Raw genomic sequence first — 72,089 nt, 5'->3', positions numbered from 1 at the left:
GAGAGATAAAGCCCGACAGCCCGAAAAATAGGGGGCTGCCCCGAGCGGGGTACCGATGTTATGCCTGTGGCAAAATGGGGCATATCGCTGCCCAATGCCCGAATCTAGGAGAGCCTATGCAATGCGAACTGGGAGATATAGGGGGACCATGTGATCTAATAAGTCTAGTCGGGGTTGCGATGGTCCCTCATAGATACACTAGGCCAGTTAAGATGAATGGTATAAAGACCACAGCCTTAGTAGACTCGGGAAGTGCAATCACGTTAGTCTCGGGGAAGCTGGTCGGGCAAGACCAACTATCCCGGGCCAAACACTCGGGAATATCCTGTGTGCATGGGGATGTCAACTATTATCCAACCATCCCCGTAAAAATAGAAGTTCTCGGAAGCCCCACTAGGTTGACGGTGGGAGTAGTTCCAAAACTCCCCTACCCTGTCCTTATCGGACGAGACTTCCCGGGGTTTGATAGCCTACTCCCCGGGGAGGAGGTAGAAGAAAATAATGACCCTGGGACCCAGGGCGTGGCCCAGATCGTTAACCCTCCCCCGGCCTTCCATGAATTTAGCCAGGATTTGTTCTCCCCGCCGGGGAAGTCCAGGAAGACTAGGAGGGAACGGAGGGCAGATAAAAGGAGGGGGACGAGGGTCCTGACCCAGTGCCAGAAGTCTACGCTTGTAGGGGAAAGAAGGGGCTCGACTGACAGTGGGACTGGGTCGGCGATAAACAACCCTATCGCCGGACCTGGTACCCCAGGGGCTTTCCCCGAGGGGGAGACGGAGGTAGACCTCCCCGAGTTTAGACAAATGGGGACCGCACGCGGGAATTTTGGTCAGGATCAGGCCAATGATCCCATATACCACAATATTCTCAAAGAAGTAGTCGAGGTAAATGGGGTACCCGTGGAGGGGAGAGTTAAGGGCGCGGGGCCATATTATATGATTAAGAATGACCTGCTATACAGAGTAGTCCGGGTCCAAGAGCAAGTCATACAACAACTCTTGGTCCCACGGAAGCATCAAAGAGCCGTAATGGAGCTGGCCCACAGCCATCTGTTCGGGGGCCATCTAGGGGTAGATAAGACCCTGGATCGGATTCTACAGAGGTTTTTTTGGCCTGGCGTTTATGCAGCGGTCCGGCGATATTGCACATCCTGTCCAGAATGCCAGATACATGGGCCCCGACCCCACTTAAGGGCCCCTCTGGTACCTCTGCCAATTATCGAGGTCCCATTTGAGCGTATAGCTATGGACATAGTAGGGCCATTGGAAAAGTCAGCCCGGGGCCATCAATACATTCTGGTAGTACTAGATTATGCCACCCGATACCCCGAGGCCGTACCCCTACGGAATACCACGTCCAAGACCATAGCCAAAGAATTAGTCCAGATTTTTTCCAGAGTAGGAATACCTAAGGAGATCCTGATGGACCAAGGGACCCCCTTTGTGTCTAAGCTGATGAAGGACCTGTGTACAATGCTCCACATTCGGACTCTTAGAACATTGGTCTACCATCCCCAGACCGATGGCCTGGTCGAACGCTTTAATAGGACATTGAAGAACCTGTTACGGAAAGTGATTAGTCGTGACGGGAAAGACTGGGACGCCCTGCTGCCTTACTTGCTGTTTGCCGTACGGGAGGTACCTCAGGCTTCCACTGGATTCTCCCCCTTCGAGCTGTTATACGGTTGCCACCCCAGGGGCATACTGGACCTGGCTAAAGAAGACTGGGAAGAACAGCCGAACCCTGGGAGAAACGTTGTTGAACATGTGTTGCAGATGAAAGACAGAATAGCCCAAGTCACCCCCCTTGTGCGCGAACACATGGAGAAGGCCCAAGGGGCACAACGGACAAACTACGATCGCCGAGCAATGTCCCGGAAGTTCCAGGTGGGGGACCGGGTGATGGTGCTCATACCCAAGGCCGAGAGCAAGCTCCTGGTCAGGTGGCAGGGGCCGTACGAGGTAATAGAAGCGATAGGAGAAGTCGACTATAAGGTCCGACAGCCGGGCCGCCGGAAGCTAGAGCAGATCTACCATATAAATCTGCTGAAACCTTGGCACGATAGAGAAGCTCCGGTGGCTGCGCTGGGGGCGCCATCCCCTAAAAGCAACCAGCCCGACCTGGTGGGGATATCCCCGGAGTTGACTCCGGAACAACGATCAGAAGTGATCAGCCTGATCAAACGCAACCAGGATGTGTTCTCCGAAAAGCCGGGCAGGACTACGGAGGTTCACCATCACATCCTCACGGAGCCTGGAGTGAAGGTGAACGTTAAGCCATACCGGATCCCAGAGGCCAAGAGAGAAGAGATTAGGACAGAGGTCAGGAAAATGCTGGCCTTAGGAGTCATTGAAGAATCTCATAGCCAATGGTCCAGTCCCGTGGTTTTAGTGCCTAAGCCGGACGGCAGTATGAGGTTCTGCAATGACTTCCGCAAACTCAATGAGGTGTCCCAATTTGATACCTACCCTATACCCAGGATAGATGAGCTGATTGACAGATTGGGAAAGGCACGGTTTATTTCTACCCTTGACCTTACCAAGGGCTATTGGCAGATCCCCCTGGCCAAGGCCGACAAGGAGAAGACAGCCTTTGCAACGCCAGAAGGTCTATATCAGTACACTGTTCTCCCCTTTGGGTTGCATGGGGCCCCCGCTACTTTCCAACGGCTAATGGACAAACTGTTGCGACCCCATGGAAAGTACGCGGCAGCCTATCTCGATGACGTCATCATATATAGCCCCGACTGGGAGACTCATGTGGAGAAGGTGGAAGCAGTCCTGGACACCCTGAGGAAGGCAGGGCTGACTGCCAATCCCTCCAAATGTTCGATCGGGTTAGCTGAGGCTAAGTACCTTGGGTATATAGTGGGGAGGGGCGTGGTGAAGCCCCAGCTCAACAAGTTAGAAGCTATACAGAAGTGGCCCCGACCACTCCGGAAGAAACAGGTCAGAGCATTCCTGGGATTAGTGGGGTACTATAGGCGGTTCATTCCCCACTTCGCCACCAGGGCATGCCCATTAACGGACCTAACAAAAGCTCGGGGCCCTGACATAGTAAAATGGTCTGCTGCGGCCGAGGGCGCTTTTGCGGATCTGAGGACGGCCCTCTGCACAGACCCCGTACTAGTAGTCCCAGACTGGGGGAAGGAGTTTATCCTACAAACCGACGCCTCTGAAGTAGGGCTGGGAGCCGTGCTTTCCCAAATGGTCGGAGATGATGAACACCCCGTCCTCTTCCTCAGTAGGAAGCTCCTACCTAGGGAACGGAAATACGCCGTGGTGGAGAAGGAATGCCTGGCCGTGAAATGGGCCATAGAGAGCCTCCGCTACTATCTACTTGGACGGAGATTTACCCTTGTCACGGACCATGCCCCTTTGCAGTGGATGCACCAAAACAAGGACAAAAACGCGAGAGTAACAAGATGGTTCCTGTTGCTTCAACCCTTCCACTTCACAGTACGACATAGGTCTGGGACCCGACATGGCAATGCGGATGGCCTGTTGAGAGTGCACTGCTTTCCAACCCAAGTAGCCCAACCCCGTAGTGTTGAGCAGGGGGGGGGATATGTGGCAAACCCAGGACAAACAGCTACAAAGGCGGTAGTAATCAGTCCCAGGGGGTTAAAAAGGTCTCTCCCAAGCCACTGAAGAGAGAGAACCATGGGGAAATAAGGTTCAGCTGGGCAAGGGGTTACTAGGGAACTAATTAGGTTCAGCTGGCTCCAACTGCTGGGACCTTTTTAAACCCTCCCCGGCGTGGAAGGGGGGGGAGAGAGAGTGAGAGAACCAAGGAAGCTGCCAGTAAGTTAGGAGCAGCAAGGCCCTGAACCCTTCCTGCAAGGAAGGCTGCACTCTGTCCCCAGAAGGGAAGATAAACAAGCACAAGGGGCTGACTGAGAAAAGGAATAGCCAAACCCTGTGCTACCTGCAAGGATTTGCCTTGCCCAAGCCTGTGTCTCCAAGGCTAAAAAGGACTGAGCCTGCTGAGGAGAAGAAGGTACTTTGCCACAACACGGAGAACAGACAAAAACTTGATTTTTAAGGTCTCATCCAAAAGACCATTTACCACCCACCCAAAATAAATTGAATAAAACCCAATGTTAACTACAGATTATTGTGGTTGAAGTCTTCTACAATGGCTGAATGGAATTGGAGTCAATGCCCTCACAGGCAGTCACGCTAGCCCAGTGGTTCCCAAACTGGGGTTCGTGAACCCCTGGGGGTTCGCAAAATGTTACAGGGGGTTCTCAGGGGGGGAAAAAATTCTCTAATGGCGGTCAGAGCCATCCCTAGGGATCCTGGGCAGCATGGGGCCAGCAGCCCGGAGCCCCTGGACTTCCAAGAGCTAAGCAGATCAAAGCAAACATAGCTATCACACTGAGGAGATTTAAACTTCAAGACTCCTTATAAGAAATGGAAAGGGAGGTGGATATTTTTTTGCTGTTTTTAAATAGGCAGCTAGTATTGTTTTTAAAATTATTATGAACAATTTTAAGCTTTGTTGTAACGTGCATTGTTTGCCTGGACTGCTCAAGACCTGAATGCTTGTGTAGGAGGAACTCTTTGAGTTGGCTTCTTAAATGCCTTCATGCTGTTTCACATCTGATACTCCTGGATGAAACATAGGAGCCTTGTCTTATAACAGGCTTATTCAAAGTGATACAAGCAACGAAAGTGAGATCTTGGAAGAGTGTTGCCGTTTTCATAATGTAATAAAAATACTGTAATGATAACTAATAATTAATAACAAATAGTATGTAATAAGCATGTCATAAAAACAAATTTTATATTTCCAAGATCACTGCTTTTATAATTTATACTCAGGTAAAGGAGAAAATCCCTGGAAATATTCATTTTTATGAGGGGGTTCGCGAGACTTGACATTTTAGTGAAAGGGGTTCACAGGTTGTTAAAGTTTGGGAACCACTGCGCTAGCCATATCTTTATCTATATATATATAGATAGATAGATATATATTACTGGTGTAAATGCAGCAAGGAACTACCCAAGTGTGGTGGCAAAGAAAAGCCCTTCCCCCACCGCCCACCAGAGACATGAGACAGAGGTTTTGGGAGAGTACTTCCAGACTGAGCCTGTGAGGCCAATAAAGCTTACCAGTTCTTGGCTTTGTATAGTATTTTGGTTAGGGAGAGTGTGGTGTTTAAAATCAGAATAAATTCAATTTTATTCAATTTTTATTCTTAAGCAAAATTTCCAACTATTATTTAATCCAAAATTGTTGCATTTAGTATGAAATAAATGTTCATTTGACAAAGGGTCAAAATCTGAGCTACTAAGATCAAAACAGATGTTGGGAGCTCACTTCTTGTCATGTGTTCATTTCTCACTCTGAGCTTAGGCAGCACCTGATCAGCCCCTCCCAGGACCAGACTCTAAAACAGGTATAAACCTGGCACAGCAGGTGAGTGGATCAGAGCAATATGATTGACAGGCTAACAGAACTGCACAGCGAGGAAAACTGGTGACTGACATAGCCGACAGCTAGCTAAACCCAGAGGAATGCAGTCAGAGAGAGACTAAAAGCAAACTTTGCTACTGTTTTCTGAAAGAGACAAGCTTTCGAGCTCCAAACCACAGAGCTCTTCTTCAGCTCAAAAGCTTGTCTCTTTCACCAACAGAAGTTGGTCCAAAAAAAGATATTACCTCATCCACCTTGTCTTGCTCAAAAACAACGAGGAGTCCGGTGGCACCTTAAAGACTAACAAATTTATTTGGGCATAAGCTTTTGTGGGTAACCACTTCTTCTCCATGCAGCTGAAGAAGTGGTGTTTTTGGGGGGGGGGTTGTTGTTTTTTTGGTTTTGGGGGGGTTTTTTACCCACGAAAACTTATGCCCAAATAAATCTGTTAGTCCTTAAGGTGCGACCGGACTCCTCATTGTTTTTGTGGATACAGACTAACACGGCTACTCCTCTGATACTTGTCTTGCTCATATCCTGGGACCAACACGGGCATAACAACAACACTGCAAACTGTTTTCTCCACACATGAACTCCAGGCACTCCTGATATCATGGATTCTTGTCATAATTGAAAAACATTTTAAATATTTAAGATTAGAACTCTATATTAATACACAAAATATATGGAATATATTGAAAAGTCATATAAGCATGACCATGTATTTTGTAAGATACCATTATAAGACACAAACCTGATGTAAAAATATATAATTGATACAGGTAAAATATATTGTTGCTTTGTCTCCAATCCTGAAAACACACACGTGCACAAAAATAGATTTAGCTGAATTGGTGGAACTCTCTAATGTAGACACATTGATACCAGTATAAAGGTGACAGAGTCCTGTGGCACCTTATAGACTAACAGACGTATTGGAGCATAAGCTTATTGGAGCATAAGCTTATGCTCCAATACGTCTGTTAGTCTATAAGGTGCTTTTTACAGATCCAGACTAACACGGCTACCCCTCTGATACTTGACAGTATAAAGGTGTTTATATGGCTATAATTTGTTTCAGTTAATTTACTGAACTCAAATGAGGCTACGCTAGTCACTCACACACAGATTAGAAAGCAAATAATAAACTTTAGTTCATAAACGATTTACAAAACATGTCTCATTTTCTGAATAAGATGCAGAGTACACAACACTTTAAGTTAATCAGAGGTCTATTTAAAACAAACATACATTAATAGTTCTTTCTTACCAGGAAGTCTTGCTGCGCAAATAAGCTGAAAAATTATACAGGAAAAGACAAAAAGCAAACTTCCTGTAACACTGCCCATTTGAATAATGACATTTAACAACACTCAAACCTTCCAAAAGTTGCTTGTGCCATCTAATGACTTCTTATGAAATTACACATGTATTTTCCACAAATTGATGTTTTTCTAGACATTATTGATATAACTTTTGCTCATTTAATTATATTATTGAACTGCATGTTTTCATGCTTTGCGATAGCCTAAGTAGGATAAATTCCTTAATTCTCATTTCAGCCGATCCATCAATTGCTTTCCCTTTCTACTGAATTTGTTTTAAAATAAATTAAATATATCTTCTGTTGAACAAGTTTTACATTGACACCCAAATATCTTCTCCTGGAACTAAATAATAATAAAAGTCAAAAAGCATGATTCTGATTCTGGTTTTGAGCATTTTGTCATTTTAGTTGAAATAGTTTAGTTGTAAGTTCCCGTCATAAAATGGTTTCTAAAAGTACTTTTTGTAACTATGTCCCATTTAAATTGCATTTTGGTCTGAAAGGGAGAATGATACATCTTTTACTTTAAAGGCATCACAGTGCTAGCTACATTGAAGTCAAGATAAAAATAGGTCTATTATTATATTGTCACCCCTCTGTCAAGTGGTAGCAGATGCTGAGGCCCTGCAAGTCAGCTTCCTATTGGAGGAATAATCAATGACATGGAGTCTGTGTAGATTTTAAGTATAACTAGTTTATTTACATGATACACAACAGTCCGTGAACAGAGGTGGTCACAAACAGCATACAGGAAAACCCATTTTTCTGAAATCTAAGCACACGCTCACATGCCCAGTTCCAACAAAGCAACTCTAAACAAGAAAGTGACTCTGTTGGAGAAATTAAGGCAAAGAACAAACTCTCATGCTGTTTTTCACAGCTCCCATCAAGAACCTATATGACAAAACTAATTGTAACTCTGACAACCAGGGTCTGTCAGCAAGCAGGATTGAACCTGGGATCTCTGGAGGTAAATGCATGAGCCTTTACTGTGTGAGGTAAAAGCCACCTGTCTTTTAATTAAGAATGTAGCAGACTCATTAATCACTAAGTGGTCTAGGTGTCACTAGAGGGGGACAGAGCACCATTCCCAGCAGGCATGGGTTACATAATAACACAGCTTTTCTTCAAAGATTATACACTTCTTGCATGCTAAAACCACCAACAACAAAAACCTGTAAGACTATGACTTGTAAGACAGTGCCACTTGATGATTTGTGATAACAATATCTTAATTTTAAAAATTCCATAACACCATAAAAACAGTCCCTGAGAACTTTACTTTCCTTGAGATCTAATTCAGAGACTAGTTCTACCACCCTAACTCATATAGACTAGCACTTACTTAGCAAGTCATCCCACTGAAATCAATGGGCTTTTTCCACATCCTTCTAGTTTAGGGTGCCACAACACAATGAAATGACATAATGACTCATGATGCAACATTGGTATAGGGTGACCAGATAGTAAGTGTAAAAATCGGGACAAGGGGTGGAGGGTAATAGGAACCTATGTAAGAAAAAAGCCCCAAATATCGGGACTGTCTCTGTAAAGTTGGGACATCTGGTCACCCTACACTGGTATAGCCCAGGAAGCCAAAGAAACAACCTTAAAAGTGACTGGTTTTGTCTTAAACATCATTAGTCATGTCATGTTTTATTTCTGAAATTTAAGTCAAGCCTGGTCTGATAAATAAAGGGGGGAAGGCTTCCTTTTATGGACACCCAGCCAGCCAGTTAGCTATAAAGTCCCTCTTGGTGGCTGCTTGATTTACCTGTGAAGGGTTAAAAAGTCCCTCAGGTAAAGAAAAGGGAGTGGGCACCTGACCAAAAGAGCCAATGGGAAGGCTAGAACTTTTTTAAATGGGAAAAAAGCTTTCCCTTTGTCTCTCTGTTGTTCTCTCTAGGCTGAAGAGACGGGGCAGCTGGAAAGCTATGTAAAGTTTGGACCAGGTATGAAAATTCATCATCCATACCTAGACGGATTCATTGGGACAGGGAATGTTTAGATAGATGTGATTAGGTTTATTTCTTTTATTTTCTGTTAGGCTTTTGGACTCCTCTGTGCTAACCCCAGATGCTTTTGTTTGCTTGTAACCTTTAAACTGAACCCCCAAAAAAGCTATTTTGGGTGCTTAATTTTTGGAATTGTTCTTTCAAAATCTAGCAAAAGCCTAAATTCCAGATTTGTTTGTTTTAATAAAATTTACTTTTTTTAAGAACCTGATTGGTTTTGTATCTTAAAAGGTCTGTGCATATGTTTTTCAATTACACCGCTACCTCGATATAACGCGACCCGATATAACATGAATTCGGATATAACGCGGTAAAGCAGTGCTCCAGGGGGGCAGGGCTGCGCACTTCGGTGGATCAAAGCAAGTTCAATATAACCCAGTTTCACCTATAACACAGTAATATTTTTTGGCTCCTGAGGACAGCGTTATATCGAGGTAGAGAAGTAGCTGGTGGCAACAGCTGGGTTTCCCTTTTGTTTGTTTCCTTTCTCGGCTTCCCTGAGGGAGGGGTGGAAAAGCCGAGGTGTCTTAGGGAAAACTTCCCAAGTGAGTTTTTCCAGGATTTGCAAGAGGCAGTTTTTCCCTTGGGTGATGGCAGTGTTTACCAAGCGAAGGTCAGAGAAAAGCTGTAACCTTGGGGGTTTAATACAAGCCTGAAGTGGCAAGTATTAATTTTTTTAATCCTTGCGGGCCCCCACCTTCTGCCCTCGAAGTGCCAGAGTAGGGAATCAGCCTTGACACCTGGTGTCAGGAAAAGGAGGAGAAAAATAATACAGGTGAAAACACAACATAATATGGATGAGCACTGTGATAACTCCCTGCCCTCCACTGTTGTGCCAATGTACTTCAAAAAGCTGTGCAGTCAAAATATACAAAAATGAAATAAGCAAAAATGTTCACTTAATGCTTCAAAAAACAAACAAACATACAGTGTTGTGTATCTGCACAACTCTTAATGGCCCAGGAACCAGCTATATCCAAACCACTTCATCATCTATCCTCTGTCATGGCAATTATGGTCAGCTGTAAAGACTGTGCTCTCTGATAAACTTCAGGAGGTGGGCAAAGTCCAACAGTCTGGCTATAAAATGCCTATTGCCCTAGTGAACATGGTGCATAATACACTTTGTTTAATCTGAAGGGGACTGTCATATATCAGAGAGTGGTTATGGTGGGGTAGCCTTTGATTATACGGCCAAACTGGCTGGCCATTGACACTGTTTGACTTCTGTACTCATGCCTATATATTATCTGATTAACATATTAAAAATAAAAGTATGAATTAGAAAAGCAAAACAAGCACATTCTCATTAGTGCTAATGCACTGTTAACCATCATACTTCACCATGCTCAATCATAGGTGCAACCATCTTCTGGAGCATGAGTATGGGGTGTATGTCCTCCCAAATCAGAACTACCTTGTTATGTCCCACTGAGGGCAGGGGCAGGACTAATGCACCTCTTGCACCTAGTACCGTCTCAACATTTTTAAAAAAATGTTGCAGCACTGAATTCATTCATTTCTTAAAGAGCAAGTACCATTCCTAGAAACCATAAAGTGCACATTTAAAGAGACACTCAGGTCAAATCTGGCCCCAAATTTAGATATAGAACAAACTTTTATTAAACCTGAGACCAAAAGAAATGTTTCCATGACTTTCTGTTTACAGTTAATTTTCTGTGTGAACTGTTTTTGAAAGAACTAAATATTCCTATCCAGTGTTTGCAACCCAGACATTTCAGCATTGTACTAATTCATGAGAAACAATAAGTGGAATTAACTACTGTATTTTTATCAGCCAAAGTGAGATAAATGCAAAAACAAAATTTAAAACCATAACTACAGAAAAATAAATTCAGTTAAAGAAATCTCTATGCTTAAGAACATCGTTCATCATTACACTTAACAGCAGGACATGTATCATAGGCTTATTCATTTCCAATACACATTCATCCTAGCTAAAAACTTTATATTACTTTATATGTTTATGCTATATGTTTGTACGTTTCTGATCCATGCACAGGCTTCTACAGAGTTTGTAAAACTGACACTCTAAGACCAGCTTCCTTGTCGGTACAAAACTCCACCATCCATCAAGAGTAAAATAGATCTCCAGTTACTGAGCTTCCCTTATCCCCTTCAGCTCAAGTCAAAAGAGTGGGCTGTTTTTTTTGTTTGTTTTTGTGTGTGTGTGTGTGTTTTTTTTACAATTCCACTACAAAGCAGAGGACAAGCCTCTGTGTTTTTCAAGATTTAATTGTCAATATATACTATATGTCAAAAATCAATAAAATCATATAAAATATATTGGTAATAATCATTGGTCTGCACTGATTTTTATCCTTATTAAAATGCCCTGGAAATATATTTACTCAATATTTATTCTGGTCTCACCTACCTTAAAATGGGAACTGCAGAGTGCTTTCCTTGATAAATTTATTGAAAAGTTGTCTGGTTTTAATGATGCTTCTATGAGCACCACAACTTATTTAGGAGTACTGAGATTCTTTTCTGTTAGTGAAATTCCTTAATAAATCATAACATATATCCTTATGCTCCTAAAGCAACACTACACAAGAGTAACTATTTTTCTTTTTCTCCAGCAGAGGAAGAACACTCGTGACAAAAAGCTATGATGAATCTACACACTGACTTTCCATAGAATGAAACTGATGAGTCCTGCCTTACAATAAAGTGAGGAAGGAAGTGGAGGAATAAGGAGACAAGAACCACAAGTTGTTTGGCAAGAGCCTGCAATCAACGTTCTCTTAGTCAAAAGATGATGCAGAACTTGTTTCACAACATTGTTGGTACCCAAAGTGAACAGTAACTTACTGGAAATTAGTATGAACAATTCTGAATTTTTTTTAACTTCCTGATTCACTCAATGCAGAGATTGAAAAAAGTAACTAGGGCTCCTGGCCTTGCAAATACTCATGTATTATACTGCAAATACTCCTGCACGTACTCAACATACTTAACTTTATGCACATAGGTAGTCACAGTTATTTCACTGAAGGATCAGAAATAAAAAGCAAGAAATTGCAATCTACCAATTTTCTTTGATACAGAAAGATGATGCATTTAGCTATGTGGTGGGGCGGCTGCCCCACGCCCGAAGAGGGTCGGCTGCGGCAGGCCGGGGCGCCTGCGTAGACGCGCAGCCAATCCGAGAAGGGCTTACTGGGAGCCAATCAGAGGACAGATTGGGGCCAGCCAACCAGGGCCCAGCTCAGCCATATAAAAGACTGCTCAGAGCGAGAGCAGTCAGTCTGTCCCAGGCCTTCAGAGGGGAAGGTCTGTCTTCAGAGCTGGGAGGCCAGCACCACGGACAGCGCAGTGCAGGCCAGCTTTAGAGAATAGGAGAAGGCCCTACTCCGTAGCCTGCCAGGCGGCAGATCTGGAAGGAGAAGGCCTAGCACCGAGAAGGGCCGTTGGGGAAGTGGTCCAGAGGAGTAGTCAGAGGAGGAAGGAAATGGAGGACAGCAAGACTGTCGCCAGAGGGCCTCTGGACCGGGACTCAGAGTAGTGGGCGGGCCTGAGCCCCCCCCTTCCCCCCTTTTTGTTCTATTGGGCCATACCCTCAGCCATAGGCCGCAGGGAACGGCCGGCCGGAACTACACCAGATCCTTGACCGAGGGAATTGGGCTTGAAGGTGTGAGACTGTGGGTCATCCACGACACCCCCCCCCCCGGAAGGGGGTGTGAGTGGACAAAGGGACACTGTCGGAGGGCAGTGTTCCTGAAGAGGACGCCGTACGTTGGGGGCAACGCAAGTTCGCGCACCTAGCAAAGGCGAGACGACAGGCGGGACGCCACCCGAAGAGGGCTCTCTACTGGTTCGAACTAATTCCCCGAGACGACCAGGAGGAGGCGCCGCAGCGGTGAGCTACGACCCTGTCACAAGCTACTATTGTGCAATTTTCCAGAGGTATACAGCTGATACTGTATGAGGGTGTCATCACTGCCTCAATAAACTATGAGAATTAATCAGTCTGACAGAAGCTATTTCCCAGCTCTTACTTTGTCATAACTCCATTGTGTCCCCTGCTCCACAAGGCTTCCACACGTTTCTCCTTCTCACTTTAAATGCAATTTTCTACAAGGAATTTAATAATTAACTCTAGCTTAGAGGTGCTACCACAAACAAATCTATAGATATAATATATCTATAACAATATAATAATTGAAAATATTGTCAAGTATACATTTGGCACGGTTGGAGGGGGGCATCGATACACATTATATTTTGGTGGCATATCATGACCTACACAGTCCTGTCATGTAACATCGTGCCAGCATAAACATTAAAACGTAATGACAGCTATGAAAAACAGCTTGTTAACATGGCTATTTATTTTTACATTTTGGTACAGTTAGTCTCAAAGTACCAGAAATATGCACTGTGATAAATCCATTTGTTTTAACAAGGAGAACTGTGTTAGCCTGATTCCCCCTCAGTTCAAGCCTTTGCTTTTTCCTCTGGTTCAAGCCTTTGCTTTTTCCACAAGTTAATATCAATAGAAGCTGAATGCACATATCTGACGGAAGATCTTTGGGTCTTACATTTTATATTGTTATGTAACAAAACCCTGACATAAATTATCATTCTACCTATGCCTGCATTTCTGCTCACAATTCTCACCACTCTCCCTTAGATCACTTCTGCCAATGAACCCTAGCTAAACTCCCCGCCCGCCTTCACCTTTCTCTCCATTTTGTCTTCTTGCCTGCTGCTACACTACCCTTATGTGCAGAGTTCAGGTTGTGACTCCTTCCTTTTAGATAAAAACACTCACTGCAATATCCTTCCTCCTCAGCGGCACAGAGGCTAATCACTTTGAAATGACTTTCCCCCCTCCCCCAAAGGGGACAGTCCTCTCCTCCTGAAAGGAATGAGACTTGGTGGTTCTGTTTTGTTTTTTAGGTGCCTAAAGTTATATAACTAAACCTTACAAAAAAGAGAGCTGGTAAATCGTGAAAGTGATCAAATTAGATCACAGTAGTTGTAATGCATTGGGATAGCAGGGCAATAGCTCCTCCAACGTTGGTGTTTTTAAGTAGGGTTACCATATTTAAAAAATAAAAAAAGAGGACACTCCACGGCCCCTGGCCCCGCCCCTTTCCCACCCCGGCCCCGCCCCTTCCCCGCCCCTTCCCCAAAGTCCCCGCCCTAACTCCCCCTCCTCCCTCCCAGCCACGCGAAAAGGGCTGCCCAAGCGCTACCGGCTTCACGGTTTGCCGGGCAGCCCCCAGACCCTGCGCCCCTGGCCAGCGCTTCCCCAGCGCAGCTGGAGCCCGGGAGGGGAAGCGCCCAGCCGGGGGCGCAGGGGCTGGAGGCTGCCCTGCAAACCGTGAAGCCGGTAGCGCTCGGGCTTCGGGCAGCCCCCATGCCTCCGGACCCTGCGCCCCCGGCCGGGCACTTCCCCTCCCGGGCTCCGGCTGCTGTGCTCCTCCCCTGACTCTTCGGCTCTGTTTGAGAGCCAAGCTGCCCGAGCGCTACCGGCTTCGGGCAGCCCCCATGCCTCCGGACCCCAGCCGCCGGAGCAGAGCAGCTGGAGCCCGGGAGGGGAAGTGCCCGGCCGGCGGCTCGGGGTCCGGAGGCAAGGGGGCTGCCCAAAGCCGGTAGCGCTCGGGCAGCTTGGCTCTCAAACAGAGCCGAAGAGTCAGGGGAGGAGCAGAGCAGCTGCAGGAGGGGAAGTGCCCAGCTGGTATTTTCCCGGACATGTTCGGCTTTTTGGCAATTCCCCCCATGGCGGTTTGATTACCAAAAAGCCGGACATGTCCGGGAAAAAACGGACATATGGTAACCCTAATTTAAGTCGCAACTGTGGGCTTGTCTACACTATCCGCCGAATCGGCGGGCAGCGATCGATTCAGGCTAAGATTTTCAAAGCTGCCTCCAGGATTTGGGTGCCCAATTCCCATTACAAGGAGCGGCTTGGAAAATCTCGTCGTTCATCATTTAATAATCTCCCTCAGTCTGTCGGTCAGCGTTAGAGGCACAGAAGAAAGACGGAAGGGGGGGTGAATCACTGAGGCAATTGCACAAAAAGTATCAGGGCCAAACAAACAGAGGGGCGTGGCTAGTTTATTTTAAGGGCTGTTCCAATACAAATGACTGATTTCAGCTCGGAGAAGCTTAAAGTCCGGGAGATCCCGCAGCACCCCCAGGCCAGGGGAGTCACTGTGCGCGAGGCCCGAGGCTGCGGGCCCTGGGCTCGACCAGCCCCTACTTCCGCGCGTTCTTCAGCCGCTGCAAACCGCGCCGTCCAGTCCAGGTCCAGCCCACGAGGCTGTGCTGATTTGAGCGAGGCTTGGAAAGCTCGAGCAACCCCTTTGCATTAGGCAGCAGCTCCAGCGTGACTGGAAGGCAGAGCCAGAGCCCTCCCTCTGCCGGCCAGCAGCTGCCCGGCTTCCTCCTCCTCCCTGTCCCAGTGCCTGCCGACGTGGCGGGGCGGGGACGAGGAAGGAGCCGGGGGCGCGTCGGCCCAGGCACAACTCAGCTGCGAAGCGGTAAGGAACTAAACGATTTTCCCTTCTTCCCTCACTTCTGAGACTGTCTAGAGAGCTTTCAAAGGAACTTTCCTGTCCCGGGGGAAACTCGACCCCACTGGCTTTCAGCGGACCAGAGTTCTTGCCGCTCCTGCTTCATGCCCTGAGAGCGGGACACAGGCTAGAGCTGGGTTAATAATAGCAAATCCTTCCAGCGGGTTGCTTTCCAGGCTTCGTGGCACTTTTCACTGAAATAGGAGCCGCCCCGTCGCCCCCAAATATCATTCCACCACTTCTCCCCTGCAGTTGATATTTCCACGGGGTTCTTTAGAATCCCATCAAGGTCAAGTGTACAATTAATTAAGGAACCTAACAAAAGGGGAAACAGCTGCTGCTTAAAAACATGCCCATACCTGACCATTTACAAAATACCCTGCGTCAATGCACACTGAGATTTATTTTGAAATGCCTCTCTGCAGTTGTGTTTTCATCTTTGCTTTTGAGGAACTCTGAACTATGCATGTAAAACTGGAATCCAGCAGGGGGCACGCTAATCCCAGAGATGAACTACTAAACTACTTGCTACTGAAAGTGTTCTTTTTAAAGTTTGGTGTGGCTTTTAGGGTAGCAGCAGCTGCAAGGAAACAGGAGAGATGGTATTTGGGATGCACTCAACTATGGAGCTATCTTTGTTTTCTTACAGCTTCGTGTAGCTTTTCCTAACTTTACACAGGATTGTAAACTTCAAACTGGTATAAGTGTATGCAGCTCCACTAACATCAACAGAGATGTGTCCACTTACAGCATGTGTGAACATGGCCCTGAATCTTCCTTCTTGAAACCTACAGAAGAATAGTTCCATGTACTTAGTTTAGATACAGAGGAGTTAACTGATTCAATTACTTTTTAATGTGAATGTAGGGTACTTTTTTGTAGGATCATATGCATGACCACCTGAATTACACATTATACTAGGTTGAAACAGGGATTTTCATTGCTGTTTCTGTTTCCTTTCATTCTGCAAACTGTTTTTAGCCCCTGTCTAGTAGAATGCTGTATAGCTACCTAGCTCATTGGGGAAGGGGTTTAACTGACCAATTGCACTCACTTCTGATGAACTTGGGTGAGTTTCCAAATATAGGATCCAATCCTGTAAAGTCTTATGTATGTACATATCACTCAAATTTATAAGTGTATATAAATCTTTGCTGGATTAGGCCCATAATTAAGCTATTAGTGCTAAATTATGCCATCATGTACATGCACATAATTCCACTGAATTCAATGGAAGTTGCGTGCAAATATCTCTTGATAGAATTTGTCCTTTAACTAGAAACAAACTTTTTCTCATCATGTAATGCCACCAGAATCATCAGCCAGCGAACACCATTAAAACCTAGAGAGAATGTATCCGTACTTCAGCATTTGTGGTATTTGCTATACTCATAATGGCAAACATTGCTAACACTGTGATAAATGTAACCAGTGTGAGTTGTAAATGCATTTTTCCGAAGATAAGTAAATAACAATATAAACAAATAATTAAAATGTCACCAAGTGCTTGTTGTTTATCTGTGACTTTTATTGTTCATTGACTGTCAATGGTATTCATGGAACTGTACAGACACAGAGGAAGACTCAGTCCCTGCCCCAAGGATGCAACATTGAAAATTGGATAAACAATACAGTTCAGACTCCTAAATTCACTGAACAGGATTTGAATTATCACCTCCAGTATTGCTGTAACTGCAGCTTTGAATACAAACTTTAATAAACCACATCTTTTTTGAGAAACAAGGTGGGTGAGGTAATATCTTTTACTGGACCAAGTTCTGTTGGTGAAAGTGACAAAAGAGCTCTTCCTCAAGTCTGGAAAAGGTTCTCAGAGTGTCACAGCTGAATATAAGGTGGAACAGATTGTTTAGCGTAAATAATTAATGCACATTCTAAGGGTATGTCTATACTGCAATTAAAAACTAATGGCTGTTCTGTGTCAGCTAACTTGGATTCATGGGGCATTGGCTCACAGGGCTGTTTAATTGCAGTGTAGACATTCAGGATCAGAGACCTTGCAATGGGGGAATGTCCCCCAGAATGTGTATATCTCAATTAAACAGCCCCTTAGCCTGAGTCCTGCGAGCCCGAATCAGCTGACACAGACCAGCCACGGGTGTTTAACTGTAGTATAGACATACCCTAAGCGACCATTCAAGGTGAAGACTAAAAGCTCCTGGGAACAGGAATCATGTCTTGTGTGTGCAGTGCCAGGCATACTGTTGGTGCTCAACCAATAGATAACTATGATCCCTGTACAGTACACCCTTTGGACTCTGCCATTGCCACTCCTTTCTCAGGTGCAGTAACTGCTGAATATTCACTCCTTTCCCCTCATAGATGTTCATTATACAATCTGCACAGCGTTCACAAAACTTCTCTACACTGGATGGTTGTTTTTTTTTTAATTTCCATCCCTAACTCCTGTGTAGTTCCTGTTCAGATCAGGAGTAGATGACATGGCTATTAAAATGCTGCTAGTCACTCTGCCCCAGCACTCTCTATTGCTCCACAAGTGGAAGCAATAATGTGAAATTTTAAGAAAAGAGGTCTAATGCAGGGATTGGCAACCTTTGGCACGTGGCCCACCAGAGTAAGCCCCCTGGCGGGCTGGGCCAGGTTTTTACCTGCCGCGTCCGCAGGTTCGGCCGATCGCAGCTCCCACTGGCCCGCGCCGCTTCCTGCCAGTGGGAGCCGCGATTGGCCGAACCTACAGACGCGGCAGGTAAACAAACCGGCCCGGCCCGCCAGGGTGCTTACCCTGACGGGCCGCGTGCCAAAGGTTGCCAATCCCTGGTCTAATGTATACAAAGCTGTATTTTTTTCTGGATCAGTCAGAGAGACCAGATTAAGGAATTAATAACTTTCTCTGGTTACAAAGAACCAGAGTCAGAAATAAGCAACAGAGGGTCCTGTGGCACCTTTAAGACTAACAGAAGTATTGGGAGCATAAGCTTTCGTGGGTAAGAACCTCACTTCTTCAGATGCAAGTAATGGAAATCTCCAGAGGCAGGTATAAATCAGTATGGAGATAACGAGGTTAGTTCAGTCAGGGAGGGTGAGGTGCTCTGCTAGCAGCTGAGGTGTGAACACCAAGGGAGGAGAAACTGCTTCTGTAGTTGGATTGCCATTCACAGTCTTTGTTTAATCCTGATCTGATGGTGTCAAATTTGCAAATGAACTGGAGCTCAGCAGTTTCTCTTTGGAGTCTGGTCCTGAAGTTTTTTTGCTGTAAGATGGCTACCTTTACATCTGCTGAGCTCCAGTTTTTGCCCCAGCATCCCCACGAACATGATACAGTTCTGCGGTGATCTGGAAGCCTACTTTCGCCGCCTCCGACTCAAAGAATACTTTCAAGATAACACTGAACATCGCACTGATACACAGATACCCTCCCACCAACAACACAGGAAGAAGAACTCCACATGGACTTCGCCTGAGGGTCGAAATGACAGTCTGGACCTATACATAGAATGCTTCCGCTGACGTGCACAGGCAGAAAGTGTGGAAAAACAACATAGCTTGCCTCATAACCTAAGTCGTGCAGAACGCAATGCCATCCACAGCCTCAGAAACCACCCTGACATTATCATCAAAGAGGCTGATAAAGGAGGTGCTGTTGTCATCATGAACAGGTCTGACTACCAGAAGGAGGCTGCCAGACAACTCTCCAATACCAAATTCTACAGGCCACTTTTGTCAGATCCCACTGAGGAATACACTAAGAAACTGCACCATCTACTCAGGACACTCCCTACACTAACACAGGAACAAATCAACATACCCTTAGAGCCCCGACCGGGGTTATTCTATCTACTACCCAAGATCCACAGACCTGGAAATCCTGGACGCCCCATCATCTCGGGCATTGGCACTTTCACTGAAGGACTGTCTGGATATGTGGACTCCCTACTCAGACCCTACGCCACCAGCACTCCCAGCTATCTCCGTGACACCACAGATTTCCTGAGAAAACTACAGTGCATTGGTGACCTCCCAGAAAACACCATCCTAGCCACCATGGATGTAGAGGCTCTCTACACAAACATCCCACACACAGATGGAATACAAGCTGTCAGGAACAGTATCCCTGATGATGACACAGCACAACTTATTGCTGAGCTCTGTGACTTTATCCTCACACACAATTATTTCAAATTTGGTGACCATATATACCTCCAGACCAGTGGCACCGCTATGGGCACCCGCATGGCCCCACAATATGCCAACATTTTTATGGCTGACCTGGAACAACGCTTCCTCAGCTCTCGTCCACTCACGCCCCTTCTCTACCTACGCTACATTGATGACATCTTCATCATCTGGACCCATGGGAAGGAGACCCTGGAAGAATTCCACCATGATTTCAGCAGCTTCCACCCCACCATCAACCTCAGCCTGGACCAATCTACATGGGAGGTCCACATCCTAGACACCACCGTACAAATAAGCGATGGCCACGTTAACACCACCCTATACCGAAAACCCACCGACCGCTACGCCTACCTTCATGCCTCCAGCTTCCACCCCGGACACACCACACGATCCATCGTCTTCAGCCAAGCACTGAGGTACAATCGCATCTGCTCCAACCCCTCAGACAGAGACCAACACCTACAAGATCTTCACCAAGCATTCTCAAAACTACGATACCCACACAAGGAAATAAAGAAACAAATCAACAGAGCCAGACGTGTACCCAGAAGCCTCCTGCTACAAGACAGGCCCAAAAAAGAAACCAACAGAACTCCACTGGCCATCACCTACAGTCCTCAGCTTAAACCTCTCCAACGCATCATCAGTGATCTACAACCCATCCTGGACAATGATCCCTCACTTTCACAGACCTTGGGAGGCAGGCCAGTCCTCGCCCACAGACAACCCGCCAACCTTAAGCATATTCTCACCAGCAACCACGCACCGCACCATAACAACTCAAACTCAGGAACCAACCCATGCAACAAACCTCGATGCCAACTCTGCCCACATATCTATACCAACAACACCATTACAGGACCTAACCAGATCAGCTACAACATCACCGGCTCATTCACCTGCACGTCCACCAATGTTATATATGCCATCATGTGCCAGCAATGCCCCTCTGCTATGTACATTGGCCAAACTGGACAGTCACTACGCAAGAGGATAAATGGACACAAGTCAGATATCAGGAATGGCAATATACAAAAACCTGTAGGAGAACACTTCAACCTCCCTGGACACACAATAGCAGATGTAAAGGTAGCCATCTTACAGCAAAAAAACTTCAGGACCAGACTCCAAAGAGAAACTGCTGAGCTCCAGTTCATTTGCAAATTTGACACCATCAGATCAGGATTAAACAAAGACTGTGAATGGCTATCCAACTACAGAAGCAGTTTCTCCTCCCTTGGTGTTCACACCTCAACTGCTAGCAGAGTACCTCACCCTCCCTGACTGAACTAACCTCGTTATCTCCATACTGATTTATACCTGCCTCTGGAGATTTCCATTACTTGCATCTGAAGAAGTGAGGTTCTTACCCACGAAAGCTTATGCTCCCAATACTTCTGTTAGTCTTAAAGGTGCCACAGGACCCTCTGTTGCTTTTTACAGATTCAGACTAACACGGCTACCCCTCTGATACTTGAGAGTCAGAAATGTTAATTGTCTCCCATGTTACTAATTTAAGTAAGAAGTGCAAGTTAAAAGCTGCATTACACAGCAGGTAAAGTGCTACTGAAAACAACTGTACCCGTTGTTTGTTGTCTTTTTCAGCATGAGCACAATTGGAGGAGGAAAGTAATTCAGTGAAGTGAAGGGGAAGTGGGAAAAATAAATACTCTTTAAATGTATAACAAACAAAAAATGACAACCCTGCCCCAAACAAGCATACTGCACCCTCAATAAAAACCAACAAACCTGGGCTCTGCCCAACCATCTGTAGATGTGAGTTCCAGAATAGAGAGCTACTGAAACCACTTGAAATTCTAGGGACACAGAGTCCCAAAACACCATCCAAATAGCAAACATCTTGAACAAATCGTGGAGAAGCCATCTCAGTAATGAATGCCTGCTGAAAAACTAATGGCTGCTGAAACCATGCCCTGACCTGCCTGCAAGTTCTCTCCCCAACCCAATGCACTAACATGACCACTATTTCATTCATATTAAGCTTCTGACAGCACCCTCTCTTCCAATTCTTAATCAGGGGTTTGGAAACTATCACGTGGGACTGATGAAAATGAAACCTAGAGCCTGCATGTCCTCTGCATGCCAATGGCACTGGAGCCCAAATCATCTCTCTCCCCAATGGCCTTACATTCACCTCTTAACAGGAAAGGAGATGAAAATAAATCTCTATGGCAGTTCTGACAAGAGATCCTTCAGGACAAATGAACAATTCCCCCAAAACACTCTCTGGGGCCTTTTGGAGAGAAAAGAATGGAACCACTTGAGTGATGTCCTCTGTACTTCTTAGGATGTGATCTTTCAAACTGCTTAGAGCCCTCATATCTCACTCGTCTCACAGGATCAGACTCCAATCTACCTATATATTTTTCTGCATACATGCAATTTCATTAACTTACAATCATCAAATGATTTTAACTTAAAATGTTGCTATTTCCTATGAGACTATAAAGGACTGAAAATGAGCTAATGTTAACAAAAATTAACTGAAAAGTGAAGGAAAAAGTTTTAATTTCAGATATATAGGGATTAACTCTCCTCTCTGGTTTTCTACCAGTTTAACTCTTCAGTTAAGCTACTCCTAATTTACATCAGTGTAAGCAAGATCAGAATCCAGCCAGTTCTGCTTCAATCATATCAATCAGATTCTTTGTATATTCTGTCATTACAAATATGTCTACATAGAACTCAAGTAGCCAAAACCCAAAGTGCGAGTTACCAACAGTTAAAATGAATTATATTTCTAAGTGATATAACCAACTTCATATACCAGAAAAAGCTTGAATGTGGGGTTCACTTATTTATTGCATGTAAAATTTTCTGTCACTTTAATTACTGGTATTAGAAATGTCAAAGGAAAAAAAAACATTAAAAACATGAGAGAGCACCAGATTTGTGTGGGACAGAAGTACATTTGGGCCTAAAATGAGGACTTTGTCTACTAAAACTGTACACTTGACAGGTATCTATTCATATTTGAAAACTCACTGTCATTGTAAATCTGAAGTAACTCCATGGGAGTTAAAGATCATACATTTGTGTAAAACTGGTATGAGAGAAGACTCAAGCCCAATATATCTGAAAAGCAGTTCTCCTTCATTTGTCTTTCAAGACCTACATTCAGATAATTTCTCTGCAGCAGCTGATGATATTACAAGCTGCTAAATTTCAATAGTGTTCACTTATGTAGTAAGGAAGAACAGTTCCCTTCACTACCAAAATTACTGGGTGAAGTTCTCTGGACTGAGTTATACATACAGTCAGACTGGATGATCAGAGTATTCCTGTCTGTCCTTAAAATCTATTAATTATATTCCAGTGCTCTCTCCCCTGTTGTGCTTTATATGGTTGTGTTCTCAGCAACTTTGCAGGTAAAACAGACTTCTCAATTGTCAAGTCATGTCACCTGTGGCTCTAGGTAATTAGTAAAGAGCTGAGTTTGAATAGATGCATCTATATTTCCCATCTGCATATATATCCTGCTCTAAATTCTTAATAGTTTTTCCGTTTTTCTTTAAATGCTTTTCCCTCAAGCTTTCCATGCTTACGCTCACTATCCCTGATTCCGATCCCATCTCATTGAGCCTCTCAGAAGGTGCAGCAGAGAAGGTGCAGTCCAGGAGGAATATCACGCGAAGATGGCTGTATACCATCTTTTTGTCTTTTGGATTCCAGGCTGCTTTGGAAACCAGAGTAGTCCCCAGTATAAGTTAGAGCAGCCCCAGTGCCTGCTTTTACCTAGCATTACCCAGGCTAGACAATCAGACCTGTCTGGGCAGTCTCTGTCCCAGGTCTGCCCGCAGTATGCTCCTGTGGGGGGCTTTAGGGTTGCAAATACTAAAGGAATTTCAGAGAAATTCCCCCCAGGGCCCTCTGCATAGCCCCTTTACACCATACAGTGTAAAGGGGGCACAAGAGCTGGAATCAATCCATTGACTTCAATAGAGTTACTCCTAGTTTTCATCAGTACAAATGAAATCAGAATCAGACCCACTGTAAGTGGGATTTGCAAGAGCTGCAAGAGTCACAAAATACACTTTTAAGAATGGACTGCGTGCACCCCCACAGCTATTGAACAGCACAATTTTATACATTAAAATGCATGTTTTATAGCAGCTTTCATACAAAAAGGACTTGAAAATGCTTTACAGAGTTAAGTAATATAGTTCTGGTTCAAAGTTTAAAAAATGACTGTAGAAAAGAAAAATTCAGTTTTCACATGAGATTAGAATATGGATGGCATGTAGGACGGATACTAGAAACATTGTTCCAGGTGGTAAGGGTTACAGTGAGGCCGCTCTTCTTGTACTTGCATTGGTGAGATAATGGGAGGGACCTAGCGGAAGCCAATGCTAAACAAGCAAACAGAATTTCAGTAACTCAGCCAAAGGCTATGGGCCTACTACAGGAGTGTGTGGGTGAGGTTTTGTGGCTGGCAATGTGCAAGAGGTCAAACTAGATGATCATGATGGTCCATCTGGCCTTAGAGTCTAGTAGTCTATAATGTGAAGAAAAGAAAAAGGCTGGGACAAGGCTATATAGGGTTTTAAATCTGCAAGATTTCTTTATATGAAGCAATCAGTATTCATTACATGGACTATATGTCCTCTCCTTGATCTCTGCCTGCGTCTCTCATTGACATCAATGGGAGTTCCTCCAAGATCAAGGGCTATAACTAGCCTTCACAAATGAACCCTGATGATTTCTATAGATGAAACACTGCAAATTTACAACACAGACTTCTGTAGTCTTCTATGTCATTATTAGCATGCTGTGTATCTGCAATTGGATGGCAAGGAAGGCTATCTATTTCAGTGCCTTTGTGGCATTTAAGAGTTCATGGGACTTGAAATTACTTTGATTAGCTAATATAAATATACTAATTTCTTTGCTTTTTTTAAACAGAAATAAAAATGTCTGACACAAGTGATGCAATATCCGCTGAAGGAAAACCTGAAGTAATGGCAATGCTTAGCAGTGATGTGTTGGCTAATGATGCAGCAGAACACAGTGAAACAGCTGGGATCTTGCATGGGTCTTTCCAAGATGAACAGAGCCAAGTTTCTCATAATACTAGTAATGGACAAGAAGGGGACATGGTTATCAGTGAAAATCCTTTGACTGCAGAAGTAATTGCAAATCAGCCTTCCAGTGGAGAGGTGACTGAAAACATACCTACTGACTGCAGTGAGTCTGTGAGCCTTGATCCTGAACCTGGATCAGAAGTGACACCGAATGAACAAAGCAGTCCAGTAAGTAATCTTGCCTCTTTCTTCCAAAACATCTTTCCTTGATGGTAATTAGCTTTCTGTACGACAGAATCATGAGCATGTTTCCCCACTTTGTGCGAAGGACAGGATGCTGTAAAAATAATATATTCATTGCACTAGCATCTTGCTATGAAATAATCGTGGGCAATTTTTTACAAAAACCTAGGAAATCATACAAAAAAATCTGTGTTAAAATAATACTGTTTAGGTTGCAGTGAAGCACTCCAAAGTTAGGAAAAGTCCGATTTGCCCATGTAACATTAATTTGACCCGCTTGTGCGTATGCACTATGATAGTCTTTAATTTCCCCCACACCCCGGTTCATTCAGTGCACAGGAGGGATCAAAAAGTGGGCATAATTGGGTCACATATGCAGTTATAAATTGGTGCTTCCTTATTTCTGAGTTCTTGACTTTGCATCCTATACAATGTCCTAGGAATGTGTTTGTTTGTTTTCAAATTTACATTGCGATAGCACCTGGAGGCCTTAATCAGATTTGGGCCACATTATAGAATTGTACAAACATATAATAATGACAGTCCCTTCCCCAAAGAGATGGCAGTCTAAGGCCAGTCTAACCCTATGCAGCAAAGCATTTAGGTATGTGCTTAATCCCATTGAGTTCAGTGAGACTTAAGCACATTTTAAAAGCTTTGCTGAATAGGGCCCTTTAAAGATGAGACACAACAGATGGACAAACACGAGCTCAAAAGCAAGAGGATGTTTTCCTAAACTAGCTGTATTTGCTATTCTTAGCTAATTGGTAGTCATAGCCACAATTCACCATCTGTTTAACCATTATCAGATGGCATTTCTATTGTATGTTCCATAGAGCTCATTTACAAAATCTTGAAATGTTTCAGTTATTATTACTATTGATTTATTTATATTATTATTACCCACTACTTTGAAAATTCTAGTTAATTAGCCATAATAAAACAGTGAGACATCTGAAATTAAAGTATCCCTGGCTGTTGAGGGTTCTTTTCTACTTCAGCTGAGTGCACAGAACTGCTTACTTTAGTAGCAATATTGCTATTCCTTGTGGATATAATGTTTGCTACACCTGTAAAAGCAAAAGTTGTTTACTTTATTTTTTCATGTCAGCAGAATAGAATCCATGTCCAATCAGGACACACTCTGCAGCTTCTTCATGTTATATTGCAAACTAAAAGGATGTCTGATCAATTACAAACAAGGAATTGTAGGCCAAGGACTGGAGGAAAGAGATTATTTACTCTGCCCCTTTGAAAATGGGTGAAGAGGTTCAAGTACATAAGACATGTACCTTTTCTAATGAATCTGTTTTCCTGGCCAACTAAATAATGCAAAATAATGCAACACTGCAACATCACCATTGCATATAAGCCAATATCTTCTCTTGGGTTTATCTTTCCACAGATTCCCTGATGGCATTAGTGTTGAATCACAAACGTAATTATATTATATTTTCTGCCTGCTGTCATCATTTATTACATGCTGGATTCTGTTTTCTAGTGTTGGTTGTTTTTCCTCCTGTCTTTGGGTAACATTCATTTCTGACAGTGGACTTAATATTTTCTTCTGTAGGATTTGGACTCCTCTCCTAAAGGAAGTGGATGGGGAGCTTGGGGATCGTGGGGCAAATCTCTGCTGTCAACAGCCTCTGCCACAGTTGGTAAGTGTTCGACCATTGAAGGTTGTGGCATCACTGGAAAGTACTTTTAAATCAGAGTTTTAATGCAGGTTGGCATGGTTAAGTGCTCTTAAAGGCAACAATTAATGTCAAAGTGGTTGCTTACACTTGTAAGATTTATAAGCAAGCTTATCCTGATTTGAATGACAAAATTACTGGGCTATCATGACCTTTGTAATGTGGAAGAAAGATGGATTTTCTTCTTGTAAATCATTTTGGCTTTCACGGAAAGTCCAAGGTCCAATAAACTATCCATTCGGTTTCAGAGAGCATAAGTAGATCCTGAATCTTTTTTTTTAATTGTAAGCCTCTTTTAACTTCTAATATCTCTTCTAACTTCAAATCCAACCTAAATTACTAGTGACCAAAATATGTTACATTATCAATTTCTTATGTGACATGAGTTTGTGGTTTCAGGTAGCCATATTACAAAGACCCCAGTCTAATTTTCATCCTTACTGGAAGTCTTAAAAGAGAGGCTAAGAACTGAGTGGTTTGAAGACTGAATTAACCTTCCCACTCTTCGGGTACATCTACACTACCCGCCGGATCGGTGGGTAGCGATCGATCTATCAGGGATCGATTTATCGCGTGTAGTGTAGACGCGATAAATCGATCCCCGATTGCTCTCCCGTCGACTGCTGAACTCCAGCTCGGCGAGAGGCAGAAGCAAAGTCAACGGGGGAGCAGCGGCCGTCAATCCCGCGCCGCGAGGACGCGAAGTAAGTGATTCTAAGTCGATCTAAGATACGTCGACTTCAGCTACGCTATTCTCGTAGCTGAAGTTGCGTATCTTAGATCGACCCTCCCCCCTCCCCGCAGTGTAGAGCAGGCCTTCAAGATGGTATCAGGGTTGAGGCAAATTGAGAGGACAGTGTTGGAGAAGCTTTCACTGCTGTTGCCCATTCATATTCTTCATTCTCTTTGGGCTGTCTGGCCGGCATCTTTCACAAACAGTGAAGGGTTAAAAAGTCACCTTTTACCCATGCTGACCATAGAGTCATAGTTGAGAAATCACAGTATTTTCATTTGATTATATTCACACAAATCACCATTTAAATCCTGGATTTTTGGGAGTGGGCTCTACTAACACCCAAATGTACTATCATTCCTTGAATTAATGTAGGTTTGATAAAGTGAATGAAATATAAGCTATGTAAAGTAATAGGCATTAAACATTGAGAATTTTCTATGTAATAGCAAGCTCATGGCACGAGCAGGGACTTTGTGTATGTTATGATTATTTAGATTATAACTAATAGGCATTTCAAGGAATTTAAGAAATGCATGCAGTGAGTTTAGTCATGTTAGATTAAAACAAAAATGTATATGCTTTGAACAGAAAGGAAACACAGTATTCCCATGTTTATACTTTATATACAGTACATATAATAGCATTGCTGTTACAAATAACACGTGCAAAGTCTTTCATATAAGTACTGCTGACCTATGACTGTAATCCCCTAATAGGTAGTTTCTTGCATGGGGAAACAAATATGTACTAATCAACTCTTCAATCTAACAGAGAAAGGTATAAAATGATCCCACTGCTGGAAGTTGCAGCTAGACAAATTCAGACAGGAAATAAGGTATACATTTTTGACAGTGAGAGTAATGAAGCATTGGAACAATTTTTCAAGCGTCATGGTACTCCATCACTGACTATTTTTAAATAAAGATTGGATGTTTTTTTAAAGGATCTGCTCTAGGAATTACTTTGGGGGAAGTTCTATGGCCTGTGTTAAACAGGAGGTCAGACTAGATGTTCACAATGATCCCTTCTGTTTTGGAATCTATGAATTTCTTAATATAACTAAGGAATATCCAGGAGACCTGTGGGTACTGAAATACAAAACATTCTTCCAAGCAAGTGAGATGTGTCATGCAATAGTCTTCTTATTTCAGTTACCCAACTTGCTTACTATTATTATATCTGTATTTTCACAGTGCTCAGAAAGTTTCTGTATTTGATGATATAATGGCTAGCATGCATCTGTATCCTGTCTTTTTACTAAATGAAATACAGTAATTCCTCACTTAACATCTTCCTGGTTAACGTGTTTTCGCTATTCAGTTGCTGACCTATTAGAGAACATAAAGTCCTGCAATGTTCCCTTATAACGTTGTTTGGCTCCCCCCGCTTCGCCCACACAGTGCTCCTGCCCAGGAGCGGGGATGGGGCGCGGGGGCTTGTCCTGCTCCGCCTGTCTGGCATTCTAGCTGGGGAGCAGGCAAGCCCCCACGCCTCCACACTGCTCCCCAGCAAAAGCCCTGGGCGGGCAGAACAGGACAAGCCCCTGCCCGCTCCCCGGCAGTAGCCCCGGGTGGGCGGAACGGGGCAAGCCCCTGCGCCTCGACCCTGGTCCCCGGCAGGAGCCCTAGGCGGGCAGAATGGAGCAAGCCCCTGCATCCCTACCCCACTCCCCGGCAGGAGCCCCAGGCAGGTGGAATGGGGCAAGCCCCACGCCCTGACCCTGCTCCCCAGCTGGAATGCCCGGCGAGCGGAGCAGGGCAAGCCCCCGCGCCCCGACCCCGCTACGCCCCTGCCTCAACCAAGCTTCACAATCATCATTGGTGAGAACAGTGTTAAATTGTTTGTTTAAAATTATTTAAAACTTATACTGTTTAGGTATATAATATCTTTTGTCTGGCAGAAAAAATTTCCCTGGAACTTAACCCCCCCCTATTTATATTAATTCTTATGGGAAAATTGGATTAGCTTAAAATCATTTAGCTTAAAGTTGCATTTTTCAAGAACATAACTAGCATGTTAAGTGAGGAGTTACTGTATTTACTCCACTATGTGATCAAGTTATTGTCTAATGGTTCTCCTACACTGGATATAAATCTTATCACTACTGCAACTCAGTTCATCTCCCTTGTGGGTATGCATTATGATACCATCTTTAATTACAAGATCACATACTATTTTTTCCACAGGATCCCTGCCTCTTTCAGTGCACAGGATGGACCTACTCTAGGGATGAATCAGGGTTGTTAGTGAAGGAGGCTATTGTCTGTAGGATTCCTGCTTCATTTGTTTCTGAAGTTGAATGTGTGTAGTGAATGAGGCAGGGGATTGCAAGAAGAGAAAGAATAGTCTCATGCTTAAGGCAGTTGAATGCTGCCCTGGAGAATCGGATTCTAATCCTGCCTCTGCCCCAGTTCCTGTGTAATGTTAAACCAAACAATTCACAGGTGATCACTAATTGTATTTCCTAATTTTCTGGGTGCTTGACTTGAGACCCTGGGGTCTGATTTGCAGAAGTGCTGAGCACTCACCACTGCAGCTGAAGAATTGGGAACTGTGCTTTGAATATATAAAGTGGAATACAGTGCTCTGTATTCTGAAAAAATCAAGTGTTGGGCATCTCAGATTGGATACCCAAAACTAGTAGATATTTTTGACTTTAATCTCTCTGTGCCACAGTTCCCCATCTATAAAGTGGGGATAATACCATGCCCTAACCTTACAGGGTGTTGTGAAAATAAATTAATTAATAATATTAATAAAGTACTCAGATACTATAGTGAAGAGAACTACAGAAAAACCCATTAGGAAATTAATAAATATGTCTTTAGATCAAGGTATGAATAGTGTACAGTAAGTAAGACATGGGGCCACACTTTGAAGAATGAGGAGAAAACAAAATATTGGATAACTGATCATTAAAGAGAGCACCATCCATCCCACGCACTGAATGAGGCAGGGATCCTGTGGAAAAAATAGCATGTAATGAAGACAGTATCATAATCCAGTTTCCTAGGGTGCTGAAATAAGGCTACACAGGCAACCTGTATTCTGGTATTTCCTAATGTAAGTGTGCTTGTCTTTGCAACTTTAATAATGTTCTTGTAACATAGGATTTTGTGTGTGTGTGTGTGTGATAAATATATCTAATTAGAAATGTCTCCCTCTTTGTATATGAAAGGCAACTGGGACTTGATGACTTCTAGCCTTTCTGATGTTCTTGTTATGTACTGCTGTCTCTGAATTGTATGCTGAAATTATCTAAGTAGGGCCAAATCCAATCCTTAGTTATATATTGGAAATAACTAAGGTTGCAGGCATGTAACTGAGAGCAGCATTTAACTTGCAAAACAGAATGCTGTCCTCAGTTGCACATGCACATTTCTCATTAAGGTAATTAAGAGAGACACCTTTATCTGATGGTAAAATGTACTAAAAAAGAGACATGATGTATGGTATGAAGAGACATTAAAAAGAATGGCATTGTTTAGAGAGAAGATGAGTATGAGGGATGTGGTAGAAGTATATAAAATAATTAATGGTATAGAAAATATCATACCATTAGATGATTAGATTAGGGGGTAAGTCTATATGTCCCTTGCACTCCCTTCTAACCCTATGATTTTATACTTACCCTCATAGTTACCTTTTCTCGTAGTAGAAGAACAAGGGGACAGTCAATGAAATTGAAAGTAAGCGCATTTAAAACTAGTAAAAGGAAATACTTTTTTTAAACACATAATTGACCTGTCGAACTCCCTGCCACCAGATATAATTGGGGCCAAGAGCTTCCTATCCAAGGGTTTAGAAAAGGATTAGACATTTTTATGGATGAATACTCAAAGTTACCTAAATAAAATTGAAACCTTGTTATATGAGATATAAGCCCCCATGCTTCCAGGCGTAAGTCAGACTCTGCTTACTTGGGGTTAGGAAGAAATTCCCCCTACAAACAGGCTATTTCTTAATTATCCATTATAGGAATTTTTGCTCCCAACTCTAAAGTATTTATTGCTGTCCACTGTCAGAGACAGGATATTGGACTAGATGGACCACAGATCTGAGCAGTATTCTAATTCCTATATAGAGAGGAAATGGTGCAAAGCTTTTTATACTATCAGTGGGGAATCTTTGCAATGTATCTTCTTTTTATTGAATATTTATTATTCTCCTTAAAAATATTCTGAGTAGCTGAGTAATTCATCCCACATTTCCTCTTCCATCCGTTCCAATATAACAGAAAACAGACATCACATGATGCAATCCACTTGAATGTTGCTCATTCCCTTAATGTAGCAAGTGCTACAAACAGAGCCACTTTTCTCATACTAAAACTAGCAGCAACATCTTAGATTTGGACTTTGCTATTTCTTAGTAATCTCATTTCTGTAACAGACTTGCTTGTTCCCAGTCAAGCATGACAAATGTTTACTGTCCTTTGCTTTATTTGTTATAAATTGCTCTTTGTAAAAGTAGCTGAAATGGTTGCACAGTTGTGATTGACCAGTTAACATTTTAAGGGGCTAACAGCTCTTCTCAAGGATGACTGAAATGGATGTTCATCCCTGTCGGTTTCATTATCCTTCAAGCCCTGATTTAGCACTTCCAAACAGATTAGCATTTTTACAGTATGGCAGTAATTTGCTTAGTATTGTTGTTGGTTTCTAGCAGCAGTTTCTGTGTGGATTCAATCTTCTTTCTCTACTTAATTATTTCAACATATACAAACAATTGTTTTTTTTTAAGAAAATGTCTTTCATCTCCAAAGTAACCTTGACATTTATCTGGTCTTGTTGGGCTCCCCCTCTTCTCAGCATCCCCACTGGTATTGATGTCGGTGACACGGTGCTAAACAAAAAGCTTTCATAATGCCTTTTGATTGGTAACACTTACAGCCTGAACCATGGTCAGTATTTGACACTAGATGTCACACTAATTAAATGTTTGAGGCTATGGGAGAAAGAATGAAATAGGTTGCCATTTAATGAGGTAAGAAGATTTTTGTTTAAAAGCATGCTGGGTCTGAGTCTCTCCTTGCTGGCAACAGCATAAATCAAGAGTAGCTCTATTGAAGTCACTGAGAAGAGAATCAGTCCCACTATGGCGTGAACAGCATAACATTGCATGGTGTCACAAATATATCCATTTTCTTTGCCCTTTCCCCCTCCCTCTCTAAAACGGTCATGTTTTTAATGAATCAACAATAGTGCATCCAAATGTTTTATTGCTTATATTAGTGCATTACATAAGTTACATATTTGCTTCACTTATGATGTTGGACTGGCTTCATATCCTACCAAAGCCAATTCCCTAATTTGTGGCATATGTGCACAACACACTACATAAATTGTAAAAATCAGATGCCCATGTTTAAACTTGCACATCCATTAATATGCCATAATACAGTGAAAAAATATTTGGGTTTCTATTCTGCCACTGTTTAACTTGAATTATCAATTAATTGATATTAGAGAGCTGCATAATGTGTCTCTTTACACATACTCATATTCCGTATTCTGCTATCTTGATTATTTTGTGTATGTGTGTATTCCTCTTCCAGTTCTTAATCCTGCATAACAGTACACAAAATATCAACCACCATAAACCTTTTCTTTGTGCTGCCTGATGTCTTTCTGTCATTTGGTATGACAAAATGAAATGTAGCTTGCTGATATCACTGTATGCATGAGTGGTTCATAGGTATGTGTAGTAATCAGTGTTACATAGCGTAAATTTCATTATGTGTTGAACAGAAGTGGAAATGCCTGAAATTATGTGAAACTGAAACATTGAGATGCTGTGAAAAGCTGTTCCTTTCCCTAAATACATTATTCCCTTGTTGCAGAATAAGGAATAACATCCGCTGTGAAGGCTGGATGTTATGCTCATACCTTGTGTGGTCATAAAAAAGACAACTTAATCTCTTCAGAAAATATCTTTTTCATTACATAAATTAGAGCTGATTAGGCATGATGTGTTTAAGATTGAAATAACATGGATGTTAAAAACTGCTTTGGAAATAACACACAGATGATTTAGCTGCTGTAAAAATAACACATTTTTTACAGTTCTTACATTATAAGGACATTTAATAAAGTTCATGCTTCGCAACCTGGTAATCCTGAACAGATTTCAGGGGGTTGCAGCCATCTTCCCTTTCTTTGTGGCTACATGGAGCATGAAATATTTTTTCTCTTGTAACATGGAGTTGTGGTATAGAAAAGGTTGAGAATCACTGATACAGTTTACAGCCCTTCATGTCAATTAAGAACATAAGAACAGCCTTACTGAGTCAGACTAATGGTCCATCTAGCCCAATATCCTGTCTTCCGACAGTGTGGCCAATGCCAGGTGCTTCAGAGGGAATGAACAGAACAGGTAATCATCAAGTGATCCATCCCCTGTCACCCATTCCCAACTTCTGGCAAGCAGAGGCTAGGAACAGTGGCGTAGCCAGGTAGAGGGAAGAGGGGGAGCGATGAAGCTTCAGTGCCGCCGAAGACACCCGGAGCGAGTGAAGGGCCCGCCGCCGAGGTGCCGCCGAAGACCCGGAGCGCCGCCCCGTCAGTAAAAGCGCTGCAGCGGGTGGCACCTTTTTTTTTTTTTTTCCGCTCCCGGGTGAGTAAAATTAAAAAGGCGCCACTTGTGCTCGGTGAGGGAGCGGCCGCTCCACCGCTCCCCCCCCAGCTACGCTACTGGCTAGGGACACTTTAGAGCTTGGTTTTGCTAATAGCCACTGATGGACCTATCCTCCATGAACTTATCCAGTTCTTTTCTTAACCCTGTAATAGGCTTGGCTTTCACAACATCCTCTAGCAAAGAGTTCCACAGGCTGACTGTGCGTTGTGTGAAGAAATACTTCCTTTTGTTTGTTTTAAACCTGCTGCCTATTAATTTCATTTGGTGACCTGTTGTTCTTGTGTTATGAGAAGGAGGAAACAACACTCCCTTATTTACTTTCTTCACACCATTCATGATTTTATAGAGCTCTTTCATATCCCCTCTTAGTCTTCTCTTTTCTAAGCTGAAAAGTCCCAGTCTTATTAATCTCTCCTCATATGGAAGCTGTTCCAGACCTCAGTAATTTTTGTTGCCCTTTTCTTTACCTTTTCCAATTTCAGTGTGTCTTTTTTGAGATGGGATGACCAGATCTGCACACAGTATTCAAGATGTGGGCGTACCATAGAGGCAATATGATATTTTCTGTTTTATTATCTATCCCTTTCCTAATGATTCTCAGCATTCTGTTAGCTTTTTTTGACTGCCGCTGCACTTTGAGTGGGTGTTTTCAGAGAACTATCCACAATGACTCCAAGATCTCTTTCTTGAGTGGTAACAGCTAATTTAGACCCCATCATTTTACATGTATAGTTGGCATTATGTTTTCCAATGTGCATTACTTTGCATTTATCAACATTGAATTTCATCTGCCATTTTGTTGCTGTTTTATAAAAACATATACATATAAATATCTTTTGGAATAAGGACATACATGGGGCCTGAATCTGATCTCACTTCCTGTTTTAAATGGACTTACTCCTGATTTACATAATGGTGTAACTGTGATCAGAATTGAGCCCGGGAGTGTGTCCTTGAAGAGTTTTAAAAACACAGAGGGCAGTTTTGACCTGGACCATAAAATCCATGAGGAACCAGTAGCATTGTTGAGGCTGAGCATGCTGTGATGCCATGTATTTCTAGATATGAACCAGGGGGCAGCACTGTTCTGCATATACTGTCTTCTTCTATGGTTGAGGTTGCTGTGAGCACATCAGACCATGCTCAATTCCCTCTGCTGGCTCCCAGCCAGTTTCAGATGCCAATTTTAGGCCTTGGGCCTAATCTTTGACATATTAAATGGATCATGCTCCAGCTGTTGTAAAGTTCAAAATTCAACATATGAATGTCTGCAACAGTTGCACTCCTCTGCAATGCTTAATTTGTAATGAAAGAGGTGCTGGGGCTCAAGCAATTTTTTTATATTCATAATTGATGCAGCATGCCCAGAGGTGCCCGAGTTCTGAACTGCCAAGTCCAGAGGTGTCGGAGCTCAGCTCTGGCAAGCCCTGGCACAAATTAAGCACTATGCCTCTGGGACCATGAAGATCACAAAGCCTGGGATGAAGTGTCAGAGCTGGGGACAAAGTGTTCTTGATCTAGGGGATCTGACTTTGGTACAAATTTCCAGAGGTGATCAGTCAAATGCAGAGCTGACCGTCTTTAGGATATGTTGCAAAACCTTCCTCTTTGAAAAAGCCTTTCCACCGTAGCAAGAATGACAGTGACAACATTCTACACAAACACCTTCCCCTGCTAATCAAAACCCTCTAACTTTGTAACAAACAAATCAACCAACCAAAAAACAAAACAAGAAAAACTACCCCAAGCAGAGTTTTTCTCCAAAATGACAGGAATACTGAAAGATGCTCCTCTCACCCAAGAGACGCTCCTCTGTCTTTGAGACAGTTAGATGAAGGAAGTGGAGACAAAGCCACAAATTTAATTAGGAAACAGATGGAGAGAGGGTGGACAGAAAAGAGTCACTAATTTTGTCAGAAGATACTGTATTTGTAATATCTCCGTAAATATGACACCACTTTGTAAAACAAAATCAGTAAGTCTTCATCTCTAAAACACAGAACCATCGAGAGCCCTCCCGTTTCCATGTTGTTAAAGTAACAAATAATTTTTCATTTGAATGTCTGTCACGCTCACATTCTAAAACAATTTGTATTTTCACGATGTTTGTGCTTTTCCTCATTCATGTACATCCTCAACAATGATGACATGCCCCAGCTGCGCTACTCTGAGCTAATCGGCTTCTTGTGTTATAGTCAGAGGTGCTTAGCTCAGAGCTTAGTTCAGCAAAACCTCATCCAGTTTCCCTGAATTATTGGCTCACAGTTCTGCGGTGCATGAAAGCTAGAGGTACAGTTCTGCAAATGCTGAATTCTCATAATGTAAATATCAATACACCACCAAAATATGCATGCTCATTTTCTTGAAGGTGTAAGCATAGCTGAAAAGCCATAAGCATATTTTTCAGGCCAGCATTTCAGAATGTAAGAAAAAACAAAACATCATTTTTATGTAAGGAAACTGGAAAATCAACCTAAAAAAACCCCTGCACACCCTTCCTATGTGCAGTTAATATTTTTTTTAATTATATATTGATTTGTCTGCAATATTTTGTCATAATCTCAAAAGAAGGTGAATACAATTTTATGACTCAGTAGAAAAAAAAGTAATTGAAATTTCTTTTGGATTCCCCTTTTGTAAAAATATAAATAATAGAAATGCTAACGAATGCAACATAGAGTATCTAGCTATATTAGTTTACAAGCACAAATTAACAATTACTTAAACAGTCCCAGAAAGTTGGTCAATAAAAATAATGAATCATGAATTTACTAATGCTAATAATATTTCCATTGAACCAATTAAAATGCACAGCAGGCTAGGGAAAGATAAAGTAGAACTCCACTCTGCAATAACTCTGACTCACAGTTTCATTGCTGGTAGCCTAACTAACCATGCACAGTTTGACATACAACTACAGTTTGTGAGACAGGAAAAAAGAGGCAAAGATCATTTCAACCATCTTGTTGTGACAAATCAAAATTCTAAGCTGCCAAGTCTCATTGTTTCAATGTAAAATGCAAGAGTCCCACGTAGACTAAACTATAAAATAGTAAATCAGTTATTTCACATAGTCAGCACAATCTTCAGGTCTGTTCTGTAAGAGATTTCTGTACTTTGGAACTTTGTGTTTTCCCCCAGATACTCTGCTGTTCTTGCACGTGATCTCTCAAATGTGCTGCTTCACAATGTGGAGTTATTTTATGTAATTTTATAGTCCCCAGACGATACTTATTGAATTCATAGAGCATCTCATGAGTAATCCATCTGGCGATCACAGAATCATGCAGCAAATCTTCCCTCCACTCCACCCTCAATCACAATGGTTTGTTGCATCTCTCTCTAATTGGATACCCCAGATGCATATAAATACTGTACTGTACTCTAGCTACTGATGAACTGTTTTGCAGCAATCAAAATAACTCTGGGAAAACTCATTTTTTAATTTATAAAATGCATGCAGTTCCCAATCTTAGGGAATACGGACAATATTTAATAAACACCTACAATTTTGTTTGTTTTAGATTTCTAGAAATGTCTTTGATTTGTTTTCTAGATTGATTTTTCACATCACCGCTTTTTAACTCATGACAACTTAGCTGATGGCAGAGAAGCATAAGTGTGCGGAAGTATCATTAACACCTCCTTGTGCATACTTAGGCCCCAAATCGGCAAGGTATATGCAAGAGGATTTTCAGAAGCTCTCAGCATTGTCCTAACCCTGGTCCTGTAGACTCCAGTAGGAGCAGTGTTTGGCAAACACTGTATGCTTTTGAAAGAACAACCTTTACCTAAGCCTGCCTTTAAGGTTGTGAATAGTCCCATTGACTTCAATGGGACCACCTACCAAATACCTTCCTAAATGAGGGTGCAATGCTTGTTTTTCTGCCACCTGATCCAACCAGAGCTCCTCCTGTCCAAAGGTCAAATGCCCAGGTAACATACACAATGAAAGCTGGTTAGTATTATTGGGGGAAGATGATTTGAAGGTTAAAATTAGAGCAACAAGATAACCCAGGAGAGTGGGATGATTGATTGTTTAGAGAGCAAAGATTCATAAGGGAAAGCCCTGCATCTGTGTTCAGAGCCTAGTCCTGTAAGGTCCTGAGCATCCTCAACTCTCCTTTGTATCACCTCTCAGGACTTTTAGGGAAAGTGTTCCTAAAATGCCAATCCAAGTAACACACTTGAGAACAAATCCGATAGCCCCAAAAATGTTGGGAGAAAAGATGAATTGCATGAATTGTATTCTTTGAGGGTGTCAGAAGGCAAGTGGGCAAGGGAGGGAGACCCAGTGGATATAGTGTACTTGGACTTTCAGAAAGCCTTTGACAAGGTCCTACACCAAAGGCTCTTAAGCAAAGTAATCAATCAAGGGATAAGAGGAAAGGTCCAGTATATGGTTAAAAGATAGGAAACAAAGGGTAGAATAAATGGTCAGTTTTCCCAATGGAGAGAGGTAAATAGCAGGGTCCCCCAAGGATCTGTACTGGCACCTGTGCCATTCAACATATTCATTAATGATCTGGAAAAGGGGATAAACAGGTGGCAAAGTTTACAGATGATACTAAGTTGCTCAAGATGGTTAAGTCCAAAATTGACTGCGAAGAGTTACAGAGGACTCTCCCAAAAGTGGGTGACTGGGCAACAAAATGGCAGATAAAATTCAATCTTGATAAGTGCAAAGTAATGCCCACTGGAAAAATAATCCCAATGATACATACAAAATGATGGGGTCTAAATTAGGTATTTTCACTCAAGAAGGAGATCTTGGAGTCATTGTGGATAGTTCGATGAAAACATCTGCCCAGAGTGCAGCAGCAGTCAAAAAAGCTAACAATGTTAGGAACCATTAAGAACAGGATAGATAATAAGACAGAAAATATCATAATGCCACTATGTAAATCTTTGATATGCCCACACCTTGAATACTGCATGCAGTTTTGGTCACCTCATCTCAAAAAGATATATTAGAATTGGAAAAGGTTCAGAAAAGGGCAACAAAAATGATTGGGGTATGGAACAGCCTCCATATGAGGAGAGATTAAAAAGACAGAAAAGAGATGACTAAGGGGGGATATGAGAGAGGTCTATAAAATCATGACTGGTGTGGAGAAAGTGAATAATTAAGTGTTATTTACCCATTCACATAACTCAAGAACCAGGGGTCAACCAATGAAATTAATAGGCAGCAAGTTTAAAACAAACACAAGGAAGTACTTCTTCACATAACGCACAGTCAATCTGTGGAACTCATTGCCAGGGGATATAGTAAAGGCCAAGACTATTAACAGAGTTCAAAAAAGAACTGCATAAGTTCCTGGAGGATGGGTCTATCAATGGGTATTAGCCAAGATGGTCAGAGATACAACCCTATGCACCAGGTGTCCCTAAACCTCGGACAGCCAGAAACTGGGACTGGATGACAGCGGATATATCACTCAATAACTGTTCTGTTCTGTTCTGTTCATTCCCTCTGAAGAATCTGGCACTGGCCACTGTCGGAAGACAGGATATTGGGCTAGATGGACCATTGATCTGATCCAATATGGCCATCCATTCTTATGAAACATCTGAATTCCACTTAAGCCCCAGCCCTGGGAGGCACAGAGCACCCTCAATTCCCATTTTAGTTAATCAGTGCTGAAGGCACTCAGTACTTTGAAAGATTGAGCACTAAATTTACCCCTCTCTGTCACAGTAACAAGATTTACAATGGTCTATATCCTGTATCATTTGTATTCTATTTCAGTTTCATCATTTCTGCTCAATTAACATACAGGACACGAGTTTGAATTGTGTTAATATAACTAGTGAGTAAATGAAGGTCTAGCTGGCTTTTCTGACCTAGAAAATAAATTAAGCAGATGTAGTAGGCTTCATATTTTGTGAGTTTCACCTAATTTTTAATTGATGTATTTACTAAGCATTAAATATTATGCCTTGTTACTAGTAATAAGAGTGTTTCCAAATCACAGACACATGCATAATTGCATCTAAAATATATTTGTACCATTACAGGTCATGGATTAACTGCAGTAAAGGAAAAAGCAGGAGCCACTCTAAGAATTCATAATGCGAGTTCAACTTCTTCAGAAGGCGCACAACCTGCCACAACTGAGAGCAAAATACCAGGGATCAGTAAGTAGCTTATTAGTCCAAGTTGAACAAAACATTTTGACAAATTATCAAATGTATACAATTTAGGAAATTCAAAGATTTTGGTGACAGAATCCAGTTCATTGTGATTTGTTGAAAATAACACAGTGTTGAAGATACGTTGTGCCTGGCTCTTTTTCATTTTATTAGATTCCAACGATGCCCCAGACCAGAGCTCCATTGGGGTTTCACCCTCTTCGCCTTCATCTGGATCTCGTGGGATGCTGTCAACAATCACTAATGCTGTACAGAACACAGTGAGTAACTCCAATGTGTCTTGTCTTCTGAAGTTCTCCTTCGTGCCCTCTAATTGCAAGTCACATTTGAAGACGGGGGTTTGGGAGTTGTGTGACTGTTTGAAAAACAGTTTTTGAACCACAGATCTACAATGACACTTTTACACAAAAATAACTAGCTCAATATAAAGTTTCAAGTATATCAAAGAAAGTAACCAATTTAGGCTACACCTACACTGCGAGCTAGGGGTGCGATTCCCAGCTTAAGTACACATATTCAGGCTAGCTCGATGAGAGCTAGTCCACCTATAAACAGTAGCGTAGCTGCAGTAGCACGGGCAGTGGCAGCAGAGGCACAGCTTAGCAATGCTGAGACCTACCCACGAGGTTCAGGTGAGTTTGTATTCAGCCTGGTTTTGAACCATGCCACTGCATCTGCTGCCCATGCTACCATGGCTCCGCTATTGTTTATACTTGCGCTGGCTCTCATTGAGCTAGCGCGAGTATGTGTATGTGAGCTGGGAATCACATCGCTAGCTCAAAGTGTAGACGTGGCCTTTGAGTGAACATTTGGGACTAGACTTAGTTTAAAAAAAATTCTGGCTGGTGCACTGTGTATGTCTATGCAAATTCTTGGGAGTCATATGAAGGTGTGGTGCTCTCGTGATTTTATTAAAATCAAGTCCTTTGTGATTAACTTTGAGAGGAGGGTTTCTGATATTTTTGCTGGCAGATAAAACAAGACAATCCTACATTTGCTTGCTTCAAGACTTTTACTAAATGATTCCTTTTCTTCTCTAGCCCCAGCCTCTCCCTCCTTGCCTAGTCTCACAGCTCAAACTGTCTCTTTGACACTGCTCTCTGGATATCTTGGTGCCATCTCAAACTCAACATGGCAAAATTTGAACTAACTATTCATCTTTCCTCCCTTATCCATTATTACCATTGTCCTTTCCATATTCCTTGTGATCCAGGCTCAAAACCTAAACATTACATTTCATTCTCTTCTTCCCTCTCCTCCCCTATATCCTAGCTTTTGCCTAATCCTGTTGCTTCCTCCATTTTACCTCTCCAATATCCATCCACATCTTGCCTTGTTCCTTTCAGTGTGTATAAAATGCTACCTCTACAGTCATTTTCCTTTGAACTCTTTTGCGTGGTGCTCTAGCATAGGATTGCAGAAAATTGCAGGCAGCATCCAGGAAGCATAGATGGCAGGGTTTCCTTTGTGCAAAACTGGTGAGGGTGATGTTCCCTTTCAATGATTGTCCAGCCCATTCGAAGTATGCCATGAATAGCTTCGCTTTAATGTCAAAGATTCTGGGAACATGGGAAGATTTCCATTGACCACTCCCCAAGGGCTGCAGTGAGGGTCACAGAGTCAGTGAGGTTGTAGCTACCTACGATTTGCTGGTGGTGGGTTTGGGTGAGACTGCCTGAGCTCCATGGGGAAGCCAGTCTGCAAGTGGGAGAATTAGGAGGGAGAGCTGGAAAGTTAGAGCTGTCCATGTGGGTGGTGAAGGCCATCATATCAAGGTAACAAATGGTATCAAGAAGAAACAGGACAGTTCAGGTTCCTCATGGTAATGTAGTGACTCCTGCCTCTTGTTGAAAAAAGTTTCCTTCAATGTTCTAATACTGAGAACAGAGACAGTCTTGACTGCTGAGACCTCTGTAAAGTTTTCCATGTTCAGCTCCTCATTTGAGAAGCTGCCAGACATAGAGTCTAGGCTACAGACAGAACAGTTAGCCAGTGTAGGTTCTTCTGCCATGTAGCTGAACCAATGAGAGAGATGAATAAAGCTCGTGAGAGGACATAGAATCAATGGCTTCATGTGAGTGAATCTCCCATGTAGCAGTTCATTGCAGCTGTCAAATGAAAAAAAAACTCAGTTACACGAGTGAGGTGAGATCCTTTCATAAGGGTCCTTAACTTCAAAGGAACCTTTTGTACCTAAAATTTGCACTGACCCACTGCATGCCATTTAAAGGAAAAGATGAACCATCCATGTATACAAAGTAAATATGGCTTTATTCTCTGATTATTATTATTTAATTTATTAAGAGAATTGCTATTGGGCATATTTCTTATTGACATCAAGCTATTAAATATCATTCAAAATAAGTTAATTATAAAACCTTTGTATAGTACTTTTTCTCCTGGAAAATGGATTCAAAGCAAAGTGAGATGATTGATGAAGTCATAAATCCTATTATTAGTAAGGGTGGAGAAACTTTAGGGAGTTAAAAATTCAAAGTCAGCGTCAGCAGAACCAGTGTTTTTTTACAATTTCTTATTAACATAAAGTGTAAAGAAAATAACCACACTGTATTGTTTTATGTGCAGGGGAAAAGTGTTTTGACAGGTGGTCTAGATGCTTTGGAATTTATCGGCAAGAAAACCATGAATGTCCTGGCAGAAAGTGATCCTGGATTTAAGAGAACCAAAATACTGATGGAAAGAACAGTTTCCTTATCTCAGGTTGGATTGCTTCAAACCCTCTTTGTTAGTGCAGTTGCAAATTACTGAACAAGAATTTCATTCGCATCAGTAGTAGGGTTAATTTAGTATAGTTAGACCTATCAAAATAAAAATTATGCATTGTGTCAGCTTCACTTTGTTCTCTGCAGGACTGCAAATTAATATATTTTGTAAAATCAGAACTTGCATATAAGCAAGGATGTGCAATTACCGATTTTCATAAGATACTGTGTCAGGTGATAAACGTACTCTGGAGAAGTGCTCAAACCCTTAATGTTTTCTTAATAGTTATAAATCTGTATTCACACCAATACATACATAGTTGTAGTGCTTTCCTGGGGAATGAGTAATAGTGGAATATAGCATTTATTTTATTGGGGAAAAAATTAAAGCAGTAAAAAATTATTACTTATATCCTTTTAAATTAATGCTATCATCTAGGGAAACCGCATACTCAACAGCAATGCACCATGCCCTTACCATATGAGTCAAGTTATGATTTGTGTCTTCAAAGATTCAGAGACCTTGTAACAGTATAATCTGAATATAATCATTGCCAGTACCAGTTACTTTAGCTCTCCAGGTACAGATGTTCAGTAACTGCTTACTACTTTTGCTAACTGCAATAGAATTTCATCAATAAAGTGTGTGTGTGTGTGTGTGTGTGTGTGTGTGTTAATAAACACAGATAGACCTAGGTAGCATAAAACCTATATGTAGTAAGGTTAAGGGAAATCCTATAGCAGTAGACATTAAAAGGAAGCCTTTATATTACCACAATATTTTCCTGTTTGTAGAATGTAATATTGCAGTGAGATATTTTTCTCTCAATAAGATGTTTCATTTTTAACATCTACCACTGTAAGCAGAAACAGAATGATACTGTTAGAACAGATCAAAAGCAAACTAATCCATGCTAAGCAAATTACATAATTATACACTTTACCTATATCTACTTGAGCAATGCTCCAAATGGCCATTACTGTTAAAAAAGAAATATGTATAGACATAAAATACTACGGCCCCAGTACTGCAGTTGAAGTTTCTACATGGATCTGATTGCAAGATCAGGGCTTAGTTTGGGGTAATGTGTTTCTTGTAAAGCATTCCAAGGCACTTCACAATGTAATATTGCAACTCTGGCAATAAAGGGGACTCTCTCAAGTAGTGTAGACTCAAAATATGATCTGACTGAAAATTTATGATCTGAAGAAAGTCATCTAGATGGTAAGAACCAATTTTTCAAACACTGGACTACAGCTGTGTCTGCAAAAATACACATCTACATGAAACCAGCTAATTGCATGGGCAGGTATATGTTAATACATTCAGTTAAGTCAGGGGTCGGCAACGTTTGGCACGCGGCTCGCCAGGGTAAGCACCCTAGCGGGCCGGGCCAATTTATTTACCTCCTGACGCGGCAGGTTCGGCCAATTGCGGCCCCCACTGGCCGCGGTTCGCTGTCCCGGACCAATGGGGGCGGCGGGAAGCCGTGGCCAGCACATCCCGCGCCGCTTCCCAACGCCCCCATTGGCCCGGGACGGCAAACCGCGGCGAGTGGGGGCCGCGATCGGCTGAACCTGCCGCATCAGCAGGTAAATAAACTGGCCCGGCCTGCTAGGGTGCTTACCCTGGCGAGCCGCGTGCCAAACGTTGCCGACCCCTGAGTTAAGTGTTGGCATGTCCCATCCTATTCCGGACTGCACTTAAGCAGATACTTAAAGTTAAACATGTGCGTAAGTAGGGGCCTAAATAGGCAAGGGAAATAAAGGATGGGAGAAAGGAAGTGTTAAATGGAGGTAATAAGAGATGGGGAAATGAGGCAGAGAAAGGTAAAGTGATTGCCTAAGTTCACACAGAAAGTCTGTGGTACAATAACTGAACCCAGTTCTCCTGAGTCCCAGTCCATTGCTTTCTTTTAATCTAATTTGTGCATGCAAAATTTAGATATGAAGAATTGTGTATGCAGTATTGAAAATGGTAGAGCTAGATATTTCATCCTTGTGCAGAGGGACAGGAGAAGGCCAAAGTGCCACGTAAGCATAAAATGTCAAAATAGGCTTAAGTGGTTCATAGGCTTTGGATAGGGTGAAATTTAACCCATAAATACAGTGGAAAATGTGTACAAGAGGCCATTTCTTCTTAGGCAACCTTCTGTATTAAGAGAGCACTCCATAATATCCCCAAATGTATGGAGTACAGTTCTGATGCATTTTTCCTACAAAACCCTACCTTCATTAAGCAAATGATTTTTGTGGGTCCAAAGGTCATTTACGACAGGTTTCACTATATATTCACTATATATATACTTCATGTGGGTAGGAACCCTGGAAACAGCATTCTGCAGAGATTGTGCTCTATGTATACATACTGTAGGACCTGTATGGGGCACTGGATGAAGTAAAGACTTTTTAATTTTTCTTCCCTTGCAAACGGTGGCTAAATTTATGAGGTATTACCTGTAGCCAACACTGCATTTGAGGATATGAGCAATGTTATTTGTTGTTGGTTGGTTTTTAAAGACAGTTAATAATTACCATAGGGAAAAACACATATAGAACACTGCTTAAATATTTTATTAGAGAGGTTAATCAAAAAAAAAAATTATGAGGCATATCTGAGGCTGACTAAAATTTCAGCTCTGCAGGTGTGATATAGTACCAAATTTTATTATTACTGCCTAGAAGAGATGAGGCTGAGAGTAATAAAAACTGCCAAATCTGCAGTGCAGTCAATAAATCAACAGGAATGATGTATATTTTTGCAGCTGTTGCGAGAAGCGAAAGAGAAAGAGAAGCAGAGATTGGCCCAGCAAGTTACAGTTGAAAGGACAGCGCATTATGGGCTGCTTTTTGATGAGTTCCAGGGTTTGTCCCATCTTGAAGCTCTGGAAATTCTGTCAAATGAAAGTGAAGCCAAGGTACAGTAAACAAGCTGCATAAATCACAAACACATTTTAGTGAAATACTTTTTGTAAGCATTAATCTCCCCATACAAGTCAATAAGAGTTTTTTCATTGACTTCACTGGGTACTGATTTGCTCCCAAGGGTCAATCCCTTATCTCATGAAATCAATGAGGGTTTTCCCAGTGAGTTCAGGAGGACCAGGATTTAGCACAAAGGAAGCAAGGAAATCTGCCATTGAAAGTTTTAGTTGTTAAGACATTGTGTTCTGCTCTTTAAACCTGTTACAAGGTGCTAATGCCCTTTCAAGCTTTACCAAAAGACTCAAGTGTATTGTTTTTATTAAAGGTGTTACTATTTATATTCAGGAACCTTGCACCAACTACACTAAGAGGTTAATAAAAGAAAATGCATTCCAGATTATTTATTTAACTTCTAAATATTCTTTATTGCATTGTGTTATTATCCTGTTGTTGACCAACCCAAGATATAAATAGAGATGTAAGCAGTTTCTGTGGCTATGTTTACACAGCAATGTAACCTAGGGTAACTGGGACTTGAGTCAGCTGACCCATGTCAGGGAAACCTGGGCTTGAGCATCTATATTGCCTTTTAACCCTAGGTTAAGAATTTTCTGACCCGTGCTCAAACCTAGGGCTTTGACATCCACACTGCAGTGCACTAACCCAAGTCAAAAGTAACCATATTCCAGAGTGCCTAGTGCCCCCCACGAATGTCAACATTCTAGCCCTAGGAACATGGTGTACTGTGGGAAAACTCTACTGCCCACTCTGTTTCCTAACGGTGGTGGTGCTGTCGATGGGACTTGTGCCTATAGTTGGCCCTCCTCAAGGAGCACATGAGTATGTAAACCGCAAAGGGTATTACTCCATTGTTATGCAGGCAGTAGTGGACCACATAGGCAGATTTATGAATGTCAGTGTGAGCTATACAGGAAAAGTTAATGATGCCAGAGTTTTTTGCTGCTCTGGAATCTACATTCATGGACAGGCTGGGACACTATTTCCACCAAATGGCATAGATCTAAATAGTGTTACTGTCCCCATTGTTGTTATCGGGGAACCCACGTACCCTCTTTTGCCTTGGCTTATGAAATCATACTCTTATTTCAGAGGCTCAGGCAAAAAAAAAAGTTTAATTACACTCTAAGCAGGTGTAGAATGATTGTTGAATGTACTTTTGGCAGATTAATATCCTGTTGGAGGTGTTTACAAACCCATTTAGATGCCAGTGTAATTACTGTTGTCTGCGTTACTGTGGCTTGCTGTGCTCTTCATAACTTTTGTGAAGCCAGAGGTGAGCCATTTCCCTCTAAAAGGACGTATGACAGCGAGGAGACAGTGGATTGGTACGCTCAGCCAGAAGTGAAGCTAGCGTGGCGGGGAGCTGATTGCACCCGAGCAGCGGAAGTAAGGGATACTTTGTGTGCTCACGTTATGGACTTGCATGGCCCAATGGCAGAGGGGAAATAGTACCTATAGGAATGTGCTTCGAGGGGAGGGGGAAACGGGCTCATTTTTGGTGAGGGGGCAGTGTTTGGGAGGGAGTGGTCTCGATTGCCATGCAATGCAAGTCAAAATGACATGATGAAAAATAAATTTGTTTGTGGCTGATAATGTGCTTGTGCAAACTGCAGATCACTCACCCTGCAGAAGGAACACCCCGAGTGGATCATACACTGCATCAGAGTCACCACCCCTGTCTAAAGTCTTCTAACCCTGGCCCAGCTGAAGACTGGTGCAGAAGCAGCCTCCAATGTTCAACCACTGGCACTTTCTTACTCCCACTTTTTACTAACAAGTCTCAAGAAGCAGCCAACTTGGTGACCCACTTATCTGCCTAATAATCAAGTTCTTCAGCTCTTGGCAGTCCCCCCAGGGGATCCAGAACTAGCTGCTTCCTTTCCTGCTCCATTCCACCCAGGGTGTGTGGCCCTCGCCTGCATGACCCAGGTGGTGGATCGCTGCTGTCCTCCCAAAGATCCCATCTCTTAAAACACACACACACCCCAGCCTGGCTGCTGCTAGCTGCGGACTGGTGAAGTGCATGCCCAGGCTTGGGTGCATCCCCGGGGATCCCTTATCGCTGCCCCCGCTGCATGCCAGGAGGCTGCAGGGAAGTTTGGGGACCAGCTCCCACTCACTATCCTGACAGTGCACACAGACAGGGCGTCCCTGCACACGCAGCCCCAGGGAGGGCAGTGGGAGCCCAGGAGCAAGGGCAAGATCAGAGCACCACCCCGCAGAGAGAGGGAGTGGGAGAGCTCCTGGCTCACCACGGCCAGGGGGGTAATGATCCCCAACAGCCAAGAGCCACGTCCCAACTGGCAAATTTTCTCCCTGCTCTGGGCAAGCTCCACATGACAGCAAGGAGGCGCAGGAGCCAGAGCCACCACAGGAGGATGCAGGAATGGGGAGCAGGCTCGGCCAGCAGTAGTGGCACTTCCGGACCACTGTGCTGGCTGCCTGCAGTGCTGCTACTCTGCCGCCAGGAACTGTAGGATACATCTGGAAGATTCTTGGGACCCCAAGTCAAAATGGGACCATGTGCACACAGGATAGCAATAGGGCTTGGACTCCAGGTCCAGGTTTAACTCAGGCTCAGACCCTATAGCCCTACGGGGTCCTGGGATCCTAAGTCCAAGCCCTAGGTTAGCGCAATTGCAGTGTGGATGCAAGAGGGGGTTGCCTTGTGTCCAGACTCAGACCTGGGCTTACACTGCTGTGTAGACAAACCCTGTAAGATTACTCTGAGATACATGCTTAAGTTAATAAGGTCTCTGTGACAGCTAGCTTTCAACTGTCAGTTTATTGGCTCTGAAGTGCAGCCATTCAGGAAAGCTTTGGTGCACACTTAGCGGTTGTATTTATACATTATGACATTTTTCAAATACATTTCTCAGCGTTTCTTCCTCCACCCTTTTTTTTTTTAAAGTCCATCTCTCCCTGCCCTCCCAAAAAATAGAAGTATAAGGAATAGTTTCTCTTAAACAGAATGATCCTGCTTTTTTAAAAGTGTCTCACTTCAGTCTCCTATTTTTCCGGCACAAATAACTGCAGGCCCATTTCAACAGCACTTTGACACCTAATGTCCCTATAGTTGTAGCATTTGCAACTATTTCTAGGTGTAGAATTGTAAATACAAAAATCACAGTCCGGTCCTATAAAAACAAAGACACAAGTAAAAACACCTTCTCATTCATCATAGCCAAAACTTAGCATGAGTCTGTTTAAATTCAAGTTAACCAGAGCTCACAGACTTCTTTATAAGTCTGAAATGAGGTTCATCTCTTGTAAGCAAGAGTGTTCAGTGCTTGGATATCAACTACAGATCTAGCAGCCTACATGCGGGGGGAAACTGACAGCCGTTTGGGGACTCTGCAAGGAGATTTCTAGTTGAAGACGAAAACAGACTGGAGTGTCCACCAAAGACAGCCTATGGGAATTTGGTGGAACTAAGGCTGCTTGTGAGGAGAGCAGACTACTAACAGTCATCCCCTAGGTTGATAGCCTTAATTTTCAAAACTTTCAGTGGGCTAGAACCAGACTTTCTCAGGCACAATGACATGCCATGACCACTGCGTTCTTCAAAACAGTTGGACTGTAGGTAATGTGGGTAAGCCTTGTGGGAGCAGGGAATAGGGCCACTACTCTGGAATTTCCTGCCACAGCTGTTCAGGCTGACAGCGAGTCTTCCCCTCTGCTCTTCCTACCCACTCTTCACCAGAGCCTTCCCAGAATAATTATAAGATGTTATCCAAAAAATATGCTCTGGGAGCAGGAGGCGGCCTGAATATCTTGTAAGGCTTGTGTAATATTTGTCAGAAACTCGGATACCAAGCAGATGAGTACATAATTAATCCCTAGATAAGGTAGATAGGTTAGATAAAGGACCTGATCTTCTAATGGGAGTTCTTGTCTACTGCTCAACACACCTTGGGGTGAGGATCAAAATTCGTAATTTCAGTAAAGAGAGGGGTGATTTGGGTTAGTAGTGATCACTGTCATTTCCTTTTTCAGATTCAGTCATTTTTAACATCACTTAATGGAGAGCAGTTGGAAACTGTGAAAAATGACTTAATTGCTATTAAAGAGATCTTCATTCCAAAGGAATCAAATAATGAAGAGGATCAAGAAAAAAAAGGTAATTAAAATAATACTGGTGTATCCCAGTTGAGACCTGTTAAATCTATATATTTAATTTGAAAAAAACTTTAACCCAAACTAGCATGCTTTAATTAATTGAGAGTTGAGAGTAGACAGACAATTTGGAGTGAATTTCTCTATAATACCCTAACATTCTTCAAAAGAAGTAAATACAGTGGAGACTAGGGAAGCTTGGATTGTCAGATGTTCATTTCAAACTCAGTTGATTGACATTCTGGTTTATAGACTCTGCGTATAAAATTGTGAATGCACCATAGGCTAAAAGGTTAGGGGAGTTCAGCAATGATTTTGTACCATAATGGCTGTATCCAATACACAGCGGGTGAGATCCTTTACACCAGGTAAAAGGGCTGGTGTGTCATAAAAAGGTCCTAAAAGCCCCAGTTCCTGCTGAGAGAGGATTCCCCTCACACTGGCACTGTTGAAGAAAGCCATAAGGCTGCCTCCAAGATTTCTCTTTGCAAGTCCTGACTTAGGGGGGTGTTGGGGGGCAGCAAGGGCATGTCACAGCACTGTGAGGATTCCAGACCATGCTTTGGTCCAGAGGGCAGCCTAGGGAGGTGTCCATAACTTAGAGAGACCCCCTAGGGCTGCCTACGTTATGCCAGGGGCCTCTGCAGCCTCTGAAACAGGACAGAATCAGAAAGTTGCATAGGTAGCTTAAAGCCACCGTAGTCCCCTCTCCTCCTGGGTTGTGCATTTTGAATTGAGCTCTTGAAATCAATGAAAATGGACTCTATCCTCAATAACTTAAAAGACCTTGTTTTACATATGAGGGTCTTCTCCTAATCTCAGGGATGCAGGCCTATACGATCCTACATTTTGCAAAATACTGAGAGATGTGTGACCAAGAATCTGAAATTAAGAATCACTGAAATAAAATCTTATTTAAAAGAAGTGTCTAGAGATATTTCATTGTTCACACTGCCTGGGGCAGCAGCAACTTCTATTCTGTTCTACTCTAAATATTGCCCTCATCACCATAGTCTTCTAGCATCTTCCAATAGTTTATTAAGCAAAGGGACTAACATCTGTCTCATGTGGTTTGTTCTTTCATCCTCTCCTGAAGAGAAAGCTGTGTGTGCAATGAAGTGTTTAGTTTGGTAGGGTTGTTTTTTTAATGTGAACATTGCTTTGAGTTTATACTAGAGAGAGCACATCAAAGAAACATGGCTTGCATTTGGAGAGGAAAGTGGTGAGGTCTGTGATGGTCCTTAATGCCTGTGGAATTCATTCCACAGCCTCACAACAGCCCCGAAGAATGCTCTATCTCCAGGACAGGTGAGCTTTACCCTTAAGGTGGAAAGTTCGGTTGTGCCTGAGGAGGGGACTTGTCAACCAACGTCCTCATTCTCAAGCTCTAAGCAATCTTTTAGATCTGCTGAGCCTAAGCCATAGAGCTCCTTGAAGATAAAGACTGAAGCAAAAAGCATTGCAGATTTTGCTCTGCAAAAGCAAATCAGTTAGAAGACCAAAATACATCCTCCCTTGTGACAGAGGAAATAATAATAACCACAGACATGTTCAATGCAGCTAGGAACGAGAGAATGGTCTTCAGAAAGTCCAACAGTTATTTTAGGCTGCAGTAAGATCAGCTACTGTTCAAGGTGACTCATTTCCTTTAACCACAATAAGTGCACATTGGGTAACCCCAGTGCAAAAAGCCAGGGCAATTCCTATGCACCACTTAAGTCCCACAATCCATTTACATGTGTACGTAGCTCCACATACAGAGTAAAGGCAGTATAATATAGTACATTGTGTATCCCTTTGTGATCAGCCCTTTAGTGGTGGACAGGATTTGCCCTCTCCCTCTGCACAGTGGCAGATGTCACCCATACTGCATAAGCAGCAATTCCACAAGGGAACTTTCATATCTTGTACACATCACATGATGTCTGTCCACAGATATTTACAAACTATTAAGGGGACAATGTCAACTTGCATTTTTTTAATACAAGAGGCTGAAAGAGACTATAAAAATATTAAATATTTAAATGTTTAACATCTGGCCTTAGACAGAATTACTAAAATAGATGGAGAGAGAAATCTGGACTTTGAGAAATGGAGAGGAGACCCATTTTCTTTTCAGATATTTGTAACATGCTTACAGGCAGCTGTGTTGAATCTCTTGAGGACAAAGTTGCCAGCTATTTGGTTTATACATCCCGGTGTTTTGCTGCTCAGCTAGAAAACTTGCATGTAGCTGAGCTAGATTTTTTGCTACAACTCAGTCTCCCAAGGGCTGAAATACTTTAGTCTAACCCTAGTTATTGTGCTCAATATGAGGGTAACTAAATGAAATTAATGGCCTGTGATACACTGGACGTAAGACTAATGATCCCTTCTGGCCTTAAACTGTATGAAATGATGAGCAAGATAAACCCTTATGGAAAAATCCTATATAATTTAAGAGGGATGAAATCAATAGGGTTCTGTAGAAATTAATCTAAAACCTAATAGAAATTCACAGAGCATGTAATCCTTTCTATGGACCTGCTCCAAGCCCTCTGAGCTGAGAGGGAGTCTTTCCACAGACTTCATTGGGCTTTGGATCAGGCCTGACGCTAGGTCTACACTGGGGGGGGGGGAATCGATTTAAGATACGCAAATTCAGCTACGCGAATAGCGTAGCTGAATTTGACGTATCCGAGCCGACTTACCCCGCTGTGAGGACGGCGGCAAATCGACCGCCGCAGCTCCCCCGTCGACGGCGCTTACTCCTACCTGCGCTGGTGGAGTACGCGCGTCGATTCGGGGATCGATTGTCGCGTCCCAACAAGACGCGATAATTCGATCCCCGAGAGATCGATTTCTACCCGCCGATCCAGGCGGGTAGTGAAGACAAGCCCTTAAAGGCTTTTTTTTTTTTTTAACCATCCTATAGAATTATATAGAGTAGCAAGGATATAATTTTGTATTAAATTTTATAGAATGGTTCAAAAACTGTGGAAAAATTATAATTTTCTATAGGACCTTTCCATGAGGGCAGGGCTGGCATCTCTGTGGTGAGCACACCCACATAAGACACTTGAGTTTCAGTGCTTGCTGCTGCCTTTCCCTTGTGATTGGCCATGCACGGAGCATTGCAAAGACACTGTGCACATCTCCTTACATTGCCCTGCAATGTCCCCTCTAGACAACACCTTTGAGGTGCCTAAGAGAATCCTACTTATCTTTTCTCAGCCCGAATAAAATATGGGATCTTCAGGAAAGGTGTAAAAACCAGGAGAATGGGGGAAGGGGTTTCTCGTGACCATCGGGAGGCCTGTGAACACCAGGCCATTCCCTGAATTTAACACATGCATTCCTAAATGTCTTTATTGAGTGCAGCCAATGTATAAAGGCCCCATAAAACTTAATGAATGCAGTTAATAGGGCCATAAAGGGCAATAACCTGTCATTTTAAAATAAATATGACATCCAGCATCTTTAAATTTAATTCTGCTAATGATGTAAATGTTTGTTCCCCCGACAGAACACAGTTTTATTAACCGTTGCAGGTTTCTAATTCAGCCAGCCTTCGTTTGCAAATGGCTATATAATTTAAACTAGGTTTCTATTCTCCACTTACTGTGGTTCATGTTTCTGATCCTATTTACAAAACCTGATCCCAGGTTGCACTGAGGTGTGTCCTTCCCAGAGCAGATTCTTGGTCTTTTTTCTTTTTTTATTTGATTTATTTACCTAAAATGATTTGTTTAGGGCCCTACGGCATATTGCCATGATATAGTCCTTATCTACATTGGGAAAATGAGGTGTACCGTGTGCTTAATACTATTTAACATGTTTTTCAGTACCACTGAGCACTTCATGTGAACAAAGACAGTGTTGTTTAATTGTGAGTTAGCTGGTCCTGGTCAAACCCAGGGCATGTCTTCACTGCAAATAAGAGGTGTGTTCTTAACTTGATTTAGATAAGTCAGGTTAAAATCCCAGCAAAGACAAGGCAGTTGTAGTTTTATCATTAGTTAGCAAGTAGAGTTAAACTCCGACTCCCCTATAGTCTTTAACTCAACCCGCTAACTTGTGTTAAAACTACAAATGCCTTGTCTTCAGTGGGATTTTAATTCGAACCTTTTTTTCCCCCAGTGAAGACATGGTCCTAGACAAGATGTTTTTGAACATGTTAAATTCTGTCTAGGTGCTCAGCAGTACCTAAAAACATGCTAATTAACACATGTTGGCTAACTGCCTTGCTAAAGACACCGTGTTTTCCCATTGTAGACAAGGTCACAATATTTGATAGCGCTACAGTATCATTTGGCTGTGCTCTACATATACAAAAGATAAGAGATTTAGCTGGAGGAAAAACACTTCCCTACCTTCAAATAAACTGTTTGGAGGGTTTGTTTCTTTGCTGTAACCTTGAGGACCCATCCTGGACCATTTCTCACCTTCTGCTGCTGCTCCAAGGATGTTACTACAACTTTTGAGCTGCAGTTATCTCTGTGGAGCCTGCACAAGAGAAAGATGTGTGAGGATCTTTGAGAAAGCTCATTTGCATAAATCTCATTCTTGGCAACTTTAGGATTGGGTGTGTAGCCCATTTCCATGCCTTCTTTAGGATCAGACAGACAGGTACAATCAGCATCCACAGGAGTAAGGAGAAAGGGCACTTCTTGCTTCCAAAGGGACAAATGTGTTTTTGCAGTAGTTTTCTGTTTCCTTGAAACTGTGGTAATATTCATGCCCAACAAAAGATGAGTATACCTGAAAAGTGCCTGTACTTAATTCTTAAGGCTACATTAATATCAATGACTTCACATATCTCTACCTGACATTAAGGGACAAGGTAATTGAACTTGGTATCAAATGTTATATGCCACAAGTTATCAGAAATTCTGGTACTTGTGCAATGTGTCAGTGAACAGCTTCTCTAGTTTCAGCAGGCTGCAAATAATGACACATTTCAACATAGACTTTTAAAAATAAATGAAGTGAACGTTGAATTAATAACCCTGAATACAAGAAAACTTGCTCAACACTGTCATGAGATCAGCCATATTGGGTCAGACCAACGATCCATCCAGCCTAGCATCCTGTTTTCTGTTCATTCTCTCTGAAGCATCTGGCACTGGCTATTGTCAGAACAGGACAATTTCAAGTGATTCATCTCCAGCCCCAGCTTCTGGCAGTTGGAGGTTTAGGGACACCCGGAGTATGGGGTTGCATCCCTGACCATCTTGGTTAGTAGCCACTGATGGACCTATTCTCCGTGAACTTATCAAATTCTTTTTTGAATCCAGTTATATATACTTCTGGCCTTTACAACATCCCATGGCAATGAGTTCCACAGATTGACTGTGTGCTGTGAAGAAGTACTTTCCTGTGTTTGTTTTAAACCTGCTGCCTATTAATTTCTTCAGGTGACCCCTAGATCTTGTGTTTTGTGAAGGGGTAAATAACACTTCCCTATTCACTTTCTCCACATCATTCATGATTGTATTGACCTCTGTCATATCCTCTCTTTATTCATCTCTTTTCTAAGCTGAAAATTCCCAGTCTTTGTAATCTCTTCTCTTATGGAAGCTGTTCCATACCGCTAATCATTTTTGTTGCCCATATCTTTTCCATTTCTAATTTCATCTTTTATAAGATGGGGCAACCAGAACTGCACACAGTATTCAAGGTGTGGGCATACCATGGATTAATATAGGGCATTATGATATTTCTGTTTTATTGTCTATTCTTTTCCCAGTGGTTCTTAACATCGCTTGCTTTTCTGACTGCCGCTGCACCTTGAGTGGATGGTTTCAGAGAATTATCCATGATGATTCCAAGATTTCTTTCTTGAGGGGTAACAGCTAATTTAGACCCCATCATTTTGTATGTGCATTACTTTTCATTTATCAACATTGAATTTTATCTGCCATTTTGTTGCCCAGTCACCCAGTTTTGTAAAATCCGTTCATAATTCTTTGCAGTCAGCTTTGGACTTAACTTTGAGTAATTTTGCATTATCTGCAAATTTTGCCACCTCACTGTTCACCCCTTTTCCAGATCATTAATGAACATGTTGAGCATCACTGGTCCCAGTTCAGATCCTTGTGGGGATCCTGCCATTTACCGCTCTCCATTGTGAAAACTGACCATTTATTTCTATACATTATTTTCTAGCTTTTAAGAGGATCTTCCCTCTCTTATTCCATGACTGCTTAGTGTGCTTAAGAGCCTTTGGTGAGGGACCTGGTCAAAGGCTTTGTGAAAGTCCCAAGTCACTGTATTGATTGGATCACCCTTGTCCACATGTTTGTTGACACTCTCAAAGAATTGTAATAGATTGGTGAGATGTTATTTCCCTTTACGAAAGCTGTGTTGACTCCTCCACAAGATATTGTTTTTATGTGTCTGATAATTCTATTTTTTACTATACTAGTTTCAACCAATTTGATTGATACTGAAGTGAGGCTTATCGGCCTGTAAAAGCAAGGGTCACCATTGGAGCCTTTTATAAAATCAGCATTATGTTAGCTATCTTCTAGTCATCTGGTACAGAGGCTGATTTAAGCGATAGATTACATACCATAGTTAGTAATTCTGAAATTTCATATTTGAGTCCCTTCAAAAATTCTTGGGTGAATACCACCTTGTCCTGGTGATTTATTACTGCTTAATTTATCAGTTTGTTCCAAAACCTCCTCTACTGACACCTCAGTCAGGGACAGTTCCTCAGATTTGTCACCTAAAAAGAGTGGCTCAGATGTGGGGATCTCCTCCACATTCTCTGCAGTGAAGATCGATGCAAAGAATTTATTTAGCTTCTCCATGACAGCCTTGTCTTCCTTGAGTGCTCTTTTAGCAACTCACTCGCTTAGTGGCACAACTGATTATTTGACATGATTCCTGCTTCTGATGTACTTAAAAAAAATTTTGCTGTTGTTTTTCTGTCTTTAGCTAGTTGCGCCTCAAAGTCTGTCTTGCCCTGCCTAATTATGCTTTTACACTTGACTTGCCAGAGTTTGTGCTCCTTTCTATTTTCCTCACTAAGATTTGATTTCCAATTTTTTAAGGATGCCTTTTCACCTCTAACCACCTCTTTTACTCTGCTGTTTACCATTGGGGAATTTTTTTGGCTCATACTTTTTTTTTTTTTTTTTTTTTTTGGCATATACATTTTGTTTGAGCCTAAACTAGTCTCATTGTTGACCTGGTGGGATCACCTCTAAGCGAGACAGGATAATTCAGTCTCCAGGTCAGTTAAAGAGTTGGTGTTATCAATTATTCATATTTACTTGTATGGCACCGAGATGTGTGTGTTTCTTTACACGTAAGGAGATGGGTTCCTGCCTCAAAAAGATTATAATATCAGGTTCTGGCAGCTTTACTCATGCTAAGTAGTACCTTATTTTGTAAATCATCCTATCAAAATCAGTTAAACTAATTGCAGAGTATGGTACAGTACTTCTGAATGGGAGGGGTGGGGGGGGGGAGAATCACCCTGTGCAGAGGGTTAGCATAGCACTGCTTTAGTCCCATTAAACCCTATTTTGAAGATTTAGAGTAAGGATGGAAAACGTATCCCTAACTAGTAAATGAATAGATAAAAATGGGGATGAAACAAATCTTGATGTGCTTATCTGTAGCATTGTCAGGGCAAGAAAGCTATTTCTAACAGAACTGTGTTTAGTCATAATTTCCCCAGAAAGGTGCTAATGTGGATTCCAGACACACGGTAGAACCAACCAAATTAAGATACTTTAGGAGATTACATAGATAAAATGGTAGAATTGCATGGCAGAAATTGTCATCTTGGAAAGCATTATCTGTGAAGTCAAAGATAAACTAAAAGATAGTAAAATATATGCATCTTGGGAAGCCCCACAGAAACAACACAATAGGCCCTGGGGAAACAATGATTGTCGTTTGAGCTGTCACAGGCAGACAAAAGGAATCTGTATGATCAAGATGGAGGTCAAGCACAGAGAATCTGTGGTTTACTCACAAACATTCTACAATGAGAGAAAGTCCTGCCCCTTAGACCAGTGGTTCTCAAACTTTTTTTTGTGTGGACCACTTGAAAATTGCTGACGGTCTCGGCAGACCACTTAATAATCCTTCCAAATGTTGTTTGTACCGTTAGCTAACTATTGTAAAGCGCTTTGGATAAAAGAGCTATATAAAAAAAACCTTAATAATAATAAACTTTTTTTGTTCTACAAATAAAAGCACACAACTCATATTTTAATATCAGTAGTCTTACCTTTCTAATGCAGTGGATGTGCCCTCTCTCCCCCGCCGCAGCAGCCCCCGAGCTGGGGCTGGTAAGGAGGGGGTCTCTCTCTCTCTCTCTCTCTCTCTCTCTCTCTCCCCTGCCGCGGCAGCCCCCGAGCTGAGGTTGAAAAGGAGGGCCATCTCTCCCTGGCAGCCCTGGAGCTGGAGAAAGTTCTCTGGCCACTGCAGCCCAGCATGTCCCAAATTCCCCCCACCCCTTCTTCTCACCCCACTGCCCCCTCCCACCTACCCCTAGTCCCCCCAAGGCCACCACCTCACCTTATATGTGCGCGGATCCACTAATTAGGAAGGTGGCCCTTCATTCTTTCGTGTGTGGCCTCCCAGGCACACGCCGTAGAGGGAACTATCCGTGGGCCACCTGAATGGAGCTCGTGTACCACTGGTGGTCCCCGGACCACAGTGTGAGAGCCTCTGCCATAGACTAAACCACAAAAATGAAAGTCTTGCTTAACCGGAGTTCAAATTTAAAGTAAAAAGGAAATTACCCTCTTTAGCTGTAGTCCCCACAGAGTGAAAGGAATTATTTTGAGGTAGTTTTGTGAACTATGTTATAAAGGAGGTCAGACTAGATGATCACAGTGATCCCTTCTGTCCTTGGAACCTATGAATATGCAGGAAACACCCTTTACCTTATATTCTCTGGTTATGCTGCTGTGTTATGTATATATATATTCTCATTTGAGAAAAGGGGCTTATCTGTTGGGGGTTGTATGTGTTCTTCCCTGGTGATTCTGCTGACCCATTGCAATTCTGGGGAGGTAAGCCATGACCTGTAACTTATACAGAATCATAGAAATGAAGGGCTGGAAGGGACTTCAAGAGGTCATCTAGACCATCCTCCTATGCTGAGGCAGAACCAAGTATACTTAGACCATCCCTTACAGGTGATTGTCTAACCTGTTCTTAAAAATACACATCTAGTTCTTGCCTCTGCCGTCTCCCTTTTTTCCTTTGATGGAACAAAGAGTGGAGACGTTCACATTTTGTTAGTCTAACCAATGCTGGTTCTATAGTGCTAGAAATGTGTGGGGATCTGATCTTCGATTTGATTTTTGACTGCTACGACAAAAACAACACGCTCACAGAAATAATCTTATTTCCTTTTGCAGCAGACATGGAAGAAGAGTTTGTTAGCATGCTTACTGAGCTGCTGTTTGAATTGCACGTTGCTGCCACTCCTGACAAACTTAATAAGGTTGGTGCAAGTTACAGAACCTGCCTCCACTCCCTACTATAAAGAAGAACTAGTGGGCGCTGCTCTGAAATTCAGTGTAGAGTAGTACACCTCTACCCCGATATAACGCTGTCCTCGGGAGCCAAAAAATCTTACCACGTTATAGGTGAAACCACATTATATCGAACTTGCTTTGATCCGCTGGAGCGCTGCTTTACCGCATTATATCCGAATTCGTGTTATATCGGGTCGCGTTACATCGGGGTAGAGGTGTATCTAGGGTGGCAGATCAGAGCGCAAATGGTGGATGGCACAGAGATGTTAAATAGAGAGAGCTGTGGTAGAAGAGATTAGGTGAGTCAGACCAGAACCAGGGGGCCAGGCTAGCTAGCTACTCTCTCACTGACAACCCAAAATGCTAGGCCACACAAAGAAATCTCAAAGTGGGGAAAGCTTTAGTAGATAGAATAGGGATCTTTACATGAGGGTTTGGTTTAGACTATTATGGCCCATCTACACAGACCGCAGCAAGTCTACAGACTTGGGGGAGCGGGGCTCGTGCTAGCACTGTCAAAATAGCTGTGTAGAGAGCGCTTTGAAGTTGTAGCTTGGGCTCTGAAGCCCATCCCCCTCCGAAGGCTTCAGTGCCTGAACTCCAGCCTAGTATGCAACTTCAGAGCACTGGCTACCCCACTATTTTGAGAGCACTAGCATGAGTACCAGTAGCCTGAGTCCATCGACCCAGGCTGGAAGGCTCACTCCCATGGCCTGGGTAGACGTATCCTTAGGTATGTCTACACCAAAGTTAAAAACTCAGGGCTGGCCCATGCCAGCTAACTTGGGCTTGGGCTAAGGTGCTGTTTAATTGCAGTGTAGACATTCAGGCTCAGGCTGCACCCCAAGCTCTGAGACCCTCCCACTTCACAGGATCCTAGAACCCAGGCCCCAGCCAAAACCGAAACATTGCAATTAAACAGCACCTTAGCCCAAGTCAGCTGGCATGGGCCAGCCCTGAGTTTTTAAACTGTGGTGTAGACGTATCCTTACTGGCCAGCGACACAGTTCAGCGTCAGAATTAAATTTAGCATTAGTCATGTTCATTTTTCTGGGGGAGTACTCCAAACATTCTAATCTTGAAACAAAATGTTATCACTTCTAATTAGGCTTGGCATTTTTTAAAAAAAAGTGATACATGCCACATTAGTTAGCGGAAAGACATCACTGATGCTGTTTCTGCTTTGCTCCACTTATCGGCTTGGTACTAAGCAGTTCAAAATCCAGTTGCTTTCTTTCTAATTTCGTTTCTAAATTTGGACTTGCTTTAGCTTATTCAAAGAATTTGCTTATTTTTTTTCTTTCTTTATAAAAATTCTGCTTCACTTTTCCACTCAGATCTTAGTTTCCTTTTTTTTTTATTTCTTAGATACATCCTGCATAAAACTGAGGTTTTGGTAACCTTAGTCTTAATGATAGCTCTATATGCAGATTAAGGGCAGTATAATATAGTTCAGTATATGGCCGGGGTGAGCAATGCTTCAGTGGACAGAAAGATTTTCTCCTATGTACATGCCTGATGTAAATAAGAATTTTGAATGGAACAGTAAAACTAGGTAAAGAAAAATGTATTGTTAACTTGTGTTTCAGCAACATTATTTGATCTTCCACTCTTGAATAATAGGAGGTTTTTTGTGGGGTTTGTTTGGTAGGCTAGGAAAAAAGCTCATGACTGGCTAGAAGAAACCAACTTCTCCACATCACTAGACTTGGAAGAGAAGCCAGAGGAAAACAAAGAGGATGAACAAAAGACTGAACAAGGAGGAGGAGATGGTGGTGATAAAACAGAAGAAAAGAAAAACAAAACCGTGGAGGTAAAATAGTCCTAGAAGGAGAAATTTCATAAACAAAATCATAATCTCTTTGGCTGGATTCTCTAAACAACCAGCATTTGTGCTTCATCCTTATGGGTGGTACTGTTGTTGTTTTTAATATCTCCAGGGGGCGAAGTTATTTAGCTTTATAAAGGAACTTAAAAGAGATGGTAATCAATAGCTATGAGCCTAATTCTGCAAACCGTACTTATATAAGTATTTTTCACTATTAGATTATTCTCATGAGTAAATAATCAACAGGATCAGACCCTCTGCCAATAGTAACTTTTTAAACTTTAAAAAAATTAAAAGCCTCAAATATACCTTTTACACAAAAGATTAAATTCAGGGAGACGGGAAAATCCTATGGTGTTTTGTCTGTAGCAATGTACCATATTTAAAGTCATGTCTCAACATTTGGTAGTGGCTCTTTCTTCAGATGCCAATAAATGAAAAAAAATATGATCAACTTATATTTAAATTCATGGATAAACAGATTGGCAAAGTAGCAATATTATTTACTAGTCAAACCAAAAGTTTACGATTTTTTTTACGAAAGGTCTTCCTTAAGGCTAAATATACCCACTAGTGCTATTGCCTTCTGTGGGTATAGTTAAGTGTGGTTGAATTTCTTAATTTAAGTTATGACAGTGTTAAACTGTGTTGTTTTTTAATGATCTCTAATAAAAAAAATCCATTATGTTCCCTTTAAAAAAATTCATACACTTTAAAATGTAAGAAACTGAGTTGTACTGTGTATATTATAGATTATGTTATTGCAGATTTTCAGATACTGCTAAACCACTGAGAGTTGAGATTAGAAAGAGTTTATGTATAGTCACTTTGTTGCTAGCAAAATGAATTTTTTATCAGGAGTATAATTCATTTTCACTATGGAAATGTGCTTTGGGAATGGCGTGATCCTCTCAACTCCCTATGAAATCAGTGTAAATTCCATGAGTGTTAAGGGCTCAATTTCAGCATCTATCAGGACCAAAACCAAAAACTCCACCATAGAAATTCTTAGGGCTCGACCCTGCTCCCATTGAAATGAATGGCAGTTTTGCTTTTTCACTTCTCGGAGATAAGCAAGCATGAGGTCCTTATACTGCCATCCCCTTTTCCTCAAGGATGGGTAACAGCTAATATTCCTTGGCTTTGTATGCACTGATATCTCCCAGTTTGTACTCTGCCCCAGTTTACAAAGCCTCTTTTTTAGTCTATAGAAATTATGTTACTGTTTCTTTGTTTCATTTAAGGAAGTCTACATGCTATCTATTGAAAGCCTTGCTGAGATAACAGCTCGTTGTATCGAACAGCTTCATAAAGTAGCAGAGTTAATTCTTCATGGGCAAGAAGTGGAAAAGACCGCCCAGGACCAAGCAAAAGTTATGACAAAGTGAATATAATTTTTTTTATTTCTTATTTTTGTCATCAGTATGAGTTTGCTTAACATTCGCACAGTTTTATTGAGTCCAGAGCTTTTGCAGACACCATAACACACCATGGATCAACAAACAGGACTGACTTTAGAGTTTCTGCCACTATTTTCAAAGCAATCAAATCACAGACTGCCTGTGATTTGTTGACATGCATATCAGATATATTTTTACAAAAAACACAACAGATGCACAAGTTGATGACTTTTTGTTGCTATATTAGAGCTGAAATGTGCACACTCATTTTAGGTGCACTTTTTACCAGCACTACCAAAGATAGTATACCAACATGCGCAGAATTTGCTTTTGCACTCCACAATAGGGTCTTATCATTTGTACTCTGCCAAAAGGACACAAAAATCTATTTCTAAGCAATTATGCCATATTCATCACCAACTCATTGCCAACCCACAGGTGTGGGCACCTAACTTCAAGAATCCCAGGTTCAAAACTGGGACCTAAGGATCCAGTTCAAAACCCACTGAAGACCGTACAAAAACTCCCACTGACTTTAGTGGTTTTTGGATTAACCCCTAAACACATGACCCCCACAAGGTGGTGAACATTCTGATCCTGATCTAGCAAAGTACTTATGCACATACTTAATTTTAAGCATGTGAATAATCCCATTAAAGTCAGTGGGGGCACTTTTATTTAAAATTCAGTACTTAAATTGTCTGCTGGATTAGAGCCAGAATGTTCTGCTCCTTGCAGGATTGAGCCCTAACTGAGGTACAGTTATACTACAAGTCAGTGACAGAGCTGGGACTAGATCCAGATCTCCTTATTCACAACCCTGTGCTTTAACCACTAGACAATGCTTCTTCTATTAATACAATCCACTGCTTTTGAGAGAAAAAAAAACTCATTACATTCTTTCTAGCTGGGAGCAGGAGTATTTATTTCCAGTGGTATTTTTAGTCATTGGGTTGGTATAACCTTAAGTAAAGCAATAATTAGATTAAAAGTCTAGTATTTTTACCAAAAAAAAAAAAAAAACGTGCCATATCAAAAGAGATCAATGTTTGATCTACTCTGGTATCCTGTCTCCAGCTGTAACCAGTGCTGGATTTTTCAAATCCAAAGCATAAAGCCTCCATCATGATCAAGATTGTCGGCAGAACTTTGACTTCTGAGATGAAGCAGGAGTATATTTTTAACGTTTGTCTCTTTTCTTTTTTATAACCAGTTTAACAAGTGCCATGTGCAATGAAGTGTTGTCTTTATCTAAGAAGTTTTCTGACTCTTTAACTGCCATTGGGGTAAGATATGAGAGCATTTCCTTTTTATTGTTTGTTTAATTTTATAAAAACCTCTTTAAGAGAGATTCTCATCCCCTGTGAAAACTGGCTTTATGTGCAAGACTAGAAATAGGGCAGGCTGGAGTCCTCTCCAACCCCAGCCAGATCCAGAACACAGAGCACCCTTTCAGCAGATCCACCACTGTTGCTAGATCCTGTGATATGCCCTGCCTTCCTTAGGCTTGTTTTGTAGCAACTGGATTCACAGAGTTCCTGGACCTACTAGGTATCCCTCTGCCATTCCCCCAGACCACTCCCCTTGAGTGGCCCACACACATCCAAGAACTGCAGCAGCCCCTTACCCAGCCCCTTCTTTTATATGCATCTGTATTAAAAAAAACAAAAACACCCACATACAACATTGGGAGCATTATCACGGGCAGTATGTTAATAGAGGGGCTTCACATCATAAATTATCCCATAGTGACTGATAAATCCCCTGGTGTTTGTAGTGAGGAGATTGAAAGGCTAGAGAATCTATTCCTTTTTTTTTCCTGTTTAAACAAAATCACACTCTCACTATAGCAAGTTAACCTACTTAGAAAACAAACTTCTATTTAGTGCTCTGGCTGGAAACATTTACACTTTGTTCCTGAAAAATGTACAGAGGATATTACTAGTGTAACATAGCTTGTGTGACCTGAAATGGGGGAGGAGTGAAGACCTTTATGGGAGTCAGGGGAGCAGAGGTGATAAACTCCACCACAAAATATTTTTGAACTTACCTGACAATCAAGTGATCTGGCACAGTCCAAAGGGAAAAAAGTTGCTCTTTAGAAATAGTTTTGTGAAGCCATGTCTGGTAGGGATTATCCAGGGAGCATGAATTCTTATCAAAGACACGGAAGTTTCCCCAGGCCTGTTGGAATTTTAAGAAGAGGCTCCTGCGAGCTACTTCAGGGCATCGCTGGATATTTTTTCAAAGTTATTTAAAAACTAACATAATTTATTGGATTGCTTTTATTTTGAATAATTTACATTGCTTCCAGTTATTTCAGATGAATCTGCCTATTTCTGCATTTTCTAAGCATGTTTTAGCATATAAATGTATGCACGCAGAAAAAATTAGCCATGAAATATTAATCAGACCCAACTCAGGATATTCAGAGCTAAGGATTTCACTGCAACTTTATTTCTGCCCCTTGGTGCATAGGCCTTCAGGAGGGTTTTACGTTACAGGAACATAGAGTTCAGGCCCAAATTGTTACTGGCATTTGTGCAGGGTATGAGAAGTTGGGCACAAGGAGCTCTCCGACCCCAAGTATGCTCCACACAGAGGACAGCCTCAAGCCCTGTGCTTGGTGCCTCAGAACCACTGCCCCATCCATATGTGCCTTCAGGGGCCACGTTGTGCCAGCGGGGAAAGAGATGATGCTGGCTCCCACCAGCACTAAGGAAAGCAGTAAGCATCATCCAACAGGACTGTACAGGCTGTGTGGATGGGAGCTCAGCAAAAAATGGTGTCACAGGGAGTCCAGTCCCTCCTTGAGCTCCTTACAGAGAGAGTGCATCTTTACACTGCTCCCATCGCAGGATGTACAGAATGAAAATTACATGCATCTAACATGATAATTATAATGTGCATAGAGTTAACCACCAACCAAATTTTCCAAATATTTGGCTAACTCACATACCCAGCTGGATTGATTCTGGACAAAAGGTAACTTTCTGGGAATGCCACAGGCCTCTGCAATAGTTGTTTAGAATGGAAGAGCTCTATCATCAGAATAGCAGCAGTGCTATATAATTCAGGCATATAGTCATTATAATGTAATTGTGGCCTTTTTCCTAAAAGTTAGCAATTATTCAGAACTAGGAAGTATCTCCTTTGTTTATCGCTCTAGATTTCTTTCTTCCTGCTTGCACTTACCATTGATTCTTACAATCAATAATGTTTAATTGACACTACTTTCTTTATGTTTAAGAGGTTTGTTGATAATCAACTAAACAAGGGGATATGGAATAGATTTTCTAGTTCCGGACAATAAAGATACTGTTCTGCTATTTCTCTTTCTACCCTCATTCCCTCCCCCTTCCCCTTCCCCCACTTTCTTTTGTTCTTCCATCTCCCTCCAAACTGTCTCCACTTCTCTCCTTCCTGTTCTTTTAAAGATACTATTTACCTCTTCATAAACACATTTCAGTACTTAAACTGCTTACAAGGTGTGAGGATATTTGTCCTGTTTCTTTAACTCTGTAACAGAAACCAAGCAGAATGGGGGCCTGCGAAAGTTCAAAGCAGAAGCTCTACAGTGAATTGAAAAAATACTGTTTTATTTGTTCTAATAAAGTTCCCTGTTCAGTGTTAGACGAAAGCAATTCTTTTTGCAAGTCTCTGCCATCATTATGTGACAAGGCAAAGTGCAGAGAGAAAAGAGGATCTGACCACATCTACCATTTTAAAAAATGCTCTCCACTGGCCAGTCCTAAAATCTTACAGATGGCCTCAAATTCTGTGGCATTTGACATAGCCAAAGAATCAGATAAAACAATGAGCCCATCTTATACACTGTGATACCGTACAAGGCAAATAGAGAAGTATAGACAGATGAGTGTTAAATGTTATCAAAAGTAGTATGCCATAGTATTAAAATTATCTTGAACTTGTGTATTTCCTTGAAAACCTTATTTTCATCAAATAGAATCAAGCTGAGCCAAGGCCTTCTCAAAATTCATACAGCCGAAACTGATCCATTACTAAGCAAGTATATTACTGTTAAATATCTGTGTTTAGCCCTGGCATTACATCTTGTCAATATTTGTCTTTCTACAGAGCAACAAGAAGGCAGAGCTCCTTAACCCAATGGTCAGTAGTGTGCTATTAGAGGTAAGCTTTCAATTTTTTCACAGTAGGAAAAATTTTGATAAACTCATTTTGAAATGAAGCATACACATTTATGTCCCTATAAAGAACCATAAAAATGTAATGGTAATGGCATTGTAATTCTGTGCCATCTCATAAACAACTCCATTTTGTGTTCAGAAGTCATCCACAAATGCTGGACCAGAGCAGTAATACTAAATTTTGTCAGGATTCCTAAGAACACTGACAGAAGTGAAATGCTTTTCTTACTATGTGTTGTAATGTATTGACTAAGCTGGGTGAATAATTCACAATGTGCAATTTATTCAGCAAGTTTAGCCTTTTTTCCTGCTCAGATATTGCCTATGAACAGACTAAGGTTATTAATCTATTCATTATTTGTGATTGTGCACATAAAACATTTGTCAAACAAATAATTTCAGCCTATGGTTAGCTTGAACAGTTTACTGTGATTATTCCTTCCAGGATTCAATATTCACAGTTTGAGCTGCAAGGATACTCAAGTATAGTAGTGTTGTTCTTCCCTCATTACTTGAACCTAATCTTCAAACACGACAGTGATCTAAAACAAGTTTTATTTTGTGATTAAATTAATCTTGCCCATGATCCCACACACATACAACCACACTAAATTGCACTTGTATAAATATTCACAAGTGCATAAAAATAAGAGCAATCTTGGTCAAACCAAAAGTCTGTTGAAGTCAAAATGTTCGTGAATATTTTTTCTCATTCTTCACCCAGTTCTAGTTTTGACCAAGAAAGGCTCAGTAAGTTTTAGAAAGTCCCTGCTTTTTACTCGGTTTTACACTCAGGTTGACTGAGACAGAAGGAGTTCAAAAGATCATAATATCAACAGACAGTGATTGGCTCATATAGGATTAAAGTTTAATATATCTGTGGCACCCATTCTTTTGCTCTGCCAACTAGCCACATATTCTCTTTAAAAATAAAAATCTATACAGTACAGAATGCACATTGTTACTATGTAGCTTTAACCTACCACTGGGGACCCATTTACAAAAAAGGAAAAAAGATCTATTATCTGAATAGTCAATAGCAAATAGATCAGTGGTTCTCAAACTTTTGTATTGGTGACCCCTTTCACACAGCAAGCCTCTGAGTGTGACCCCCCTTATGAATTAAAAACTTTCTTTTTTATATTTAACACTATTATAAATGCTGGAGTGAAGCATGGTTTGGGGTGGAGGCTAACAGCTCGCAACCCCCCATGTAATAACCTTGTGCCCCCCTGAGGGGTCACAACCCCCAGTTTGAGAACCCCTGAAATAGACTATTTTGTATTAAATAAGCAATATATTTAAAAACACTATTGTAAAGATTCCTGGCTTCATAGTAAAGATTCTTTTTTTATTTCCTCTTATTGTGGTGTAGAGATTAAAGTTGCTGGTACCTAAGTTGGCACATTTTACTGTACCATAACTCTTGGATAAATTCCTAACAAAGCTTGAGCCATGACATTTGGATCTGAAGTTGAGGCTCACTCCATACCACAAAGTTTGGGGTATCCAGGTCTTGTATACCCATACGAAGATTTGCCATTAGTCAGCCCAGAATTACAGCATACTAAAGAAATGTGAGCAGCTGTTCTACATTGTATTAGAAATTCAGTATATAATATAATAGTGCATTTATGCTGCAATATATGAATAATTTTAAACTCACTGATTTCAGCCGTGCTACATCCTCATGCAGCAGGTCTGAAATTAGCTCTGTGGGTGGAAAGTTTTGATGCTTTTTGTTGAGGAAGTTGATTCTGCTCCTGACCACATGGAGGTATATTCCACCTACATTACACACACAACTCTCTCTAGAAGGTGATGCACAGTCAAAGAGGGGACAACATACCTCTGTATATAATGATGCTTGCTTGCTATAAACTTTTTACAAAGAAGAAGAAAAGAGTTATTATCTGAATATGTACTTGAACTTTCCGAAAGCCTTAGGTAAGGTCGTTTAGCTCTTAAGCACACTATGCAGTCATGGGATAAGAGGGAAGGTCCTTTCATGGATTAGTAATTGATTAAAAGGTAGGAAACAAAGCATGGGAATAAATGGTCAGTTTTCACAATGGAGACAGGTAAATAGCAGGGTCCCCCAAGGATGTGTACTGAGACCTCAGTGGTTCAATGTATTCATTAATGATCTGGAAAGAGGAATGAACAGTGTGATGGCAAAATTTGCACACGATAACTATCTTAATTTTGTAAGTCCAAAGCTGACTGCAAAGCGTTACAAAGGGATCTCACAAAACTATGTGACTTGCCAACAAGATGGCAGATGAAATTCAGTGTTGATAAGTGTAAAGTAATGCACATTGAAAAACAATCCCAAATATAAGTACAAAATGATGGGGTCCAAATGAGCTGTAATCATCGTGGCTAGTTCTCGGAAAACATCCACTCAATGTATAACAGCAGTCAGAAAAGCTAACAATGTTAGGAACCATTAGGAAAATGATAGATGATAAAACAGAAGATCTAATCCCACTATATAAATCCATGGTATGCCCACACCTTGAATACTGCATGCAATAATGGTCACCCCATCTCAAAAGAGTTATAAGAATTGGAAAAGGTATAGAGAATGACAACAGAAAGATTAGGAGTATGGAACATCTTCCATAGAAGGAGAGATTAAAAAGACTGGGACTGTTCATCTGAGAAAAGAGACAAGTAAGGGGGGACTGAAAGAGGTTTATAAAATCATGAATGTTATGCAGAAAATGAATAGGAAAGTATTATTTACCCCTTCACATATCACAAGAACTAGGGGTCACTCGATGAAATTAAATAGGCATCAGGTTTAACACAAACACAAGGAAGTACTTCTTCACACAATACACAGTCAAACTGTGGAACTCATTACCAGAGGATGTTGTGAAAGCCAAAAATATAACTGGGTTCAAAAAGGAATTTTATAAGTTCACAGAAGATAAGTCCATCAATGGCTACTAGCCAAGATGGTCAAGGATGCAACCCCATGCTCTGGGTGTCCGTAAACCTCCAGCTGCCAGAAGTTGGGACTGGAGGACAGGGGATAGATCACTTGTAATTGCCCTCTTCTGTTCATTCACTCTGAAGCATCTGGCACTCGCCCCTGTCGGAGACAGGATAGTGGGCTAGATGGACCATTGGTCTGACTCCATATGGCTGTTCTTGTTGTAATTTCCAGTGTACTTGGATAGAGCTTTTAAAATCTCACATGAATTTGTATCCTGATGTAGCACCAGCCAGACTGAGTATGAATAGAGTCACTGAGATGCATGAAAAATATGTTACTGAATCACATCTTTTCTCTCATTAGGGCGGCAACAGCACTACCTATATTCAGGATGCTTTCCAGCTATTGCTTCCGGTTCTTCAGATTTCACATATCCAGACCAATTGTTTGAAAGCACAAGAGTGACAGTTTCCCAGCAGTTGTCATCACTGTGTGTAAAAGAAACCACAAACCTAACCTCTTTAATGTATGCAATTTGAAGAGATGGCACAAAAGATGTCTGGCCACAGAGGGGCCTTTTGAGGACACTAAAAGCCGTTTTGCACAGGCAGTACTGAAAAATATTTGAGAAAAATCAAATAGAAGTTCTTTAACTAGATGTAGTTACTAGAATAGGTAATTTCTTTTCAAGTTAGTGTATATTCTTCACGTCAATTTAAACTGATGAAGTGTTTATTGAAGTTAGTATTGACTTCAATATGAAGCAGGTAATTAATGTTGACACTTTCAATTCTAAACAGCGATGTCTGAAGGAAATTTGAAAACAATGTTTTTTAAACATTTTGGTCCAGATGCCCCATTTTAATTTTCAGTTTAAAATGTTTACTTTTGAAAGTTAGTTTCTGTATTTAATCTTCATTAACTCTCAAGTTAACTTAAGCAAATGAACTCTGTTTTGAGCATTCCAATATTATTTTTTCAGTGACAGTCTGATAGTAATCCTTAGCACTCATACAGTGCTTTGGTGTTCAAAGAGCTGTACATTAAACAAACTTCAGCTAATGAAAATTATGAAAAATATGCATATCAGACATTGTACTGAAGTGAAATTGTCTGAGCCAGTTAGAGCACAGGCAAAACTGTACATGTGCTGACCCATAATTGTATACTTACTGTTTTTATGCCAGTCTCCTCACTCTGATTGGCCGAAAGACATTATAGGCCAGAGTAGAGGGATTTGTAGAGTAATCATACTCTACAACTACACAGTAATTCAGCAAATCCCTTCACTTTGGTTGGCAGTTGCCCTTGGAACTCCCAATCTGTGTGCCCATAACAAACGTATTGCCTCATCTTCTCATCCTTCTCCTCAATCTATCATTTCACCTAAATCTGGTTTTTAAATACAGTTTGTTTGTTTTTATAAAAGGGATTACTGGTAGGGAGGGATTGGAACTAAGTTTTCCTATAAGGGTCAAAGAGGAGGAGAAGGTGATATGAGAAGATTGAGTTGGGTGAGACAAGATAGGGAGGTCACAAGTTGAAGCATGTTGTGGGAACATGGAAGAGGAATTCTGTGCACAGAGCCAACCTGAGAGGGTGGAAAGCACATTTCAGTATAACAGTAATTTAAGGGTTCTTGTGTTAAACTTGGTGATATGCATATCTTGGGCTTAATAAATTCACAGTCTTCAGCCTCAGAGTTTATTTTGGCCAGGTTAAAATTATTACTTCATGACAGTAGAAACCTTTAGTTATTTAAGTATCCAGTTCTCCTGAATTGTCCATGTTTATTACATTTTTCTAAACTACACTGTAATTTTTCATATAGATATAGTGATTAGCTCTATTTAAATGTTATAAAATTGTAGCTAACATCTGAATGTATTTAACCGTTGAAGCAATGTGTTCACACATCATAAACATAATCAGAATAGAATACTAGGAAATGTTATAATTGTATTTGTTAGAAATGAGAAGCCATTTATCTGCCTAGGCATGGTAACAGTAGGGAGCCTAAATAAGAGATGACAGAAAGCAGGTCTGTGTCTCTGCCTTACATAATGAGGTCCATATTCTGCTGTCACCTGTGTAGTGACTATGTTTAATATTTCATCATTTAGATGGGAGATATTCATTATGTACTTCTGTGGTTTGTTATGCACAATTTCTGTTCTGCCTGTGCAGCTGAACTTGGCAAGCTAAACCTGACATTCATTATTACTTGCACCATCTTGAAATAATAGCCCAATATGAAACAAAGAGGGGCACTTGGGAAAATATAGAAAAGATACTGTAAACTGGTAGGCAAACTTACTGGCTGGGAAGGTAGAATAAAGCTCTCAACAGTCCCAAAACAAAAGCAAATAAATTTGAAATATTAGGTATTAACCCTTTTTTCCCCAGCATCAACCAGTTGGGACGGGAGAGGACACCCTTCCCCTTTGATAGCCCCACCTAGCTACTACAGAGAGATCCACACTAACTTCCTAGAAC

The 72,089-nt window shown here is 41.7% G+C and overlaps 1 protein-coding gene across 1 annotated transcript; it reads left to right on the top strand.

The window, feature by feature from the left end:
* The first annotated feature begins 24,397 nt into the window (after positions 1 to 24,397).
* On the top strand, positions 24,398 to 70,058 carry FAM114A1 (family with sequence similarity 114 member A1). The gene is made up of 13 exons (XM_065405357.1): positions 24,398 to 24,736; positions 26,325 to 26,412; positions 39,842 to 39,961; positions 40,130 to 40,236; positions 42,563 to 42,697; positions 45,465 to 45,617; positions 49,642 to 49,765; positions 59,133 to 59,218; positions 60,904 to 61,065; positions 62,325 to 62,464; positions 63,694 to 63,766; positions 66,579 to 66,632; positions 69,957 to 70,058. The coding sequence occupies exons 1-13, from the start codon at positions 24,398 to 24,400 to the stop codon at positions 70,056 to 70,058; spliced, it is 1,683 nt and encodes a 560-aa protein (XP_065261429.1).
* Positions 70,059 to 72,089: the final 2,031 nt, after the last annotated feature.

This window comes from Emys orbicularis, chromosome 5, assembly GCF_028017835.1.
Source record: "Emys orbicularis isolate rEmyOrb1 chromosome 5, rEmyOrb1.hap1, whole genome shotgun sequence".
In the NCBI taxonomy this organism is placed as follows: domain Eukaryota; kingdom Metazoa; phylum Chordata; order Testudines; family Emydidae; genus Emys; species Emys orbicularis.
The sequence above is the reverse complement of the archived record's forward strand: the minus strand, read 5'-3'. Positions and strand labels throughout refer to the sequence as shown.

Excerpts from the sequence above, each read along its gene's own strand:
- FAM114A1 (XM_065405357.1), top strand. The coding sequence starts at position 24,398 with ATGTCTGACACAAGTGATGCAATATCCGCTGAAGGAAAACCTGAAGTA. Across the intron at positions 40,237-42,562 it reads CTAATGCTGTACAGAACACA|GGGAAAAGTGTTTTGACAGG; the intron begins GTGAGTAACTCC and ends TTTTATGTGCAG. Across the intron at positions 45,618-49,641 it reads CAAATGAAAGTGAAGCCAAG|ATTCAGTCATTTTTAACATC; the intron begins GTACAGTAAACA and ends TTCCTTTTTCAG.